This window comes from Aegilops tauschii, chromosome 2, assembly GCF_002575655.3.
Source record: "Aegilops tauschii subsp. strangulata cultivar AL8/78 chromosome 2, Aet v6.0, whole genome shotgun sequence".
Classification (NCBI taxonomy): Eukaryota; Viridiplantae; Streptophyta; class Magnoliopsida; order Poales; family Poaceae; genus Aegilops; species Aegilops tauschii.
Window position 1 is genome coordinate 243,391,483 of NC_053036.3, and position 72,089 is coordinate 243,463,571.

Here is a 72,089-nt window from a genome sequence, read left to right on the forward strand (position 1 = left end):
TCTCCGAGATCCCTCATTAAGCAAGTGCAGGTAATATCTCTTCTTGATCGTGTTTTTTCATCTAATACGCAGTACTAGTACTAGTAGTACAACTTTCTGGATGATCTTGCAAGTGATTTTTGTGTGCCAAATGACGGTTCTAAATTGCTGTTTTGACCAAAACATGCAAGAGGTTGACACTAATTTCTTATAGATTACTTTCAACTACTTTATGAACATCAATGCTAGCTGTAGGAAATGCAAGATTTTAGCTCTCATGCCTTTGAAGAGAGTATATTAGCCTCGGTAACTTGTGTTATGGATATTGCATGTAATCCCTCTGCTCTCATGCCTTTGAAGACATGTTCTAGTGTCTTTGTTCACTGTGCGTATATGTAGTCTTATATGGAGTAAAATATCGAAAATCATCTTATATTTCTGAATGGAGGTAGTAATAAAATATTTAGTTTCTATTTGAATTAGAACCAGGTCCGCGGTGGAGATGAAGTTGTCATGCCGTGTGAACTGGAAGACATGAGGATGAGTTCTACTGCTAAACTATCCAACTGTTGTGTCCTTGTCGCCACGTGTAGCATTGTTGTCAGGTGTGTTCTCGAGGGTGTACTTCACCACCACAATTTCCTGGTTGTTCCTTCGATTACGAAGGGTGTGGTTCTTGTAAAGCTTGCCGACAAATCTGATGCGGACTGTCTTCACTGTCATGTTTATGAGTGGAAAGACCACTCTGTTAGGTTCTCCAAGGTTGATGAGATGGCGATGGTGCTGGTAGACATCTCTCACGAAGTCCATGGCCTAGTTAGTTATGCGGGGTACATCCCGTAGGTCGGTGGCAAGAAATAGTCTGCAGAGTGTAATTAGTGCAACTTTGCTTGTCTGTAGTAAGTACTATTGTTCAGTACTTGATTTGTGAGTGTGAACCGTGTATTGTTTAGTACTGCCGCTTTTCTTGTGTGGTGAGTCCTGAGAACAGTCTATGTTAATGTCTGTCCACTCAATTCGGCCTGTATATTTTGAAGTATCCAGATCATCTTTTTTGTGAGCACGGTTTATCAATTATGGTTACACTCCAATATCTGTATGCATTGCAGGGCTTATCGCACCCACCAGGATTTCTAGTCCCATGGATGTTCGGCCCATACGATTTGTCACGACCTTTGGACTGTCCTGCTTGTGGGAGTAAGCGAGGGCCCTCCATGCCACCCGTAATTGGACGATCAACCTTCTGTTTATAACTTGAACATAGTGATTTCCTGGTAAGGATTCACTCGTGTCACATCAAGTAAATCTTATTGATTTACTGTCTAAATCTTATTGATTTAATGTCATGTTTTCTTACTTTTGCTGCAATTTTACGATGCAGGTTTTGCCATGTGACATTCGTTACAGAATAAACCATCTGGTTTGGTCTATGATGGTTATTTTTGCAGGTTTCACTTCTTATGTCATGTCAGTAACAAAGGCACTGTCCATCACTTATATTACTGGACGCAATTGGATCAGTCTGTTGTCTGAGTACAATCTGAAGCCCTGTGATGAACTGCAGTTTGGTTTCACAAACATGCCACAATTAGTCCTTCTCGTGTTTAAAAGAAATGAAGAAAAAGACTGGATCAATGTCACAGAGCCTAGTCAAGTTAGAAAGCTGATCATAGCAGACCAGAGACGATCGCTGCTGTCTCGCACATCGGTACCACCTTCAGCAACAGATCAAGCACCGGCAGCTTCTCTGACGGCACTTGCTCTAGCACTGACAGCGGCAGTAGCTTAGTCTGATCCACCTGACGATTGAGCACCGACCACGTCAGCGGATCAAGCTGATCTACCAGAGGATCGGGCACCGACACGGGCACCTACTTCGACACCGGCACCAGCTCCACAAGGAGCACCATCTCCGGCAGCAGCAGCAGCAGCAGCACTACCAGTCGCACCGGCACCAACAACGGCTCTGGCACCTGCACCAACACTTGAAGTTGCAGTTGCATCTGCTCCGGCCCGTGCAGCGGCAACGGAACCAGTAGTTGCACCGGTAACAGTCTGGGCTGCAATTCGCACTGCATATATCAAAGTCCTTACAAAAGCCGACATCTCCACCTTCTTGGTAATCATTGGCCGCCCAAGTGCTTCGTTCTTTTTTCTTTCCATGTTATTTCACATGATTCACTGTGTTGATCTAACTGTTTGTGTATGTGCTCTTGTTTGCAAACAGAGAATTCCTAGAGCAACGAGGGAGTCATTCAACAATCCGGGCGACCAAGGCCAAGTTTCTCTTACCATGCGCAGCCTTGGTGTGAATGAACCTTCTCAATATACCGCAAGTACAAAGGATGATCGCACTACTGGAATTAGCTTATTTGCCGTCTGCTGGCTGACGGCAAAGAACTGGCTGATGGCAAAGATGGTCTTTGCCGTCAGCCACTTCTTTGCCGTCAGCTGGCGGACGGCAAAGAGAGAGGTGGGCCCCACTAACGAGCTGCATAGAAAAAACCTAACGGCCCCCCTCTTTGCCGTCGACGGCAAAGAGCAAAAAAGCGGACGACAAAGGATGGCGGATGGCAAAGAGTTGACCTAACTAACGGGCCGAGCCCCACCCCGGCCGCCTCTCTCTCTCTCTCTCTCTCTCTCTCTCTGTTTCTCTCGTCCTCTCTCCCCGACGACCCGCCGCCGCCCGCCGCTGGCCCCCTTGCCCCGTCGCCCCGCACCCCTTCCCTGTGGCACCCCGACCTCCACCGCGCCGCCACCGCCCCCTCGCCCAGCCGCCGCCGCCCCCTCGCCCAGCCGCCCCGGCCCCTCCCATGCGTCGCCCCCCGCCCCGTCCCGCCGCGGCTGCCCGGCCTCCCCTCCACCGGGCCGCCGCCGCCCCCTCGCCCAGCCGCCCCGCACCTCCCCTGCGTCGCCCCCCGCCCCGTCCCGCCGCGGCTGTCCGGCCTCCCCCTCCACCGGGCCGCCGCCTCCTCCAGCGGCCGCCCTCCCATCCACCGGCCGCCCCACGCCTCCTCCACCGACGATCCCCTGCAGGAGATTTCTTCCCCCCTTTTTTAGTTTAGTTTTTTTAGTTTCTTTTAGTTTAGTTTTTGTTTTTGTTTTAGTTTTATTTAGTTTATTTTAGATTAGTTTAATTTTAGTTTGGAAGAAGAAGAAGAGTAGAAGGAGGAGGAGGAGGAGGGAGGAAGAGGAGGAGGGAGAAGAAGAAAGAAGAAGAAGAAGAAGAAGAAGAAGAAGAAGAAGAAGAAGAAGAAGAAGAAGAAGAAGAAGAAGAAGAAGAAGAAGAAGAAGAAGAAGAAGAAGAAGAAGAAGAAGAAGAAGAAGAAGAAGAAGAAGAAGAAGAAGAAGAAGAAGAAGAAGAAGAAGAAGAAGAAGAAGAAGAAGAAGAAGAAGAAGAAGAAGAAGAAGAGGAAGAAAGAAGAGGAAGAGGAGGAGGGAGGGGACCACACCCCGACACCCTGACACCACGCCAGATTTAGGTTTAGATAATTAGAAGAAGAAGAAAATTGAAAAAAAAGAAGAATAAGTAGAAGAGTAGGAAAAAGGGAAAAAGGAAGAGGGTTGCTGAGGGGATAGATGGTGGAGCCAGGGGTTCCTCGGTGTTGATGGAACCCTAAATAGCAAGTATCATCGGTGCGAGATACATGTGGCCGTTGGTGTCGAACACTACATCCACTTCCCACAAGTGACGCCAACGTACGGCGTCCCAAAGCAACTATTTCTCGGCGTCGATGGCGGTCGAACACCATCGCGAATTTGCCTGGCAGCCTCTGCGATCACGATTGAGAGCTAAGTGTTGAAACTTGAAACACCCAAACTGACTCAAGTCGGTTTGGTTGTTTGAAATTTCAAAACTTGTCTTTAATCCTCATCGCAGAGGCTGCCAGACAAATTCGCGAAGGTGTTCGACCGTCATCGGCCACCAGAACTATTGTTGCGGGACGCCGGGCGCCGGCTTCACTTGTGGGATGTGGATCTAGTGTTCAACGCCGACCGCCTCATGTAACTTGCACCAATGGTAGTTGCTATTTAGTTTACCCGGGGACGAGCGGGTTAGGGGGTTCCTCGGTGTTGATGGTACCCTAAATTGCATGTATCGTCAGTGCGAGGTACATGTGGCCGTCGGTGTCGAATACTACATCCACGTCCCACAAGTGACACAGGGGTCCTGCGTCCAGCAGCAACAGTTCTCGGCATTGATGGCGGTCAAACACCATTGCGAATTTGTTTGGCAGCCTCAGAGATGACGATTGAAAGCTAAGTTTTGAAACTTGAAACACCCAAACTAACTCAAGTCGGTTTGGTTGTTTGAAATTTCAAAACTTGGCTTTAATCCTCATCGCAGAGGCTACCAGTCAAATTCGCCAAGGTGTTCGACCGTCATCGGCCACCAGAACTATTGTTGCGGGACGCTGGGCGCCGGCTTCACTCGTGGGATGTGGATCTAGTGTTCAACGCCGACCGCCTCATGTAACTTGCACCGATGGTAGTTGCTATTTAGTTTACCCGGGGACGAGCGGGTTAGGTGGTCGCTATGTTACTCATCTTTGGATTTAAATGTGCAGTTATTTCGTCGCTGCGAGGGTCTAGTGTTCGACGAGCTCCGCCCCTGCGTTCGTTGTTGAGCACAAATGACATCTCCTCCTCCCCCCTTCATTTGCTCTGTTCTGGTCTTCGTGCCAATGAAACTTGCTAGATATAGGTGTCAATCATCAGTATGCATAACCACTATGCGTCTCCCGTTCGAAAGGGTTACATCTATAAATATGCATGCATTTGCATATTTATAATCGTGATTCTTTCGAACTGTCCAACGTTATCCATGGACAGCCCGAGTATGTGTAGATTGGGTTCGTTTTCCCATATGCTCTGCTCCGGATTCGATGCAGAATTTTGTCAGTGCCTCCCTGTTGTTTTCTGAGTACACATCCTCTCTGCTTATTGCCGAGACGTGTATCAGGAGAACAGCGGGGAGGTGCTGCCAAAATTTTGCGTCGGATCCGGAGCAAAGCATGGGAAAACGAACCCAATCTACACATACTCGGGTGGTATTAGGACCTATCTTTACCTATTAGCGTGTAGGTTGCATGGACGTAATAAAACTGACAAACTCCATTAACTGATGGATATTGTTTGCTTAATTATGTATATATTTCTTGTGTGTCCAGTAGGAAGTCAATATGAGTGGTCGTGCGTGGATGTACACCGGTTACACTAGTCAGAAAGTCTGGACTGAGGAATGGTTAACAAAAACCAAGGGGTTTGTTAGAGCCGCATTTGCAAATGGCCAGGAATTAAGCTGGTGCCCCTGTGCCCGTTGCCACAACTATAAAAAGAGGGACGAGCTTGAAATGAGTAAAGACCTGCAGAAGTTTGATTTTACGCCTGGTTACACGGTCTGGACATTACATGGTGAGTCTGCCCAACGTGCCAGAGCCGAGGTGGTTCGTCGTCACACCGACGAGCATGGTACCAGGACCGCAGACATGGTGCAAGACTTTGACGATGCTCGGGACTCGGACGAGGAGATGGAGGAATCTGCAAAGGCCTTCACTGAAATGTTGGAGTCCTCAAAACGTCCTCTCCACGAGCACACTGAGCTTTGTCAGCTGGATGCCATCTCACAAATAATGGCTTTGAAGGCTCAATTCAACTTAGGTAGAGAATGCTACGACGCGATGATGACAATATTCGGACGATTTCTACCCAAAGGCCATGTGCTACCTCCAAACCTGTACCAGTCAGACAAAATCCTCCGTGCTCTTAAGATGCCCTATGAGAAGATACATGCCTGTGAGAAAGGATGTGTCTTATTTAGGCTTCAGTATGAGGATTTGAACTATTGTCCCATTTGCAATTCTTCCAGGTATGTTGTGGTAGACAACGGTATGGGTGAGAAGACGCAGACCAAAATACCCGTTAATGTTCTTCGGTATATGCCAATCGTACCGAGACTTCAACGTATTTTCATGGTCGAAGAGACGGCCAGACAGATGACATGGCACAAAATGGGCAAAAGAACCGAACTAGATGCAGATGGGAATGCGATGATGGTGCACACATCGGATGGTGAAGCGTGGAAGCGCTTCGATGCATTACATAAGGAAAAAAGGCAGATCCAAGGCATCCTCGAGTCGCCGTCAGCACAGATGGGTTCAGTGTGTTTGGTCAGATGGCAACCCCATACAACTGTTGGCCCGTGTTTGTCATTCCACTCAATCTCCCTCTCGAGCAGATTATGCAAAGAAAGAACATTTTCCCGACGTTGATAATTCCAGGGCACAACTATCCGGGGAAGAATATGAATGTGTACATGCAGCCGCAAGGACGAATTGCAAGAAGCTTGGGATAATAGGTTCAAGACATACAACGCCTTTAGCAAAGAGAACTTCATAATGCGTGCCTGGTACATGTACTCGACGCATGACTTGCCGGCATATGCGCTATTTGTTGGCTGGTGTGTGCATGGAAGGTTCCCGTGCCCCACATGCAAGGGAGCTCTTGAGTTTCGTTGGCTGATGGCAGGGCACAAGTATAGTTGCTTCGACTTGCATAGACCGTTTCTACATCCTCGCCATAAGTTTAGGAAAGACAAGAAGAATTTCATCAAAGGTAGAGTTGTCAAACACTCTGCACCACCTGCTTTGACAGGCCAACAGACCCTAGATCAGTTAAATGCTCTCGAGCCAGATCCAGAGCGTCCAGGGTATTTCAAGGGGTATAATAAAGAACACGCCTGGACTCACAAGACATGCTTCTGGGATCTGCCTTACTTCAAAGACCTCCTTTGCCCACACAACATCGACGTGATGCACACTGAAAAGAATATCGCCGAAGCCATTTTTGGTACATTGTTCGGCATAGAGGGGAAATCAAAGGATAATACTAAGGCTAGAGTCGATCAAGAGGAGCTATGTGACAGACCGTTACAAAACATGAAAGAACCAAAAGGAAAGGGGAACTGGACGAAGCGAAAGGCATGGTTCAATCTTGGAAGGCCAGCTATGAAGGAAATTATTTTGTGGGTGAAAATGCAGTTGATGTTCCCCGATGGGTATGCAACAAATCTAAAGAGGGGAGCGAGTCTTCAAAAATTGAAAATATTTGGTCTAAAAAGTCATGATTGGCACATATGGATTGAGCGGATAATGCCGGTGATGTTGCGTGGCTTCATCCCTGAGGAAGAATGGCTAGTACTGGCAGAGCTGAGCTATTTCTTCCGTGTTATTTGTGTGAAAGAACTATCGCCTGGCCTCCTAGAAGAAATGCAACAGTTGGCGCCAGAGTTGATCTGCAAGTTAGAGATGATCTTTCCACCAAGCTTCTTTAATCCAATGCAACACTTGATTTTGCATCTCTACTCAACTGAGAGGATGCATAAGACGCTTTGAGCAAAATGTAAAAATAAATGTAGAATAGAAGCATCGATGGCCGAGGCACTCATCACTGGGGAGGCGGCAAACTTCGTGACAGCACACTACGAAGCCAAAAATCGTCATTTGCATAATCCGAAGCATCGGTACAATGCTGACGGCCCTACAAAAGGTCAATCCAACCTCAGCTTATTCAAAGGGAATCTCGCACCAACCAGTGGTTGGAAACCAGTATCGTTGGATGTTGAAGAATGGCGGACCATTTCGCCGTATCTCTTCAACAACCTAACAGAAGTGCGGCCGTACATCGAGTAAGATCTCGGTACATTGTTTCGCAACTTCTAATTCCTTTGAATTGCTCTTATTCCTGGATATTTGATGCAGTCGATACGTTGGAATATTCTAATATGGAGCGGTGATCCAAAAGGATTCCGTTGAAGAGTATGAGCTTCTGGCAAATCAAGGAGCCGAATATCCCGGTTTCATCTCTTGGTTCAAAAAAACGGAATTTCCATTAGACCCTTTCATTTCTTTGGCTAATTTGCGACTAATGCAACAATCCTTTCGTATTAAACTTGTAGCCTAATTCAGAGATTATGGATGCCGAATTGAGACAAGTAGTTAATGGTTTTGACTATAAGGTTCGTTAATTTGACAAATACGACATCAACGGGTATCGCTTTTGTACCTATGGCAAAGAGCTATCTATGGCCGACCGAAAGTCTACAAATTGTTGTGTCTGTGCTATCGGCGAAGGAGATATCGAGTATTATGGAAGAGTTGAAGCAATTTATGAACTTCAATTATATGGTGAAAACCCACCAAACGTCGTAGTCTTCAGATGTTATTGGTTCCAGCCGAGGGAGACTAGAAGGACTCATGAACATATAGGGCTAGTAGAAATCAAACAAAGCACCCATTTGGATGTTCCTGATGTCTATATTATGGCTCAATAGGCAACCCAAGTTTTCTATCTACCGTGGGCCTGTCAAAGTGATCCAAATCTTAGTGGTTGGGATGTCGTTTATGAAGTGCCACCACGTGTTAGACCACTTCCGCCCAATGAAGAGGATTATGAACCTCACATTAACCAAGACACATATGACGAAGGAGAATTCTTCCAAGAAACACGTCTTTCTAAAAAACGTTTCAAGAACCGCTCTACTCCAACCCAGAACATTGAAGTAGACAACGATAGTGAATCCGACTTCACCCCTGAGCCGGAACAAGAAGATCCGGAAGAAGAAGAAGTTACTGTTGCAGATGACCTATCAATGCTTGAACGTTTACGTAAAGGTGGCCCTCCACATGATGATGCATTTATTAATGATGATGATGAGCACGTCATTACCGATAGTGATGATGATGATGGATTTATTAATGATGATGATGAGCACGTTATTACCGATAGTGATTATTAGGTATTCAAATTTTTATGTTGTACTTGATCTATATAGTTATTTGTATGATTGTATGATTTATATAGTTGGTATGTATAATTTTCTTACTTTGTATGATTGTTTCTTATACATGGTGCCATGGTCTTGATGTCCGTTCCCATCGGCCCTCGCCCGCTTTATGATTCGAATGTGGTAAATTATCTTTCATAACTATTTGTTGCATTTCGCATTTATGACAATTATGGCCATCAAGTTGACATAGAGATATTTTAATCTAGGAGGTATGTGAACCGGAGTTTGAAACCGACCCTCTTGTCGAGAAGTTAAATTTAGTTGAAAAAGAAAATAAGTATTTGAAAGAAAAAGTTAAAAGAATTGAAGAAGACAAGATGACATTGGAGTTGTATGTTGCCGATGTCATCGATGATCACAAGATGAAGATGAATGCAATGCGCTTGAAGATGGATGCAATGCGCCTGAAGCTTAAGAAGATTAGAAAATATGCCATTGATAATGAGGCTTGGCATCATTATGTCGTTGGATCAATTATTACCTTAGTTGCAATCTTCCTCACATTTGTTGTGATGAGGGTCAGTTTTCTCTAGTGTTTTGCTTTACAAATGGATACTTAGCTTATTTTCCTCCTAAATGGCATAATTACCTAAGTTAGATAAAAAAATGAGCTATACTTAGCTTATTCAGTTCATTTATGACATACTTAGCATACTTAGGTAAAATATGTCATGATAATCTTTGTTACCTCCAAAATGATATAGACTTAGCTTATTTTCCTCGAAAATGACATAATAACCTTACGAAGCTCCAAAATGACCTATTTACCTAGCTTAGCTCTAAAATGACCTACACTTAGCATTTACACGTTTTGCTTTACATGAGAAAGCTTGGATTCATGGAGTGTACTATTCTTCTGGTGCTTCCTTGTTGTTTATGAGAACTTGTTTGGATATGTATGTCTATATGGATATGTTGTTGGAAACTTGTTTCTGGTTATGTGTATATGGATATGTTGGACTTTGTTGAACTATGTTGTTGGATTTGATGAAATATGTTGTTGGACATGCTGTTGGATATGTTGGATATGTATGCATGTATATCTGTGTTTGAAACCATGTCTAATTAATTGGATTTAAATAAAAACAGGGGATATATAGCCTCTTTGCCGTCTGCTCGCAGACGGCAAAGAGGACACGTGGCAGTCACCTGTGCAAACTGGGAACACTGGCTGCCTATTTGGTCATTTTGCCGTCTGCTGGCAGACGGCTAAGTGACCAGCTATGTTGTCTGCCAGCAGACGGCACAGATTCAAACCTCTTTGCCGTCGGCTGGCGGACGACATAGCTGGACACGTGGCAGCTTCTCGGTGCTGGCGGAGCTGAGCTCTTTGACGTCCGTCAGCGGATGGCAAAGAGCGCTGTTAACCCCCTAACGGCTCTCACGCCACCGCACTGCCGTCCGTTGTCTCTACCATCTGTTGGCCTCGTATGGCGGACAACACAATCCTTTGCCATTCGTTTCTAGGAAGCGGACGGCAAAGAAGGCCTTTGCTGGCACGTGTTCAGCCGGACAGTTTGCCGTCTGCTGACAGACGGCAAAGATGTTTGCCGTCCCGGATCTATGCCTTTGCCGTCTGCTATGGCGGACAGCAAAGAAGTTGATTCCAGTAGTGTCGCATGATGATTGATGCTAAAGGATGGTCAGGGTTCAAATCTAAATCAAATCTTTTGGTAGGGGATGATGTCAAAATTGAACTTTCTCGGCAAGGAGAGCTGGTAAATCAACTTTGAAATTCTTTAGTAGCAGCATGCAACTGCCGAACTGATCTATCCTCCAAGATATTTTGATGTAATAATATGGCATGGTGAAACAAGTGTCTTGTGTGTATAAGTAGTACGACAGTATTATTTATCACGTAGGATATTGTGAAAGAATTGCAACTCTGATTGTTGGTTAGGAACTGTCGTTTGATTTCATTCTAACAGTTGCCGTGCTTTATTCAATTTTCTGTATTCGCCTTCCAGTAGCATCTAAAACCAGCGCCGTACCGATCGCTTGCAATAAGAAATGCGCTGAGTTATAACACATGGGCCCCCAAACATGCAGGCCCACCGGCCTGTGGCCGAAAGTCCAGAACCGTGAGCCTGTCTGAGTATTATATTCTCAGCTGAAACCCCATATTATGTTATATATGCATTCCCCTTGATTTTTCTTATGTATAAAGTTATGATATAAAATATTTTTATATTTCTTTATAGAGGGAGTATCTCTCTATCAAAAATATATTTATGTGTAACTAGTTACTCCTGCTTTTCTACTTCCTTTCGCTGGTATGTGGGGCATCCTGCAATGGGGTCCATGTGCCATGCACCAAATTAGAGTGAACAACTGCACGGTAGACTCACCCTGGTCGTAGCGCCATAGTAATGCCCAATGAGCCATCAAATCACAAAAAAACACCTTTCCAGCTTTAGAAGTAAGCTGGATGGACAAAGCAACAATATTTCACTGGGCCTGAATCCCCTTCTCCCTCGTCTGCTTGTTCAGAGAAAAACCCCTCTCGGCGTTTGTATAGGGTTTTCTCATGGAGAACCAGGTACGAATTCTTCATCCATCCCCAATAAATCCAAGTCCCTTGGTCGCGGGTAATCCTAGGATGGGAGCCGCCGCCGTTGATGCATTTTTCTTCCTACTGAATCTAGTGTGTTTCATTTGCACTGCCCAAAGTGCGAGGACCCTACAGGTTTTTGCGCCCTCAGAGAGACGCCACACTTGTTCCTTCTCATCCTAACACGGGATTTAAAAACGCACACAGTATGTTCCTAGAATCCTGTTTTCTATCCGAGAGGGTGGGGTTTTTTGAACATGATGTCGACTAATTTGGGAATTTGGATTGCTATATTTGGATAAAAGGTACTAGTACCATGGTCAACACTACGTGAAGGAGGAAACTATTTCTAGATTTGGATAGAGAATACATTGTGTTCTCATATTATTTTTCCTGCAGTGCATTCCTTGCTCTGCCAGAACACATGTACTCAAGATGGTCGGCCTTGCCATAACTGAATACACCAGTTTAAAGGTCACATTGAAGACAGGCCATGGATATAAGTTCTGAGTTGGGTTCATGAACCAAGAAGATCGCTGCTTTTTTATGGCCAAACTTGGATAAACTTTCTCAAGTGTTACACACTGAAAGTTGGCGCATGAATGTTGATGGAAATAGCAGAACCTGATCTCATCTTCACTGTGATCTTCCACCCTGACGTCGTTCCAGTAGTTCATCCATGTTAGTTTTGTATATGTTTCTTGCTTGTTGCCTCGATTACTTCTTAATCCACCTATTCTGTCTAACTAATCACAATTTAACTTTAGAAGTAGCAATGATTTGTGATTCCCTTCTCCCGCGAAGATGCTACTTCTAACTAATATTTCTTATAATTGGTGGCACATGTAGGTTATTGCAAAGTTAAGCATGCTACTCGTTTGTTATTCTATAAGAACTCGACTGTTACTGATGGCACTGAAGTTTACTAGGACGAAATCCACAAGTTCCTACACTTTATTGATCGTCTTGAGGTCCTTGTGGGGCATTTCAATGGTGGAAGGCTGTGACGCCCGGATACTTAAGCTACAGTGAACCTCTGCTAATGATGCCACATCACCTCGATTACTGTTGATAATCCCATGTTAGTTCAAAAACCAATTCAAATTCAAAATTGAATAAAAGGCAAACATCGAAATTTTCAAACTGTAAAACTAAAATGTTCGGGTTGTGCCCAATGATGCAGAAGTAACTACGGTGGAGGAACCCCACTTTTATAAAATGTAAAATACTCTTAGATGATTAAAACAGTAGCAAAAACAAATGTTTAAATGAAATTATAATTAATAAAATGTTAAACTATTTCATCTAGGGGTTAAACTTTTTGTGGTCGTGTGTTTAGAGGTAATACTAATTTAGGGATCATTTTTGTATTTTACAAGACTAGACAAAATTAAAACAAAGTTTGAAAAAGCACCCACTCCACTGGGCCGAATGGCCCAGCTGGCCGGCCGAGTCGCCCCTGGCCTATATGCCCCCCTGGAACCCTAACCGACACCCATTCCCCCCCACGATCCCCACTCCCCCCTCGATCCACTCCTCCCTCTCCCTCCCACTGGATCGGCGCCGCCACGGCACCCCGTCGCCCTTTCCTGTCGCTGGCGTCGCTCGACACCTTGCCGCCTCTTCGACCAGCATCATCGCTGCCGGACGTCCTCCCCGACCCCCTCCGCACGGGTGTTCACCGCGCCTCGCCGCCGCCACCCGGAGCGCCTCCGCCTGGAGCACCCCAAGCCTGCTGCCCTCCTCGACCGGCCCCCTGTGACCCGCCGCCTCCCCTCCTCCCTCTCTGCTCTCGCACCGCGCCATTGTCGCACGCGCTCGCCGCACGCCCAGCATGCGCTCGCACGCCCAGCCACGCCGGCCCCTGCTCGACCCCGCTGCCGCCTGTGCCTACGGCCCATGCCCGCCGCTAGCCGCCGCACCCCGCGCCGCCTCTGCCACCCCCTCCCCCGTGAGTGCCCCGCTGCGGTCCGGCCGCGCCCGCCTGCATCTGTCGGTCGCGCCTTGGCCGTGTTGGCCGCGAGCCCCGCCACCGCACCTGCTCGCGCTCGCACGCCCCGTAGCGCTTGTCGCCGCCTCCGCTCCGTATTCCCTCCCGTGGCGCCGCCCGGGTCTCCCCACCTGCCGCCGCCGCCGGCCGGCTGCACCAGCCGCGCCGCTCGGCCCTGGTCCTACCGCGCCTCGCTCCTTGGCGGGCTGCGGCTTCGCCCGCAGCCGCGCCCGCACGCCTCACCCGCTATGGCCCCTCTGGGCCAATGACAAACGGGGCCCACGCCCCTGAGAACGAAAATGAAAAGAAAAGTAATTTATAAAAATAATAATAAGAAGAAATAAAAATATTAATTAATTTAATTTATTAACTTAATTAATTATGTTTAATTAACCTAGTTAACTAATTAACCTAACTAAATAATGTTAATTAGCTAATCAGTCAATGACCAGTGGGACCCACACGTCAGTTTGACCGAGTCAACACCTCTGTTGACTGATGACGTCATGCTGACGCCAGCTTGTACTATTCTGGATAATGTTGAATTAAATTATTTAAATAAATCCTAAAAACGATTTAAAACTTTAAAAATTAAAATAAAATAAACCGTAGCTCGGATCGAAACACTTTGTACATGAAAGTTGCTCAGAACGACGAGACGAATCCGAATATGCAGCCCGTTCCCCCGCCACACATCCCTAGCATAGCGAACCTGCAACATTTCACCTCCGGTTCATCTGTCCGAAAACGTGAAACACCGGGAATACTTTCCCGAATGTTTCCCCCCTTCGTCGGTATCACCTCCTACTGCGTTAGGTCACCCCTAGCACCGCGTATTGCCTTGTTATATGTTGTGATGCTTTTTTTGCTCCGTATTTAATGTTTCTTCTCCCCTCTTCTTCTCCGGTAGACCCCGAGACCAGCGCTGATGCCCCTGAGTACGACTACATCACCGACGACCCCTCCTTCTCGGCTGAGCTTCCAAGCAAGCCCCCCCCCCGATCACCAGATATCGCCTATTCTTCTCTACTACTTGCATAGAGTAGTGTAGCATGTTACTGCTTTCGATTAATCCTATTCTGCTGCATAGCCTGTCATTGTTGCTATAGTTGTTACCCTTACCTGCTACCCTTACCTGCTTAGTATAGGATGCTAGTGTTCCATCAGTGGCCCTATACTCTTGTCCGTCTGCCATGCTATACTACTGGGCCGTGATCACTCGGGAGGTGATCACGGGCATATGCTATATACTTTATACTGTTACATTACTTATGATACTGTTCGGAGATGGGGGGCTGAAGGGGCAGGTGGCTCCATCCCGGTAGAGGTGGGCCTGGGTTCCCGACGGCCCCCGACTGTTACTTTGTGGCGGAGCGACAGGGCAGGTTGAGACCACCTAGGAGAGAGGTGGGCCTGGCCCTGGTCGATGTCCGCGGTTACTTCATAATAACACGCTTAACGAGATCTTGGTATTTGATCCGAGTTGGGTCGTTGACCTTATACGCACTAACCGCCACGTGGGACAAGATATGGGCAACCGGCGTCGTGGTATCAGCCGAAGCTCTTTTTGACGCCAGCGACTGAGCGGCGCGCGCCGGATTGGACTGGTACGCCTACTCTTTTATAAGGGAGGCTAGGTCTGCTTCCGGCCGCGTACGCAACATGCAGGTGTGCAATGGGTGATGGGCCCAGACCCCTGCGTGCATAGGATTTAGACCGGCGTGCTGACCTCTCTGTTGAGCCTAGGTAGGGCTGCGACGTGTTGATCTCCCGAGGCCGGACATGACCCAGGAAAGTGTGCCCGGCCAGAGGGATCGAGCGTGTCGGGTAATGTGGTGCACCCCTGCAGGGAAGTTTATCTATTCGAATAGCCATGATCTTCGGTAACAGGACGACCCGGAGTTGTACCTTGACCTTATGACAACTAGAACCGGATACTTAATAAAACACACCCTTCCAAGTGCCAGATATAACCCGGTGATTGCTCTCACACAGGGCGACGAGGAGAGGATCGCCGGGTAGGATTATGCTATGCGATGATACTTGGTGAACTTACCATCTACTCTCTTCTACATGCTGCAAGATGGAGGCTGCCAGAAGCGTAGTCTTCGACATGACTAGCTATCCCCCTCTTATTCTGGCATTCTGCAGTTCAGTCCACCGATATTGCCCCTTTACACAGATACCCATGCATATGTAGTGTAGATCCTTGCTTGCGAGTACTTTGGATGAGTACTCACGGTTGCTTTTCTCCCTCTTTTCCCCCTTTCCATTCTACCTGGTTGTCGCAACCAGATGCTGGAGCCCAGGAGCCAGACGCCACCGTCGACGACGGCTCCTACTACACCGGAGGTGCCTACTACTACATGCAGGCCGCTGACGACGACCAGGAGTAGTTTAGGAGGATCCCAGGCAGGAGGCCCGCGCCTCTTTCGATCTGTATCCCAGTTTGTGCTAGCCATCTTATGGCAACTTGTTTAACTTATGTCTGTACTCAGATATTGTTGCTTCTGTTGACTCGTCTATGATCGAGCACTTGTATTCGAGCCCTCGAGGCCCCTGGCTTGTATTATGATGCTTGTATGACTTATTTTATTTTTAGAGTTGTGTTGTGATATCTTCCCGTGAGTCCCTGATCTTGATCGTACACGTTTGCATGTATGATTAGTGTACGGTCAAATCGGGGGCGTCACAAAGGCCATGTGGGATATGTGTACCACTACTACACACGTTGAACAGGTCCAACTGTGTTGAGAAACTTATGGTACAAGTTGTTTTCTGTTATATATGTTGTTCATAAACTCTTGCTTATACATAGTTTTACAACGGTGATCTTCTTGAAACAGAAACTGCCCATTTCTATTGTTCCTATACAGATGCCTGACCATGGTTGGGTCAGACTTGCGCTTGGTCACAACATGATGTTTATGTCGACCTACTCCATTTCCCTTGGAGGTGAAAAGATACTTATTCATGGGTGGTCTCGAATAATGAAGGCCCGTCCATCTTGGAGAATAGGACAGAAGGTTATGCTCATGCTTTTCCATGGCTCTAAAGCGAATATCATGTTTATTGACCACATTGCAAGATGAAGCCGCTTTCAGAAGGTTGTGGATACGCGGGGTAGCGCCTGGGCCTTCTCCTGGGGCTTGGTGGCCTCACCCTTGGTTAAATGTAGGCAAAGTAGCACCGTTCGAGGCGTGCTTTGTATGGTTGAACCTGTATAAGTACTCATACTGCTTTCAGCTATGGTTGTTAAGTGCCCCTGCTGGTTTCAGTTAAGGTTGTTAAGTACTCCTGCTGCTTTTACAGTCTGTCGTGTTTCTTCAGTCCTGTCTTCCTCCAGCTGCCAAAACCAAACCAGCGCCGACGGGGCCGCCTGCTTCCGCCTCCTATGGCTGGCCGCGCCTCAGCGCACGCATCGTCGCCCCACCATCTCCTAAATCATTAACACCGACGTCCGAGGCCTCGCCGTCGTCCTCTGCACACTTTGGTGCGCTCGCCGTGGATCGGCCTCTCGCATTGTCAACATGGTCAACAAACAAGAGGAATCGGGAGAGGAATGTACGTGGAGAGGATGACAGTAGGGGTCCACCATGGCCATGGCCGTACGCAAGGAAGTTCCTCATATATATATATACTCCATTATCAGCGTATAAAAAAGAAAATGCTTCCTCCTAGTGGTTTGCTGACATCTGGGACCCACGACATTGTCAGCGTATATAGTCAATAGACAAGAGAACAACACAAGATCGGCTGACACCTGGGACGTAGTTGCTCGAGCAGTATTTTTTTTGCTATTGTTGAGATGGAGCATGGTTTCAACTTGGCTGTGGCCCATCTAGCCCAGGCTTATATTTTACGTTCACCACATGACCAGCCCAGCTATTTTTTCTTTGTGAAAATGAGCCAGGTTTATTTTTTCTGAAGAATACCCAATCCAGGCCTACTTATTTTTCTCCGCCCTGATGGGCTGCAACTCTTTCAAGACAGCTGCAAATCTTGAAAGTAATATGAAATGGGCTCTAAATATAAAAAACTGACAAGAAACTGGCAATTACTTTCAAATTTATAAAAAAAATTCACATTTTAAGATTCCAATTTCACTTGGCTTTAACCTAATTTAAATATATCTTCAAATTACTTTAAATCTGGCTCGACATTTCAGTATTAAAACTAGTTTGGACCCCACCGAAATATGCGAAATTTCGTTTACATTTTTAACCCTCGCCCAGGCCAACAAAAAAATGGACTGCAATAAATTGCATAAGAAGTTGCAATGAGGTGTAAATTATTAAAAAAATAGGGAATGGTCTGACTTGTGGGCCTATTATGTTGACGCGTATGCAAGATTTTTTTACTTATTATATACGTCAACAAACGATTCTAGCAGACGTGACCGTTGGATGTCAATCCAACGGCCGCCGTGCTTCTTCAATCTCTGATCTTCTTGCTCCAGCCGCCAAATCCAGCGCCGGCAGGACCGCCTGCTCCGGCCTCCTGTGGCCGGCTGTGCTGCCGCGCAGGCCTCACCGCCCCCTACTACTCCCACCGCTGGCCAGGCCATCCCTCTACTCACCCACATCCCTCCACTGCGGTGGCTTCGCCGCCTCCGGGTCATTCCCTTCCTGGGTCTCGCCGTCGTCCATGGCGCTGGTGTTCTCGGCACGGCGTGCTCAACGTTGTCAACAAACAACGACATCAGAAGAGGGATGTACATGGAGAGGCTGACAGTTGGGACCCACATGGTCCATGGCCGCACGCAAGCAAGTACCTCCTTATTACGCCAAAAAGAATTAATCCTCCCAATGACAGCTGGGACCCACCAACTATATCTTGGCACAGAAGGAAATGCCTCCTTATTAAGCGAAAAATAACGATTGCTCCCCATGAAAAATGGGGCCCACCAGATTTGGAGGCTAACTTGTGGCCCTACTAAGTTGACGCGTACGCAGGACTTTGTCAACTTAGTCAACAAACAATTCTATCACCAATGACCGTTGGATTGTTAACATCCAACGATCGTCCTGCTTCTTCAACCTTTGATTTTCTTGCTCCAGCCGTCCAAACCACCGCGTGCTCCTGCCTCCCGTGGTCGGCTGTGCTGCCGCGCAGGGCTCGCCGCCCCCTACTACTCCCACCGTTGGCCAGGCCATCCCTCTACTCACCCACACTCCATGTTATCCTGCGGCGACGGCAACCTCACACTGTAGCCGAACCAGTCAACCCTCGTACTACTCTCCGCACGTTCCCAGGCTCCGCGTCGTTCCCTGCCTCACTGTCGTCCACCCCCTGATGTTGTCCGCGCAGCATGGTCAATGTGGTCAACAAACGACAACCATCGGAAGAGGACTGTACGCAGTGAGGCTGACACATGGACCCACCAGCTACATCTTCGCACACAAGGAAGTGCCTCCTTATTACGCGCAAAAAAAGAATCCTCGCCCTGTCAGCTCGGACCCACCATCAATATCTTCGCACGTAAGGAAGTGCCTCCCTATCCTCCCTGACAGCCGGGACCCACCCGGTCTAAGTGTACGTAGCGTTGTTATTCTGGTCGCAAACGTGTATGTACATACTGGTCCATCGGTCTTTCTACCACGATGAACCGTGGCCTAGTAAGGAGTGGTAGTTGTTCGGGCAGTCCCGTCTATGTCGTGTACACGTACGTATGTACATACGGGCAGGGTCTCGAACGCGTAAGCGACGGTGTCCTGTTCATCGGCAGCCAACCAACTGGGTCGGAACGGAGAAATATCGTCGTGTTCATCGGGAGGCAACAGACTGGGTCAGAATGCATCGTGTTCATCGGGAGCCAACCGGCTTGGATGGAATAGCTGAAACGGGGTCTGGCATACCGTAAAATGGAGGAAACGGACTTGTGTTCGAGCTCCTACGGTCGAAAACAAGGTGATGTTGATCGGGAGGGGTGTGGCATACCGCAAAACGGAGGAAAACGGACTTGTGTTGAAGCGCCTACGGTCGAAACAGGGGTCCTGTTCATCGGGTGGGGTGTGGCATACTGCAAAACGGGACTCAACGAGCCACTGTTCATCCACCGTCTACTGCCTCGCTCCAGCCTCCACGGGCGGCTGTTCATCCATATTTGACCTCCCCCAGCCTCCACCAGCTACTGTTCATCCACCGCGTCTCCCTCCAACCTCCACAGGCTCCTGTTCATCCAGCCTCCACCGGCTACTGTTCAACCAGCCCTCCACGGGGTCATGTTCATCCGACCTCCACTGGCTACTCTTCAACCAGCCCTCCACACGGGGTCCTGTTCAACCAGCCCTCCACGAGGTCCTGTTCATCCACCCCCAACCGACTCTGGTGCGTGGTGACCTCCTCTCGATTGGGGTCATGTTCATCCAGCGGCAATGACCTCTACTACCACGGGGTCCTATTCATCCAACCCCCACCGGGAACTTTTCATCCAATTCCCGACAACTCTCACTGTTCATCAAGAGGTAGCAGGTAGCGAAGGAATCCCTCGATCGGGTTCACTTAACAACCAGGGATCGATCGATCACTCGGGTTCAGTAATGCATAGCCAGTGCAATCGCTCGGGTTCAGTAGGTGAATGCCTCGCTCGGGTTCAGTTAGAGCCCAACGCCTCGCACACACGCGCGTATGTGTACGAGAGAAACACGCAATCCCTCCATGTATCGCTCGACCCGACCACGCACCGTAACCGGGAACTCCCCGATATTTTCCTTGCCCTCGCTTCTACCATGATTTTTTCCGTCAGGGACAGCCCAAAGAATGTCATGCAGCTGCGTCTCCGGCCCGCCCAGGACGAAAAGCCCATTTTCTGTCATGATTTTTTGTCATAGAAGTAGGAGCCCACCACATCTATGATGATACCGGGTTTTGTCACAATTATCGTCTTAGAAGTGTCATAAGCATGACAGAAAAAAATTGTTTGGCCCAAAATGTCACAGATGTGTCTTTTTTGTTGTGGTTCTTATTACCCTTGCACATGCCATCATCTCCATGCTTGATCTTGCTCCAATGTTCATCCTTCTTGTCCAAGCTAGGCCTTTCGTATCCAATTTAGGCAGCATCATATTCTCATGAACATTAGAATCATTTCAAAAAACAAAAGACCCTGGTAATTTAATTAGCATGCGCGAGCTCTAGTAATTGGTCCAGTATGTATAGCAGCAGGGGCGGTGGGTGTAACAATGGTATTCATGTCCTCATCAAATACAATCCATAGATTCATCTAAATAACAACACAATGCAATGAAAACAGAATCTGTCAAAAACAGAACAATCTGTACTAATCTGAACTCTAACCATACTTCTGTAACTCCAAAAGTTCTGAAAAATTAGGACAACATAGGAAATTTGTATATAAATCTTGTGTAAAAAAATCAGAATTTTTTGTCGCTTCTGTGAATTTAAACATTATGTTACGGGACGCAAAAGTTTCTGTTTTTCAACAGGATCAAATCAACTATCACCCAACATGATCCCAAATGCTTTACTTGGTACAAACACTAATTAAAACATAAAAAGCAATCATAACAGGGGCATAATTGTGCAAACACTCATAACAGAAAGAAAAAAGGCAAAAATAAATTTTATTCACTGGGTTGCCTCCCAACAAGTGCTATCGTTATATGCCCCTAGCTAGGCATAATGCAAAGATTCAAGTATTGTCATCTTTAGTTTTCAACTCCTCAATCACACAACTAGATTTCTTCAAGGATTTAGCATGCATATTTTCAATAACAATACTCCTAGGAATAAGATTGAAAAATTCATTCTTGCAAGTAGGGCCTTTCACCACTCCAACAAAATTGGGATGAATACTAATCACTTTAAGATCTTCTTTGTTGTTATTAGAGGTGGCACCCTTGTTCTTAGTGACTTGAGTAGACTTGCAATTTTTTACGGGAGTTTTTTCAATAGTTTTAGCAGAAGAAAAGGTCGAGCTTAAGTTACTAAAAATTTCTTCCAACTTATCAATCCGAGAAGAACTTTCTTCAGTTCTTTCGTTAACTACGCTTTCCTTCTCCCTTAAGTAGTTACTAAAGATTATGCATCCTTTTATCCAAATTTTTAGTTTGTTCTTCGGTGATCATCTTCTTTTCAGTAGGATCTAATCTTTGCATAACATGCTCAAGAGTTATGATTGTTTCACTAATAATGATAGGTGCTGCACCTAGTAGATCTCCCATAGCATTAAAAGCATCCAAAGATGGACACATCAAGAAATTCCAACCGGTAATCGTATCAAGGACGAATCTATACCAAGTGGTAATGCCCACATAAAAACTGTGAAGAAGAATAACAGCAGATTGCTTACGAACAGATCCATTATGAGCATCGCAAATCCTATACCAGGCATCTTTTAGATTCTCCCTTCCCTTTGTTTAAAATTAAGAACCTCGTTCTCGGGGTTACACGCAATAGAGGAAGAACTGGCAATAATGACAAAGTAGGCAAGCAACATTGCAAGCAAAATGATAAATCTGACGAGAAAAACGCGAACGAAAAAGAAGGCGAATAAAAATTCAAATTTTTGTGAAGTGGGGGAGATGAAAACAAGAAGCAAATGGAAAATAATGTAAATTGCAAGGTGATGAGATTTGTGATTAGGAACCTGATAGATGTTGATGATGTCTCCCCGGCAACAACGCCAGAAATTCCTTTGACGTGGCTAGAGACTGCGTCGGTATTTCCCCAAAGAGGATGGGATGATGCAGCACAACTACGGTAAGTATTTCCCTTAGTTGTGAAACCAAGGTATCAATCCAGTAGGAGAACCAAGCGACACTATGTGAATGGTACCTGCACACAAAGAACAAATACTTGCAACCCGACGCGTAAGAGGGGTTGTCAATCCTTCCTCAGTAAAAAGATAGATTAATTTGTATGAGATTGGATAAATAGATCTGAATGAAACACGAAATAAAATAAGTAAAGAAAAATTGTAGCAAGGTATTTTTTGGTTTTTGGAATAATAGATCTGAAAAAAATACAACAAAACATTGATTGGAAAGCAAATATGATAAAAGATAGACCCGGGGGCCGTAGATTTCACTAGTGGCTTCTCTCGAGAAAATAGCATACGGTGGGTAAACAGATTATTGTTGGGCAATTGATGGAAGACCAAAAAATTATGACGATATCCAACGCAATGATCACGAATATAGGCATCACGTCCAAGATTAGTAGACCGACTCCTGCCTGCATACTATTACTCCACACATCAACCGCTATCCAGCATGCATCTGGTGTATTAAGTTCATGGTGAAGCGGAGTAATGCAATAAGAACGATGACATGATGTAGACAAGATCTATTCATGTAGGAATAGACCCCATCTTTTTATCCTTAATAGTAACGATACATGCGTGCCTCGCCACCCCTTCTGTCACTGGGTGAGGACACCACAAGATCGAACCCATCACAAAGCACCTCTTCCCATTGCAAGAAAAATAAATCTAGTTGGCCTAACTAAACCAAAGACTCAGAGAAGAAGTACGAGGCTATAAATAATCATGCATATAAGAGATCAAACAAGACTCAAATAATATTTATGGATATAAATCTGATCATAAACTCGAACTTCATCGGATCCCGACAAACACACCGCAAAAAGTCATTACATCAAATAGATCTCCAAGAGACCATTGTATTGAGAATCAAAAAGAGATAAGAAGACATCTAGCTACTACCTATGGAACCGCAGGTCTATGGTGAACTACTCACGCATCATCGGAGGAGCACCAATGAGGATGATGAACCCCTCCGTGATCGTGTTCCCCTCACGCAAGGTGCCAGAATAGGGCTCTAGGTTGGATCTCGTGGTTCTGGAACTTGCGGCGGCTGGAATTGTGTTTCTTCGACTTCCTTAGGGTTTCTGGAATATTTGGGTATTTATAGATTTGAGAGGCGGTGGAGGAGACCCCCGTGGGCCCCACAACCCATCAGGGCGCGCCCTGGTGTCTTGTGGGCCCCACGGGCCTCCCCTAGGTGCTTCCTTGGTTCCCAAGTTGTCTTCTGGTCCAAAAAAATCTTCAAAAAGTTTGGTTGCGTTTGGACTGCGTTTGATAGGGATATTCTGCGAAGTAAAGAACAAGCAAAAAACAACAACTGGCACTGAGCACTATGTCAATAGGTTAGTCCCAAAAAATGATATAAAGTTGCTATAAAATGATTGTAAGGCATCCAAGAATGATAATATGAAAGCATGGAACAATAAAAAATTATAGATGCATTGGAGACGTATCAGCGAGCACCCCCCTCCGCTTGAATGGCATTATGCCCTCCGTTCCCTCTGTAGCATCGATTTTCAAGCGGCCGCGTCTGATTTAGCGTGGATTGTAGGTTGCACCTATCCTATTCAAGGTTAGGCTTTGATTTGGGACCAATTGAATAGATTTTGGTTAGGGATTCAAGGGTAATCACACACACGGGGTAGGAATTTCAAGGGTTTGAACAAACCCTCAAATCGATTCATGGGTTTTCACACATGTGATAGGAATTTCAAGTATTTTCACGCACATGAGGTCGGAATTTCAAGGGTTTGAACAAATTCTCGAATCGGTTCATCGGAGTCTGGTGCTCCTCCTCTTCATCGCGGTCGTCCAGAACGATCTTGATCATACGTGTATTATGTTTTTTATTCGAGCACTAGTTCATATGTGTATGTTCAATGCAGATTGACAAGCTTGTCATGGGAGGCAACAACAAGGCTGGCAAGGAGGTCGCCGTCGATGGGAAGGGCAAGGAGGTTACCGCTAACAGGAAGGGCAAGGAGGTCGCTACTGACAGGAAGGGCAAAGGGATCGCCTCGGGCAAGAAAGGCAACCCGATGTTGCACATTGGCAGCCCCCCGAAGAGGGTTAAGAACTACAACCATTACTAGGAGAACATTGGCTTAACGCACTTCTGCAAGACCGTCTTTGACCTAAATTGGAGGTTCTGGAGATGCCCCTACCTTGAGCAAGCACTTAGTCCCCGTCAGAGAGTTGTTCAGGCTGACGACGATTAATGGTTGCACATGGAAAGTCACCACCCGAATGATCGGCAATAGGCTCAACCTTGATAAGGTTTGGGTCGCCTTCTATGTAGCACACGAGGTCGCGATTGGGTGCCTTCTTACCTTCAAGCTTGTGACTCCCGCGAACTCAAAGGTCATCGTCTTCAACGACAAGGGCATTGAGGGGTGGCAAAGTGAGGGCCGCGCCACAAAGCATTTCACATGGATGCTAAGGGTGCTCACGAGGGTGCTTAGGAATCTCTGCTATCTCTGCTATCTATGCTATGTTAATCAAGTTTGAAGACTATGTTATACTGTTGTGATGCTAGCCTGTTGAACTACTACGATGGTTGTGGTTATGGTTTTTGCTATGGTTATGCATGGTTATACTATATATGGTGCTGTTGTGTGTGCGTGTACTGACAACCTCACCACTCCTAGAAGAGGTTAGCACAACACATGTATTGTATGTAACCAAACAATAGCTCTTTGCATTTGGGTGGAACATGCAGGCAACCAAATACAGATGTTTATGTTACTGCTCGGCCAGGCTCGAGGGGATGCATGCAAACAAATAATATGCAAGACTTGATTTTTGATCTGTATTCACTCAGCCAGGTCGAGTCGGGCTACAGATGCAAAGTGAACAAAATAGATATAGGTAAACAAATAGGCCATTAGTCGCTCCAGGGCCTCCCTGAGCTGTCCTTATTGTATCCATAACTTGGCAGCGTCTTATTGTATGAAATCACTAATTAACAAGCACTATTTTGCAAAGGTCACTTCTACCCCCCCCCCCCCCCCCCCCGCCGCCCCAAGTTGCACAAATGATGCACTGCATGTGCGCCACTTTATGGCAACCTGCGAGTTTTCCTTTTTCTAGATTCGTTTATTCAAATTATTTTATCTCTTAAACTATGCGTCCAAATCTCGAACCGTTTTCATCGTTGGATATCTCGCGTCGAGATCTTCAAAACTAGGTCCTATATTTATAGGTTTTGAAGATTTTCTCATGAAAAAACCCAGACGAAAAACCAAACCAAGAGCACCTTTTTTCTTTCCGAAAGAGTCTTGACTGTGCCTCTCACGGAAGCAAATCCATGCCTCCACAAGAAGTAAACCCGTGCCTCTCGCGGAAGGAAAACAAACACGTTTTTTCGTTTCCGAGAGACACTACCCGAAGCAAATCTGTACCTCCAGGAGAAGTAAATCCGTACCTCTCGTGGAAGGGAAAAAACACGTTTTCCTTTTCTTTCCAAGACCACAGCCGTACCTTCCCCGGGAGAAAAAAAACACGTTTTTTGTTCATTTCTAGGAGGCATGACCGTGCCTCTCGTGGAAGTAAAAAAAAAGAAAACACGTTTTTCCCTTTTCGAGAGGCACGATTCGCAGAAGTAAAAAAACGTGTTTTTTCGTTTCCGAGAGGAACGGTCATTCCTCTCATGGAAGCAAAAAAATGCGTTTTTTCGCGCAATTTAAAAAAACATTGTGTCCAATAGCTAAGAAAGACCGGTGAAAAACCAAAAAGTCGAAGAAAAAAACCATCTTAAAAGCCGAAATCGCGTGCGAAAAATAAAATAAAAAATATCAGAAGGAGCGCACAGAGCGCGACATATGGCGACGGCGGAGAGCGCGCTCTCACACCACCCACGTGACCCTTGCGGGGGCTCTTGAAGAAGTATTCCTTCGTTTGTTGCTCCCCTTATTGTATCATAAATTCATAACTTAGCAGTTTGTGACCCCGCAAAAAGAAAAGGGAAACGTTTATAAACGGCGTGCCGGCCGAACCGTTCCGCCGGACTCCTCGACATCCACCGCTGCTCGCGGGCCCATGCGGCAACTCGTCATGCCCACATGCGCCACCTGGCTGGGGATCCACATAACCGTCATCTCCCCAAATGCGTCATCTCTTCTGCCGCACCACGACCCCTTCTTCTCCCCTGCTTCTGCACCATCGACGGCGAGGTCTCGACAATGGCGCATCCCACTGCAACTCCGATGCTGGTGTTTTTTTGAAAGCAGGACTGCGGGGGGACACGGTGACGGCCTGGGAAGCTGGATGTTTCTATCGGCGACAGGGAAACAGAGACCTCCAGTGCTAAAAACGGCGATGGTGGAGAAGGTACGACGACGACTATGGCGGAGCTAGCGCCGGTGACTTTTTGCTGGAACCAAGACTATGGATGCTACAACCGGCTATGGCGGAGCTACCACCGTCGAATTTTTTTGCTACAACCATTTTACGAATTAGCTGCGACCTGGGTCGGCAGCGAGATGATTTGCTGCAACTGTAATTGTTTTTTGCTACTACCGGCGAAGTGTTTTGCTACATCTTGCGACCTCACGACGGCGGCGACGGCGATTTTTGCTGCAACCGTAATTGGTTGTTGCTACTATCGGCGAACTTTTTTGCTACATCCATCAAGGCGGAGCTACGACCTCGCGACGGCGGCGACGACGAATTGCTACAACTGTAGTCGGGCTTTGCTACGACCGGCGAAGTTTTTTGCTACATCCATTTCAATGGCGTAATTGGCTGGTGGGAGTCGTCGACGCAATTCCGTTCAGCGAGCATCAACGGGGGCGGCGGCGGAGCTACAACCGGAGCCACCAAGAGCTGCAACCGCAGGTGCTGCTGTTGCATGGGTCAAGGCAGCGACGAAGACGACCGGCGAGGGTGGGGATCAACAACGAGGACGGCCGGCGAGGGTGGGGACCGGCGACGAGGAAGGCCACCGGAGGGGAGATAAGGCACCGGAGGGAAGCTGGGCGAGACGGCGAAGATGCGGGTTACCTGCGCGAGCGCGAGATGCGCGAGGAGGAAGAAGATCTGGGATAAATCTTTTTTTTTCCGCTAGATCAAACGGCCAGAACAAGTGGCATCCTGCGGCTAGGGCGTGCGCGGGCGCAGATCACTCGCCAAAAGAAAAAGGCAGTTTGTGCACTCTGGTTTTAGTGTCCGTCATATTCAGTGGATCATAGCTTTGGAATTGGATGCTGGTCTGATAAGCACGGGCTGGCATCGGAGTGCAACAATATATTGGGTAGTGGCGGTCGTAGACAAATATCCGGGTAGTTTGCACCAGCGCTTTATTATTTGGGAGGTCTATCCGTAGCCCAATCTCCAGCCCGCCAACGTGTGGTGTTCGCCGCGCCCAAATCCAACCAAAATCTTTGCTTCACCCCACCACAAAAATCCTACTCCCAAATCACGCCCGCGGTCTTACCCTCCTCCTAGGCAGAACAGAGGCAGTGATTCCACGGGCCACCACCTACTGCCTACCATGGCCGCCACCTGCCGCTTCGCCGCGCCACTGGGTCTCGCCCCGCTGCCTCGCAGCTGCGCCGGCGCCAAGAGCGTCGCTTTCTCGATAGGCACCACCAAGGTAGCTACACGGACACGGAGCGTCGCGGTGAGGGCGGGCGACGGCTCGGCGGAGACGCCGGAAATCCTCAAGGCTGCGCAGGACGCGGTCAGAGTACCTTTTGCTTGCTTGCACAAACACTACACGGTATACGGGAATGTGCATCGTCGTGACTGATTAGAACTGTTGCTTCTAGGCAGTGGGCAAAAGTTGAGGACAAGTACGCCGTGGCCACCATTGGCGTCGCCGGGCTCGTCGCGCTCTGGACAGCAGTGGGGGCGCTCAAGGTACAAACGGGGCAACTGCCATGATAACAATTTGTTTCTTCTCCTCCCTCAGATATGTAACATAGCTCCTCATTTTCTGTTCGCTTGTGCATTTTAGTCCATTGACAAGCTTCCTATCTTGCCTGGTGTGTTGGAGCTCGTTGGAATCGGGTACACAGGAGTAAGTTCATCAAGCATATGTCCACGTACCTTTTGTCTTTCTGAGAAAGACCATGTATATGTTGTTCGGTTATTATCTTCTCTAACATCACCCAAATGCTGCTACTTCGTGTTCATACAGTGGTTCACATATCGCAACCTCATCTTTCAGCCAGACAGGTCAGTTCATCCTGTTCATGTGATCTTCCTTTTTTTCCTGTCATACCAATGGCTCTCAGCAGAGGGAACAATGGAGAACATCTCTTATTAAGTTTACATCCATATGTTACATTGTGAAACAATATTAGAGCATTATGTGTCATATATAACTGAAATCGAGTAGGAGACATTTTCGAACAATAAAATGTCGTAAGAGATTGGAGGACCTATGTTACCAGATATTCACTGTTAGAAGGAATAGAGAGGGATTGGTGAAATCGATGATTTATTGCTTGAGCCTCGTGGACATATATATAGGAGTACATTGCCATCTTGGAGTACAAGACAATGTAGAATAAATCCTACACTATCCTACGTTTCCTAAATAACCGTGATACTCAACATCTTCCCGCAGTCACAATGGTAGCGATGCAGGCGGTGAGACTGGAGAAGAATCCAAAGGTAAGCCGACGGACACCCTCCCACAGTCGTAACGGTTGATGCAACACGGAAGTCGTGACTGGAGTGGAAACCAACAAGGTTGCTCAAGCAAAGCGGTAGCCCTTTGTGCCATTGTCGAGGTAGCCGAGAGCGTGTGTGGTGTAGCCGTGGTCGGGGAAGTCGTGCGAAGAATGCCGTGGTCGATGCGGAGTCGGGGTAGCCGGTGTCGAGGAAGTCGCCGGGGAGCTGCGGGCGCAAGAAGGTGCCGAATTAGTCATGGTTGCAGTGGTGTCGAAGTAGCGGTGTGCCGGGAAGAAGACATTGTTGACGAGGCGTCGCGCCAGGTTTGCCCAACCCGGGGACACACCGTAGACGAAGGCATGCGTCGGTATTCCCAGCACGGGGCATGCGTCGACGGACAAAGACGAAGTTGACGAAGCGTCGCATTAGGCTTGCCAGGCCCGCGGACACGCCGTGGACGAAGGCACGCATCGGTGTTGCCAGCACCGGGCATGCGTAGACGAGGAAACTGCACGAGCTGTACGCCATGTTGAGGGGTCGGAGGGGCCAGCAGAGAAGGAGACTCGATGACGGTTGTGGTGCCAATCGGCGAGGGGCTGATGTCACCAACGGTGGTCGGAGTAGACGAAGTTGTCGGGGAAGATGATGTCGACGTTGGCGATGAGCTGGTGCTGGACAAAGACGAAGGGGGTGCACGGACGGCGATGGCAACTACGGGAGTAGCAGCGGCGGCGGTTGAGGAAGAGCGGAATTGGTGGACGGGCAGCTACGGCTGCTACGGGGTATCAGCGACGGCGGCTAGGTTAAGAGCGCGGCGGCGGTGCTCGAAGTAGGCGAGGAACCCGACAACGTGACGAAGACCGGCGCGGACAGTGGCATTCCCGCGCTGAGGGAGGCGGCGCTACGCATACCACGGGAAGTAGACACGCGGGGACGGCGGAGTGGACCGCGGGCCGCGGCGCTATGGTCGGAAGGGCGACGCAGCGGTAGCAGGCGGGTCGGGCGACTGCGGGAAGACCTCGGTGCGGCGGTGTGGACCGCGTGCCGCCCCGCTACGTCCTGAAGGGGCGGCGCAGCGCACTGTGCGGGTCGGTGCAGCCACGGGAATGGCCTCCGGCAGCGACGGGGACCGCGTGCCGCGGTGCTATGCCCCGAAGAGGCGACGCAGCGGCGGCGCGCGAGTCGGTGCAGCCGTGGGAAGAACCACGGGATGGCGGCGCAGCGGCAACCCGTTGCTCAATCGGTGGAGGGGCGCACCGTACTCGAGGACATCCTTCATGGGACGTGCAGAGGCGCGCACAATCAATGGGCCAGATTGGTTGCACGACATAAATGAGGCGCATCGCAGGCGGGCGGGTGATCAATCTGATCGCGCATGAGGTGAGGTAAGCCACTCGGTGGAGACAGGGTGGCGACGAAGTCCGACATGAAGCCGAGGACGACAGGCGGCGTGGGATGACGTGCGGACGAGCGCGTCAGCACCGACACCTGGGCTGCCAACGGAGCGCCAGCGCTCGGGCAGCAAGGACCGACTGAGTAACGTAGCAGCGGCGCCCGAGCTCGAGGCAGCCGACGAGGCCGAAGCAGCCGACAGCCGGCCCGACGCAGCCGGGGACGAGGCCGACGAGGCAGACCGCAGCGCCGTCGTCAGACGCAACGGAGGCAGGTGGTGATGGAGAGGACCCGGTCGGAGTAGGCCTGCGTCGGGCGGGTAGACGCGCGGATGACGGCCGTGAGGGGCTGCCTGTCGCGCGGGGCCGCCGGGTCGGTGAAGAAGCCAGCCGGTCGTGCTAGTGTTGGAGTAGAAGCACACGGGGGTTGACGGCGGCGGCGGGCGACACAAACCGATCTGAGATTGGAAAACCAAAAAGAACACACCGATCGAATCGACTGACGGAGAGAGAAAAAAATACAGACCAAGGATAGGGAAAAAGACTCTAGGGTAGCCGGTCAACACGACCGATGGGCGAACCCTAGGTACGGGCTGTGCGACCTCTGGTGGCGGTCATGGCGACAGATTGCCCCGGGGCGGCGCGGAGCGGAAGCGGCGGCAGCGGCTAGGGTTTGGATCTGTTAGGCTGATACCGTGTAGAAGTGCATGCTCTAGCCAACCAAAAGACCGATCTGATGGAAGAGACTAGACAATACATTTATATATGTCAACACTCGTCCTCATGTGTGGCTCCCTCAGGTCTAAATGTGGACCGAAAATGGGCTGCAATTTAATTGCGCTAGCCGGGTTTTGAACTTAAGACCTCTTGGGGCAGCATGCTCTAGCCAATGCAATCAAAAGACCGATATGATGGAAGAGACTAGGCAATACATTTATACGTCAACATTCTATACCAGTATGTTGTATCCCCTACCGCGAGTCCGTGATACAGTGATGAGTGGTGTGTGCCAATCCCAAAACCTTTTTCTTTAATGCTGATAAGAGAGCTGCGAAATCCATTGATTAGAAAGATGCATTACATAAACATCCTCAAAAGAGAAATGCACTGCATAAAGCGAGCGTCAGAAAATAAGAAGGGGGTGCTTCGTTTATCAAGGAAAACCGGGGGAAACCCTAAACAACGCTAGTCAAGACTAGGCCTAAAGCATCATAAAACATACAACACACCAGAAGGCCAACACTCCACAGCACATGCGTTTGGGCATTCAAATGTCTTCGCCACTACCAGAGTGCACACCAAATATCGACGTATCATTCCGGGCTGCCACAAGAATATCCACGAATATCGACGACATCGAATGCGCTATGTCCGGTAGAGCAAGCATATGTCACTACTATCCCGCGAGGTTGGCTGACATAAGTCTCCCGACGCACCTTGCATGTGAAGGATGCTCATGCCGCTCTCACGAAAATGTCACATAAGCCGCCGCCGACTACCTCCACGAGCCCTGGTTCTCTCTAACTGAGTCCAGTTCCACGATACCTAAGAGCAAACACGGCGCCGAGCAAAGCAAATAGCTCATCATCGTTTAATCAAGAAGACTGGATCCAGGATTTCCCCCAAGCCCCAAGCATGTCGGGCAAGGGAAGGTGACGACTGCACTATCGATGCCTCTAACAAGGAGACGTGCCTTTAGGCACCTCCATCGACTGCTCTGGAAGCAGCCAGAGTGTGGCTTTTACCAGCAGCCTCACCCGCCCAAAACCATGGCTGAGCCAGCCCATCCGACATACCACCTCCATGAAACGCTAGCGGTGCTTCACACCTCGCTCTCAGGCCGTGTCCCAGAGGTCGCCGGCCAGCCACCCCGACAGATCTGCACCAGGAAAGCCGAACGCGTGTCACGTAAGTAGGCCTGCCAATAAACCATATCGAGCTTGGCCCCTACTCTGCATGCCTGGGAGCCCGACTCTCCCGCGCAGTCCTAGCACGTCGTCGCGTGCCCAACCGACTGCCCCACCCACTGCTGCGACCGCGTAGCACGAGATCCACGCGCGTCCGCACATTTCTACGTCAACGCGCACCAGCGGCCCTCATGCCTGTCCCGATAGCTTGGTTCCCCTCCACACCGTGGGCGGCATGCCCGCGCCATTCCACACCATCCCGCGTGAGCCTGCACGCCTAAGCGCCCACCCCGCGGACCGCTCCTTCGTCAGATCCAGCATCCCACGCCACCGTCGTCTCAGCGAGAGCAGGAAGAGACCCCTCGCGGGCATTACCCGGCGACGTCCACCAGCGGCGGCGAGGGGGGTGAGTCCTGAGAGAGGCTTATGTGGCGACGCCACGGCTTGCTCCCAGACCGCTCGTCGGAGCGATTTGCTGTCCTGATCGGTGCCCGACGGCCTGGTGCGCTCGACGGTGGGAGCCTAGTGGGCTGAGGTCCATCATGACTCACGGTTTCTAGGGCGGCGGTTGTTGGTGATGGTCCTTCAGCTATTCTCGGTGCATGTGGATGGTTGTGGCGGTCATCCATGGTGGTGATCAGGCCGACGTCGTCTGGTCTTCACAGCGGCAAGGGTCTAGACATCGATGGTGAGTTGGAAGGTGAGGACGCAGGCGAAAGTCGATGACGACGGCGCTTATGAGCGTTGTTTACCTTCATGAAGGCATCAGAGTTGTGGTTCTTCCCTTCTACTTCCTCCGTTCCTAAATATAAGTCTTTTTTAGAGATTTCAATATGGATTACATACGGAGCAAAATAAATGCATATACACTGTAAAATATGTCTATATACATCTGTCCACACTGAAATCTCCAAAAAGACTTGTATTTAGAAACAAAGGGAGTAGTCGATACTGCTCCAGGGGAAACCCTAGGTCCTTGAGCCGGACGATGGCGTCACATATTTGTCGTGCTACTCTCTTGGGGGCATCGTTTTGGAGTGGTGAGGCATGCACTGCAGTTGGCCTCTCTAGGGACCTCACTTGGGTGGCTGAGGCGTGAAGGCGGTGTGTGGCGGCGGACTTCGGTGATCCATCACGGTGGCGGTGGTAGTGCTTGTGTGGTTGACCGGGACATTCCAGAGGTGGAGTAGGTCGCCGCCATGGCGCGCAGTGACAATGCATGGTGTTTTGTCTAGGCGGTTGTGGCCATGCCTAGATTTACTTCCCACATTCACTAGTGTTTGAGGCGTGTTATAGCCACAGCGTCTCTAGTGTGAGATTTTGATACACAGTCTCTTCTCACGAGTCTATGATGCGATTGGAGCCACACGAATGTTCCTGGCTCCGTAAACGGCAATTGATTGCCTAGTGTGTGCATAGTTTCAGTTTGCGTGGTTATGACGTTCGGATTGTGTGCTCCTTCATCATCTTCGTTGCCTCAGTGTCTACTCAACATGGATCGTCACTACTTTTTTCCCCTTTCTCTTTGTTTTTCAATTTGCCTAGGCATAGCTTCAGCCTTCTTTGGCTTTGCTTTGCTGGTGTGATCTTGATGTGTGTGTTGGTGTTGGCTGTGTGCATCTTAGTTATGCAGAGGTCGGGTGTTTACTCATCGTGTTTTGTATTTCCTTGATGCTTCACTATGAGTTAATAAAAAGACGCTATTTATGGAAAAAAATAATATATGTTATCCAATCCCCAAACCTACTGCGAGGAAATTTATTGTTTCATACATTCATACTTTCACAAAAAGGAACTAGATTTCTTGTCAGGTTCTTATCACCTCTGGTACTTCTATGCGTTCCAGGGAAACTCTGATCAGCAACATCAAGAGCACTTACAACGAAATCACTGGGAGCAGCAGCTAATTATGCAGCATTTGCAAGATGACGTCAGTAAACAGAGGGTAACTACATCAGTGGGCAACCATTCAAAAATCAACAAGTAGTGACATCTCACATGGATGTTACTGTACTTTTCTATTCCTTTTGGCTTTTGGCTCAAGTGAAAGAAGAAACTTTGCTGGTGAGCTGGTAACTTAGTCCGAATTTCTAATCTACAACTATGATATATTACAGTTCATTTGCAGACAGGCACACTGTCAAGGTCGATGTGGGGTTTCAGATAACATTATTGTTGGCTCTATGTATTTTAACCAATTGTAGTCATATGATCAATCGATATCAAATCACATTAATGAACCAAGAAATGAATGAACACGTGAAAGTTTCTTACAGTGCATATAAATGTCTTTTTGGCTCTATGCTATGGGGTTCTTCAACTGTTCTTTTTTACTTGAAGCACTGTAACATCTTTTTGTTACGAGTGTGGTGATTTTGATGACCATGTGGCGATTGTGGCACGTCCGCAATGAGCTCACCCACTGGAAAGTAGCTCCACCGACCGAGGGGTCGCGTGATTGCTTGTATCTGCGTTGCTAATTCTCCGAAGAGGTGAGAATGATGCAACATAGCAATGGTAAGTATTTCCCACAGTTATAAAACCAAGGTTATCAATCCAGTAGGAGAACCAAGCAACACTATGTAAAAAACACCTACACACAAATAACAAATACTTGCAACCCAACGCGTAAGAGGGTTGTCAATCCCTCCTCGGTATTGAGATAGATAAAATTGTATGAGATTTGATAAATAGATCTGACAAAAACACAAAATAAAAAAAAATGCAACAATGTATTTTTTGGGTGTTTGAAATAATAGATCTGAAAATAGTATGAAAGGAAATAGACCTGGGGCCCATAGATTTCACTAGTGGCTTCTCTCGAGAAAATAGCACACGGTGGGTAAACAAATTACTATTGGGCAATTGATAGAAAAGCAAATAATCATGACGATATCCAAGGCAATGATCATGTATATAGGCATCACGTCCAATATTAGTAGACCGACTCCTGCCTGCATCTACTACTATTACTCCACACATCGACTGCTATCCAGCATGCATCTAGTGTATTAAATTCATGAGAAAACGGAGTAATGCAATAGGAACAGTGACATGATGTGGACATGATCTATTCATATGGGAATAGACCCCATCTTTTTATCCTTAATGGCAATGATACATGCATGTCATGTCTCCTTCTGTCACTAAGAATAAGCACCGCAAGATCGAAGCCATCACAAAGCACCTCTTCCCATTGCAAGAAAAATCAATCTAGTTGGCCAAACCAAACTAAAGTTTCGGAGAAGAAATACAAGGCTATAAAGATCATGCATAAAAGAGTTCAGAGAAGATTTAAATAATACTCATAGATAGAATTGATCATAAACTCGCAATTCATCGGATCCCAACAAATACACCACAAAAAGTCATTACATCAAATAGATCTCCAAGAACATCGAGGAGAACATTGTATTGAAGATCAAAAAAGAAAGAAAGAAGAAGTCATCTAGCTACTACGGACCTGTAGGTCTGTGGTAAACTACTCACGCATCATCGGAGGAGCACCAATCAGGATGATGAGCCCCTCCGTGATTGTTTCCCCCTCCGCCAAGGTGCCGAAATAGAGCTCTAAATTGCATCTCGTGGTTTTGGAACTTGCGACGGTTGAAATTGTGTTTCATCCACTCCCCTAGGGTTTCTGGAATATCTGAGTATTCATAGAACTGAGAGGCGATGGAGAAAATCATCATGGGCCCCACAAGGCACCAGGGCGCGCCTGGGGCCTCCGGCGTGCCCTGTTGTCTTGTGGGGCCCATAAGCCTCCTCTGGCACACCTCCTGGGCTCCCTGGGTCTCTTTTGGGCAGAAAAAAATCTCAAAAAAGTTTCACCGCGTTTGAACTTTGTTTGATATGGATAATCTGTGAAGTAAAAACAAGCAAAAAACAACAACTGACACTAGGCAGGTTAGTCCCAAAAAATGATATAAAGTTGCTAGTAAATGAATATAAAACATCCAAGGTTGATAATATAACAACATGGAACAATAAAAAATTATAGATACGTTGTAGACGTATCATCGCGTCGGTTCCTTCATGGCTATATTAGCTCGCAGTTGTGCATGCAGCAACGTCCGCTTGGGAACATGGAGAAATGGAAGTTGATGCTTTCCTTTTTGTTTTATGATAAATGTCGCTTTCATCGACAAAATATAGCATCGAGCGGATACAAATCAAGATGAGGAACACCCAACATTCGCATAACTAAAATGCACATAGCTAATACCAACAATTGACCAAATGAAAGTAAAATAAACCGACATATCGACAACATAATAATCATATGACTGACACTATGCTTATGTCAAAGCATGTGGTGGACTATTCGGAGATTATGCTGACACCCATGTTGGGTAAAAACCACCATGGCCACCTGCTCCAACCGCATGGACACCGCCTTGTACAACGGTTGGCACTCCATTCAGTGTAGGGTAGACTACGTATGAAGCGAGTGCGTGCATCGGAGAATAACCTGCAAAGGAGAACATTTTTTGTCATTAAAAATCAAATCATTTCTACATAGTCAAAGCGACCACGATAAGACATACGCTCAAACACTTATTAGCTTTTGAACCCATTTGGAATACCGCTCAACCAATGCCAAAAAATATCCCCAACACCTGTGACGGATACAAATTATATACTACTTGGATGGCTGACAATATAGAATGCACAAATTTACATTGAAAAAGTTGTGTTTGATTGTCCCATCATGAGTACAAAAGCTACACTTCTTGCTTTCTTGTCAATTGCGATGGACGGGGTTGTCTTTTCTTAGCACAACTCCCCTCCGAAGACACCACACGAAGATTTCAACTTTTAGTGGAATTGTTGACTTCCAAATTTTCTTTTTGTTATCCACTGGAACCTCTTAGTGCCTTAGCACACCATACATTGAGTCAACTGTGAAGGACCCAGATGTAGTGAGATTCCAGTGAAACTCATCTCATCCATGTGTCAGGTTAATCCACCCCCAACAGGATGGAAGATTTTGCCATGACATAAGACCGGCCAATCAAATCCCACCTGAAAGAAATATCTGGCAGGGATGAACTAATAACCTATGCAATAATGTCATTCCTATATCGAATAATATGGTACAAATCAGGCTATTGTTCTTGGAGGCTAGCATTGCCTAGCCACTTGTCCTCCCAGAAACAAATCTCCGACCCATCTTTTATCACAAGGGATCCAAAGCAAACAAGAGGCTCTTCTGCAGCCTGTTAGGGCATATCTCTCACTAGTTGGTTTCGGTGTTGATGACAATGCGCTTTGCAGACTAACTGTGTGCCAATGTTATCACACCAAAGAACCAGTGGCTGTCGCTGAGGTACTCGCAACTCACGAAGCAAAGAGTGTACCCAAATAAGCTTTACAGTTGCATTAGCTAGAGCCTTATACTCAGCCTATGTATGTCGGCGTTCTGAGAACGGGGGTCCCCAGACTTGCCTGCCTGCAGCCCACGGCGTGGCTAAGCCCGCAGGCCGTACGGCCCATCTTCATCAACAAGACATCCAAGACCCTCGCGAGGGTCCAAGCCTCGCGAGGCGAACGACGCAAGGCCTCCTCCGGAGTGGCCTAGTCAGGCAGGCTCAGGAGGAGCGGAGATATCAAGGCGGGGCAAACCTCACGAGGCTCTCGTGACGTGAGCCATGACGATCGACACCAGGCGGGCGCCAGGCAGGCGCCAGCGCGCGCAGCGTCCTTGTTTCTTCTTTGGGGCTAAGGAGGCCAGCGCAGGCGAGGAGTACCGAGGCATCAGGCAAAGGTTGCTATATCGGTGCAACGAGACCAAGACCAGAAGGACGGCAAGACGGAGGTCATCGTGGAGCCCAAGACGGCGTCACCACCAGAGCCTTTCACAGGCGGAGACCACTTTTGTCAGGATAGCTTGTACTAGCTGTCCCCCTTCAAATTTGCCCGCCGTTGTTGGCTCCCTTCCCGCTCAATATTTGGGAAGAGGACTAGGGCCTATATAAGTAGAGCTAGCCACCACAGTAGAGGGGATCGAGCAATTCACCAAGCTCTCACCCGCCAAGACACCAAGCACAAGAACACCTCAACCTCAGGAGGCTGTTCTTCCCTTGTACTGTTCATCATCAGCCCTAGAGGCAATCCACCACCACCACACTGGAGTAGGGTATTACACCACAACGGTGGCTCGAACCAGTATAAATCTCGTGTCTCTCTGTGTTGCGAGTTCGTCCACGAGATCTTAGCGAGCTTGGGCGTAGATCGGTAGGAGGGAAAGACTTCGCGCGCACCCCAGTGTTCGAACCTTAAGGGTTTGCCGGAACCCCACATCCGACATTTGGCGCGCCAGGTAGGGGTGCGCCGTAGCTCCCTCTCGTCGATCAGTTGCTCAGCCGCTCCGTCGTCTCCATGGCGGACGCTCGCCGTGCTCGAGCTGAGCGTCGGGCTGCCCTCACCGCCCGCGTCGCTCAGACGGCTCCCGTCGGCGGGCCACCTCATCGTTCTCCGTCTCCTGCCGCCAACGCTGCCACCGTCCCGGCGGGGAACGAGCAGCAGGCGTCCTCGCTGCATCCTTCGGTGCGGCACGACGGCCACACCGCCACTCCATCGCTGACCCCGGCCGGTTCTTCGTCTCACGGGCGCCGCGCTCCCATGGAGGCGCGGGCCGTGCTTCTCGCGGCGAACGAACTCCTACGCTACCGCCCAGTCGATGACCTCTACGAGGAGTGGCTCGATCGCGTCGCCGAGCTCATCCGCGCCGCAGGGGGCTCCCCGGCGCCGTCCCTCTCTCTGCCTCACCCTCAGCCAGCCGTGGGCAACGAGACCCATGACGCGCCTCCACCACCACTGCCTCAAGACGGCGCCTTGGCACCAAGGCGCGCGGCTCCGCGGCGTGATCCGCCGAGCCCGGTGCCCGCGCGCGAAGAGAGAAGCTGCCAAGAAATCCCGCGGCCGCGAGAAGCTGCACCTGTGCTCCCCGCGCCGCTTCGTCAAGACCGCGCGCCGCCCGCAGCGGCGCCGCATGGACCTCGCCAAGACCAAGCTCCACCTCTGAAGCGGGCCCTAGCAACCACGGCTGGCTGCCGCGCCTTCACTCCTGAGCTGCGTAGCGTCGCCTGGCCTGGCAAGTTCAAGCCGGATCTGCCTCCTCGCTACGACGGCACCGCCGACCCCGCTGAGTTCCTGCAGCTCTACGAGATGAGCATCGAAGCAGCCAACGGCGATGAAAAAGTCATGGCGAACTGGTTTCCCATGGCTCTCAAGGATGGAGCCCGCTCCTGGCTCCTGAACCTGCAGCACGGCTCGATCTCCTCCTGGGACGAGATGCGCAACCGCTTCGTCGCCAACTTCCAGGCCACTCGCGACCGCCCGCCGACCGCGGGTGACCTGCGCTGCATCAAGCAACAACCAGGAGAGACCCTCCAGAAGTACATCCAGCGCTTCAACAACACCCGCCTCAAGAACCCCAAGGTCACGGATGAGGCCATCATCTCTGCATTCTCCGACGGCGTCCGTGACATGAAGATGAAGGAAGAGCTCGCTATCCATGAGGAGCTCTGCACATCTCAAGAGCTGTTCAACCTGGCGACCAAGTGCGCAAGATCTGAGGAGGGGCGCCTCTCTCTCCTTGAGCTGTCGGCCGCGGGCGCAGAGGAGAAGAAAGCCAAGGCCAAGGACGTGAAGCGCAAGGAAGCAGTTGTGCTCGCAGCGGAGCCCGACACCAAGCGAGGCAGAGATCAGCCCGAATCATCCAAGAACAGCCGACCGTTTTGTGCCTTCCACAACCTGAACACTCACAACACCAGCGACTGTCAAGAGCTCAGAGCCATACGAGAAGGACGTTTCGGTCGACGCCCCGAGCGCAGCGACCGGGGCTATGGCCATGGAGGAGGACGTGGAGGCGGACGCTGGGACGACCGTGGCCCACGCTAGGAGTGGTGCGACTGGCCTCGTGAGGACCGCTGGCAGGACCAACCTCGCGAGGGCGCCTGGAGGGACCAGCCTCGTGAGGATCGCCCCCAAGGCAACGCCGGTCTTCCCCCGCTGCCGCCACCAAGAAGGAACGACGACCACCACCAGGACGAGGGGGCTGGGGGCTTCCAGGAGCCGCGTGCAATCGCGTGCATCTTGGGCGGCGCCCAGGCCCCAGCCTATCAGCGCATCTTCAAACAGTTCGCTCGCGAGGTGAATGCGGTGCTCCCCAAGCTCGAGGCCACGCGCCCGCTCAAGTGGTCCCAATGCGCCATCACTTTCAACTCGACAGATCAGCTCAAGTGCGCGGCCACCGCCGGCGCCCTCCCGATGTTGTGTTCCCCAATCATCAGCAATGTGCAGGTTACCAAGACCCTCATCGACGGCGGCGCAGGGCTCAACGTCCTGTCCGTCGACACGTTCGACAACCTCCAAGTGCCATGTGAGCAGCTCTAGCCTACCAAGCCTTTCTCAGGAGTGACCGACGGTTCCACCACACCGATAGGGCAGGTCCGCCTGCCTGTCACCTTCGGAGAGCGCAAGAACTACCGCACCGAGCTCATCGACTTCGACGTCGCGCACATCCGCCCGCCGTACAACGCCATCCTCGGGTATCCAGCCCTGGCCAAGTTCATGGCAGTCACCCATCACGGCTACAACGTCCTCAAGATGCCAGGAAGCGGAGGAATCATCACGGTCCCATGTGAAGAGAGGGATGCGGTGTGCTCCCTCGAGCGCGCCTTCCAAGCTGCAGTAATCGACGACCCCGGCAGCAGAAGTGAGGGCCCTCCGGAGGCCATCCCCAAGAAGAAGCAGCTGCGCCGCGCAGGACCTCAGGAGGATGGCGTCACGGCAGGAGCCTCATCAGGATCAGCGTTCGTCCCAGGGGCGCCTCCCTCCATCGCATAGGAAGGCGCGCCCGGCGCCCTCCTCGGGCAGGGCTCGGGGGCTCTCTTCTGGAGGGCCTCAGACCTTGCCAACCTCACGAGGGAGGCGCTTGGGCAACACTTGGTGGCGTGCTTCGCGGCACATGTTCCTCAGGAGAGCATAGGGCAAGGAGTGCCCACCACTCAGGAGTTCATCACCAAGACTACTCAGGAACTACAAGACGCAAGAGCCATGTGTGGCGACAACCGCTCACGAGGCGCAGCTCCCCATCCTGGCGAGGATGCTGGGCTGCGTGTCTGCATCGACGTCCCAGGGCTCAACAAGGCCGCATCTCAGGAGCGCTTCTATCCTTCACGTGTGGGCCGCTGCGAGGGCCCGCCACACAGCTACGTTCGCATGCCCTACGGCTTGCCGAGCGTGGCGTCAGCCTATCAGCGCAACATGCGGCCTGTCCTGGCGGCTCAGGAGGCCAGGTACCACGCCGTCCTGGAGGAAATGGAGACAGTATTCAGGGAACCTCCCGAGCCCCCAGAGCCTCCCGAGGCTCAGAGCTCCGGTGGCTCATGAAGGGTCATTTCTTCGACGCACGCCTTCAGCTGCACCAACTCTACTTCGTCTACAGAACCAGGTGACATCTTCCAAGCTCGTTTAGCTGGGAGCGCCCCTCGGGCTGCATTATTCCCAGGCCGCGTGGGCCCGTCCCTGCGGCATGTATCCCTTTTGCTTATGTCTTTAGCTTACCTTGTTGGGGGCGCCCCCTCGGGCTGCATCATCCCCAAGCCGCTCGGGCCGGACCCGGTGGCATGTATCTTCCTGCATTTACCCAAGTTGACCTGCTCTCCATGCTTAACCTGCCAACTGCTATCACCTGCTCGATCATCGCCTCCCACGGGGCCTCCTCACAGGCACGGCGCTGGTGCATGGGTCCGCCCCTGCCACGTCGACAAATCTGAGAAGTCGAGCTCTGGCTCGCGGCACGCCCCGCGCACGTCACCTCACCAGGCCCTCAGTGCCTTCACCTCATCCAGAGCAACCAGTGGCAGCCTGATGATGTCTACTACGCAACCTTCTTCTTGTAGACGTTGTTGGGCCTCCAAGTGCAGAGGTTTGTAGGACAGTAGCAAATTTCCCTCAAGTGGATGACCTAAGGTTTATCAATCCGTGGGAGGCGTAGGATGAAGATGGTCTCTCTCAAGCAACCCTGCAACCAAATAACGAAGAGTCTCTTGTGTCCCCAACACACCCAATACAATGGTAAATTGTATAGGTGCACTAGTTCGGCGAAGAGATGGTAATACAAGTGCAATATGGATGGTAGATATAGGTTTTTGTAATCTGAAATTATAAAAACAGCAAGGTAACTAATGATAAAAGTGAGCGTAAACGGTATTGCAATGCGTTGAAACAAGGCCTAGGGTTCATACTTTAACTAGTGCAAGTTCTCTCAACAATAATAACATAATTGGATCATATAACTATCCCTCAACATGCAACAAAGAGTCACTCCAAAGACACTAATAGCGGAGAACAAACGAAGAGATTATGGTAGGGTACGAAACCACCTCAAAGTTATTCTTTCCGATCGATCCATTGGGCTATTCCTATAAGTCTCACAAACAGCCCTAGAGTTCGTAGTAAAATAACACCTTAAGACACACATCAACCAAAACCCTAATGTCACCTAGATACTCCAATGTCACCTCAAGTATTCATGGGTATGATTATACGATATGCATCACACAATCTCAGATTCATCTATTCAAACCAACACAAAGTACTTCAAAGAGTGCCCCAAAGTTTCTACCGGAGAGTCAAGACGAAAACGTGTGCCAACCCCTATGCATAGGTTCATGGGCGGAACCCGCAAGTTGATCACCAAAACATACATCAAGTGAATCACGTGATATCCCATTGTCACCACAGATACACACGGCAAGACATACATCAAGTGTTCTCAAATCATTAAAGACTCAATCTGATAAGATTACTTCAAAGGGAAAACTCAATCCATTACAAGAGAGTAGAGGGGGAGAAGCAACATAAGATCCAACTATAATAGCAAAGCTCGCGATACATCAAGATCGTATTACCTCAAGAACATGAGAGAGAGAGAGATCAAACACATAGCTACTGGTACATACCCTCAGTCCCGAGGGTGAACTACCCCCTCCTCGTCATGGAGAGCGCCGGGATGATGAAGATGGCCACCGGTGAGGGTTCCCCCCTCTGGCAGGGCGCCAGAACAGGGTCCCGATTGGTTTTTCGTGGCTACAGAGGCTTCCGGCGGCAGAACTCCCGATCTATTCTGTTCCCCGAAGGTTTTAGGGTATATTGGTATATATAGGAGGAAGAAATACGTCAGGGGAGCCACGAGGGGCCCACGAGGGTGGAGGGCGCACCCAGGGGGGTGGGCGCGCCCCCCTGCCTCGTGCCTTCCTCGTTGATTCCCTGACGTGCACTCCAAGTCCCCCGTATTGCTTTATTTCCAAAAATAACTTTTCCGAAGGTTTCATTCCGTTTGGACTCCGTTTGATATTCCTTTTCTGCGAAACACTGAAACAAGGGAAAAAACAGGAACTGGCACTGGGCTCTGGGTCAATAGGTGAGTCCCAAAAATAATATAAAGGTGTATAATAAAGCCCAATAATGTCCAAAACAGAAGATAATATAGCATGGAGCAATAAAAAATTATAGATACGTTGGAGACGTATCAGCATCCCCAAGCTTAATTCCTGCTTGTCCTCGAGTAGGTAAATGATAAAACAGAATTTTTTTGTGGAATGCTACTTGGCATAATTTCAATGTAATTCTTCTTAATTGTGGTATGAATATTCATATCCGAAAGATTCAAGATAAAAGTTCAATATTGACATAAAAATAATAATACTTCAAGCATACTAACTAAGCAATTATGTCTTCTCAAAATAACATGGCCAAAGAAAGTTCATCCCTACAAAATCATATAGTTTAGTCATGCTCCATTTTCGTCACACAAGAATGCTCTCATCATGCACAACCCCGATGACAAGCCAAGCAATTGTTTCATACTTTAGTAATCTCAAACTTTTTCAACCTTCACGCAATACATGAGCGTGAGCCATGGATATAGCACTATGGGTGGAATAGAATATGATGATGGGGGTTATGTGGAGAAGGCAAAAAGGAGAAAGTCTCACATCAACGAGGCTAATCAATGAGCTATGGAGATGCCCATCGATTGATGTTAATGCAAGGAGTAGGGATTGCCATGCAACGGATGCACTAGAGCTATAAATATATGAAAGCTCAACAAAAGAAACTAAGTGGGTGTGCATCCAACTTGCTTGCTCACGAAGACCTAGGGCACTTGAGGAGGCCCATTGTTGGAATATACAAGCCAAGTTCTCTAATGAAAAATTCCCACCAGTATATTAAAGTGACAAAACAAGAGACTCTCTATCATGAAGATTATGGTGCTACTTTGAAGCACAAGTGTGGTAAAAGGATAGTAACATTGTCCCTTCTCTCTTTTTCTCTTATTTTTTTGGGCCTTCTCTTTTTTATGGCCTTTCTCTCTCTTTTTTATTATTATTCCTCACTTGGGACAATGCTCTAGAAAATGATGATCATCACACTTCTATTTATTTACAACTCAATGATTACAACTCGATACTAGAATAAAGTATGACTCTATATGAATGCCTCCGGCGGTGTACCGGGATATGCAATGAACCAAGAGTGACATGTATGAAAGAATTATGAATGGTGGCTTTGCCACAAATACTATGTCAACTACATGATCATGCAAAGCAATATGACAATGATGAACGTGTCATGATAAACGGAACGGTGGAAAGTTGCATGGCAATATATCTCGGAATGGCTATGGAAATGCCATAATAGGTAGGTATGGTGGCTGTTTTGAGGAAGATATAAGGAGGTTTATATGTGAAAGAGCGTATCATATCATGGGGTTTGGATGCACCGGCGAAGTTTGCACCAACTCTCAATGTGAGAAAGGGCAATGCACGGTACCAAAGATGCTAGCAATGATGGAAAGGTCAGAGTGCGTATAATCCATGGACTCAACATTAGTCATAAAGAACTCACATACTTATTGCAAAAATCTACAAGTCATCAAAAACCAAGCACTACGCGCATGCTCCTAGGGGGATAGATTGGTAGGAAAAGACAATCGCTCGTCCCCGACCGCCACTCATAAGGATGACAATCAAAGAACACCTCATGTTTCAAATTTGTTACATAATGTTTACCATACGTGCATCCTACGGGACTTGCAAACTTCAACACTAGTATTTCTCAATTTCACAACTACTCAACTAGCACAACTTTAATATCACTACCTCCATATCTCAAAACAATCATCAAGCATCAAACTTCTCTTAGTATTCAGCACACTCATAAGAAAGTTTTTACTAATCTTGAATACCTAACATATTAGGATAACCATGCTGTTTAAGACTCTCAAAATAATATAAGTGAAGCATGAGAGTTCATCTATTTCTTCAAAATAAAACCACCGCTGTGCTCTAAAAGGATATAAGTGAAGCACTAGAGCAAATGACAAACTACTCCGAAAGATATAAGTGAAGATCAATGAGTAGTTGAATAATTATGCAACTATGTGAAGACTCTCTAACATTTAAAAATTTCAGATCTTGATACTTTATTCAAACAGAAAGCAAAACAAAATAAAATGACATGACACTCGGGGCAAAACACATATCATGTGGTGAATAAAAATATAGCTCCAAGTAAAGTTACCGATGAACGAAGACGAAAGAGGGGATGCCATCCGGGGCATCCCCAAGCTTAGGCTCTTGGTTGTCCTTGAATATTACCTTGCGGTGCCTTGGGCATCCCCAAGCTTAGGCTCTTGCCACTCCTTATTCCATAGTCCATCAAATCTTTACCCAAAACTTGAAAACTTCACAACACAAAACTCAACAGAAAATCTCATGAGCTCCGTTAGCGAAAGAAAACGAACCACCACTTAAAGGTACTGTGATGAACTCATTATTTATTTGTATTGGTGTTAAATCTACTGTATTCCAACTTCTCTATGGTTTATAAACTATTTTACTAGCCATAGATTCATCAAAATTAGCAAACAACACACGAAAAACAGAATCTGTCAAAAACAGAACAGTCTGTAGTAATTTGTAACTAATGCAAACTTCTGAAACTCAGAAAAATCTACCAAAATAGGAAGACCTAGACAATTTGATTATTGATCTTCTGCAATTGGAATCAGTATTTTATCACGTTCTGGTGATTTTAAACAATTGTTTTCGTGAACAGAAAGTTTCTGGAATTTTCAGCAAGATCAAATAACTATCATCCAAGAAGATCCTATAGGTTTAACTTGGCACAAACACTAATTAAAACATAAAACTACATCTAAACAGAGTCTAGATCAAATATTTACTACTAAACAGAACCAAAAAGCAAGAAACTAAAATAAATTGGGTTGCCTCCCGACAAGCGCTTACGTTTAACGCCACTAGCTAGGCATGATGATTTCAATGATGCTCTCATAAAAGATAAGAATTGAAACATAGCGGGAGCATCATGAAGAATATGACTAGCACATTTGAGTCTAACCCACTTCCTATGCATAGGGATTTTGTGAACAAACAACTTATTGGAGCAAGAATCAACTAGCATAGGAAGGCAAAACAAGCATAACTTCAAAACTTTAAGCACATAGAGAGGAAACTTGATATTATTGCAATTCCTACAAGCATATGTTCCTCCCTCATAATAATTTTCAGTAGCATCATGAATGAATTCAACAATATAACCAGCACCTAAAACATTCTTTTCATGATCTACTTGCATAGAAATTTTTCTACTCTCCACATAATCAAATTTATTCTCATCAGTAGTAGTGGGAGCAAACTCAACAAAATAACTATCATGTGAAGCATAATCAAATTGAAAATTAAAATAATGATGACAAGTTTCATGGTTATATTTATTCTTTATAGCATACGTGTCATCACAATAATCATCATAAATAGGAGGCATGCTTTCATCATAATAAATTTGCTCATCAAAACTTGGGGGACAAAAAATATCATCTTCATCAAACATAGCATCCCCAAGCTTGTGGCTTTGCATATCATTAGCATCATGGGTATTCAAAGAATTCATACTAACAACATTGCAATCATGCTCATCATTCAAATATTTAGTGCCAAACATTTTAATGCATTCTTCCTCTAGCAATTGAGCACAATTATCGGAATCCTTATTTTCACGGAAGACATTAAAAAGATGAAGCATATGAGGCAACCTCAATTCCATTTTTTTGTAATTTTCTTTTATAAACTAAACTAGTGATAAAACAATAAACAAAAAGATTCGATTGCAAGATCTAAAGATATACCTTCAAGCACTCACCTCCCCGGCAACGGCGCCAGAAAAGAGCTTAGTTGACGGGGTGTGAGTGCCGCTTACCGAGCCTCCCCGGCAACGCCGCCAGAAACTGCTTGATGTCTACTACGCAACCTTCTTCTTGTAGACGTTGTTGGGCCTCCAAGTGCAGAGGTTTGTAGGACAGTAGCAAATTTCGCTCAAGTGGATGACCTAAGGTTTATCAATCCGTGGGAGGCGTAGGATGAAGATGGTCTCTCTCAAGCAACCCTGCAACCAAATAACAAAGAGTCTCTTGTGTCCCCAACACACCCAATACAATGGTAAATTGTATAGGTGCACTAGTTCGGCGAAGAGATGGTGATACAAGTGCAATATGGATGGTAGATATAGGTTTTTGTAATCTGAAATTATAAAAACAGCAAGGTAACTAATGATAAAAGTGAGCGTAAACGGTATTGCAATGCGTTGAAACAAGGCCTAGGGTCCATACTTTCACTAGTGCAAGTTCTCTCAACAATAATAACATAATTGGATCATGTAACTATCCCTCAACATGCAACAAAGAGTCACTCCAAAGACACTAATAGTGGAGAACAAACGAAGAGATTATGGTAGGGTACGAAACCACCTCAAAGTTATTTTTTCCGATCAATCCATTGGGCTATTCCTATAAGTGTCACCAACAGCCCTAGAGTTCGTAGTAAAATAACACCTTAAGACACACATCAACCAAAACCCTAATGTCACCTAGATACTCCAATGTCACCTCAAGTATCCATGGGTATGATTATACGATATGCATCACACAATCTCAGATTCATCTATTCAAACCAACACAAAGTACTTCAAAGAGTGCCCCAAAGTTTCTACCGGAGAGTCAAGACGAAAACGTGTGCCAACCCCTATGCATAGGTTCATGGGCGGAACCCGCAAGTTGATCACCAAAACATACATCAAGTGAATCACGTGATATCCCGTTGTCACCACAGATACACACGGCAAGACATACATCAAGTGTTCTCAAATCATTAAAGACTCAATCCGATATGATTACTTCAAAGGGAAAACTCAATCCATTACAAGAGAGTAGAGGGGGAGAAGCAACATAAGATCCAACTATAATAGCAAAGCTCGCGATACATCAAGATCGTATCACCTCAAGAACACGAGAGAGAGAGAGATCAAACACATAGCTACTGGTACATACCCTAAGCCCCGAGGGTGAACTACTCCCTCCTCGTCATGGAGAGTGCCGGGATGATGAAGATGGCCACCGGTGAGGGTTCCCCCCTCCGGCACGGCGCCGAAACAGTGTCCCGAGTAGTTTTTCGTGGCTATAGAGGCTTGCGGCGGCGGAACTCCCGATCTATTCTGTTCCCCGAAGGTTTTAGGGTATATTGGTATATATAGGAGGAAGAAATACGTCAGGGGAGCCACGAGGGGCCCACGAGGGGCCCACAAGGGTGGAGGGCACGCCCAGGTGGGTGGGCGCGCCCCCTGCCTCGTGCCTTCCTCATTGATTCCCTGATGTGCACTCCAAGTCCCCCGTATTGCTTTCTTTCCAAAAATAACTTTTCCGAAGGTTTCATTCCGTTTGGACTCCGTTTGATATTCCTTTTCTGCGAAACACTGAAACAAGGGAAAAAACAGGAACTGGCACTGGGCTCTGGGTCAATAGGTTAGTCCCAAAAATAATATAAAAGTGTATAATAAAGCCCAATAATGTCCAAAACAGAAGATAATATAGCATGGAGCAATCAAAAATTATAGATACGTTGGAGACGTATCAGCTAACAGCTGTAACGGCAAACCGTGTTTCTTCTTGTGTCTGTTCACAGGGATCCCATGGGAAGGATAGCAGGCGGCACCGCGAGTCTCCCTTTCTCTCATGCAATTCGCTTGCGCGTTAAAAGGGGGGCTCCTGAGCATCGCGACTCAGGAGCTCTTACTGGCTCTCCAGCCCTCACCCCCTGGCCTTGACCACGGCATCGCGCCCTGGCATACCAGCGGCGGCTGAGCTCGCTCGAGGGCCTGGACCTGAGGATGTAGAGCACTAAGGAGAGCTTGAGGGGAGGGAAACTCATATGGGCCGGCCTAGCTATGCCGCACGAGTAGGCGCGCAGCCCTAGCGCAACGTCAGGAGTCGCCACGAAGTCAACAAGATAAGTCCCGCCCTCGGATCGGCTAAATATTTGGGCCTAATGGTCACTCACGCCTTGCCGCAACCCCGTTGCAGCCACGTCAACTCCCTTTCTCGCCTTACCATGGCTGCTTGAGCGCTAAGGGGGACCTCCTGAGCATCGCGCCTCAGGGGCTCTTACTGGACCTCGGGCCGCACACCTCCTGGCCTTGACCACGGCACGCGACCTGGCATACCAGCGACGGCTGTTGCCTGCCTAGGGACCGGGACCCATCAGCGTAGATCAACAAGCTATCGCGAGGGAAGAAAGGGGGGACCGAGCCTTAACGGGACATGCGTTCACCAAATTCTCATAACAAGGAAGATAAGCACAAAAGGCGTTACAAATCCTTACATGCCCCCACGGGGCACTTCATGATTCTTCGCAGGGAACAAAAGCTAAACTAAGGGGGATCCTATCTACACCCTCCCGTGGCAGACGCCATCATCAATAGTGGGCCACGGGAGGCCGGCGCCAAACCCATCCAGATCAGCGGCGGCGACGGCCGAACGCTGCGGCTCTGCTCCGAGCGCGGCGAGAGCTCGGGGGCACGTAGCTGTCATCGCTCGTCTCCGGAGTCTCATAGAGCTCAGGAGAGCTGTTGGACTCCCAAGGGCTGCTGCTGCTGGAATGGCCGCGAGCGGAGCGCGCGTCAGCTTGGCGCTCCTCTCCGGAGCAGCGCTCCAGGCCGCGGCCCTCAGCATTGAAGACCTTGAAGAAGAGTGTGGAGACGCCATCAAACTCAAAGTGGATCGCGAGGGCGCCCCTCGCACGGCAGACCTGTGCGATCTCGCCCCAGCCGCGAGTCATGAAGATATTGCCGGAGGGGACCACTTCAATCTCTGCTCCTGTAGCCAGAGCGCTGCAGTCGGCGTGCTGCAACCAGAGCTCGAGAGGCCCCCTCGGCTGCATCACGTCGGAGAACAACCGCGGGAAGCGGATCCAGGAGCTTGGAGGCATCGGCGCCCACAGCACCAGCTCGCACGAGGAGTCCGTGGCATGGATTCCGGGGGCGACGACGCGCGTCGCTGTGGCGCGGCGACCCCGGACGCGGCGTGGGCGGCGCTGCTCGTCGCTCCGTCCTCCCGAGCCCTCGGCTCGGGCGTACAAGGGTAGCGGATACCCCGGAGGAGGCCGCTCGCACCAGGGCCTCGTCACCACCTGCATCGCCGCCTCGTCACGGCGATGGATCGGCCTCTTCTTCGGCGGAAGTGGCCCCGGATCATCGCGGGGAGCCTTTCCCTTCTCTTCGGCAGAAAACCTTCTGATAGGCGCCATTGTTGTTAGCAGTGGAGCAAGGAGGAAGAAGCAAGAAAGCGAGGAAGAGATGGGAGACGGGGGCTCCGCCCCCCTCCCCATTTATAGCGGAAGAAGGCCAACCAGCGTCTCCCACGATCGCAGGTAATGATGGCTTTCCTTGCATGTCGCAGGGACTTGTCAAGTCATGCAGTTGCCGAGGCAGCGTGGGGAAGCGGAGACGCCCACGTCCAATCAACCGCCATGTGTCAACCGAGGCCGCAGGCTTTTGGGGCCCGCGGTGCTCCGTACTTGACCCTTGGCTTCGCCGCGAAGCCAAGCCCGAGCGCACCTTGGGCCCGGGGGCTACTGTCGGCGTTCTGGGAATGGGGGTCCCCAGACTTGCCTGCCCGCGGCCCATGGCGTGGCTAAGCCAGCAGGCCGTACGGCCCATCTTCATCAACAAGGCATTCAAGACCCTCGCGAGGGTCCAAGCCTCGCGAGGCGGATGACGCAAGGCCTCCTCAGGAGTGGCCTAGTCAGGCAGGCTCACGATGAGCGGAGATATCAAGGCGGGGCAAACCTCATGAGGCTCTCGTGACGTGAGCCATGACGATCGACACCAGGAGGGCGCCAGGAAGGCGCCAGCGCACGCAGCGTCCTTGTTTGATCTTTGGTGCTAAGGAGGCCAGCGCAGGCGAGGAGTACCGAGGCATCAGGCAAAGGTTGCTATATCGGTGCAACGAGACCAAGACCAGAAGGACGGCAAGACGGAGGTCATCGTGGAGCCCAAGACGGCGTCACCACCAGAGCCTTTCGCAGGCGGAGACCTCTTTTGTTAGGATAGCTTGTACTAGCTGTCCCCCTTCAAATTTGCCCGCCGTTGTTGGATCCCTTCCCGCTCAATATTTGGGAAGAAGACCAGGGCCTATATAAGTAGAGCTAGCCACCACAGTAGAGGGGATCGAGCAATTTACCCAGCTCTCACCCGCCAAGACACCAAGCACAAGAACACCTCAACCTCAGGAGGCTGTTCTTCCCTTGTACTGTCCATCATCAGCCCTAGAGGCAATCCACCACCACCACACTGGAGTAGGGTATTACACCACAACGGTGGCCCGAACCAGTATAAATCTCATGTCTCTCTGTGTTGCGAGTTCGTCGAGTTCGTCCGCGAGATCTTAGCGAGCTTGGGCGTAGATCGGTAGGAGGGAAAGACTTCGCGTGCACCCCAGTGTTTGAACCTTAAGGGTTTGCCGGAACCCCACATCCAACAATGTACTACTGCGAGACACTGCGGCTTGCTTCCGAGCACTCCAGGCGATCAAGTTAGGGCCGAAGGAGACTGCATATCCGCCTGTGGATCGCAGATCGCCGGGATTACCAGCCTAGTCTGCATATGAAAAAATGGAAAGAATGACAGAGGGAGCATGCCGAAGATGTAATCCATAAGTGGCTGTCAGGCGAACATAATGAAGAACGCGCTTGAACGTTGAACGATGGGAATCCCGAGGTGCATGTTGATATTGGCAAACAGGATTGACCGCAAATGGCAATATCCGGTCTGATGATAGTGAGGTACTGCATGCTACCAACAAGACTACGATACTTAGTAGCATCACATGAGATAGAAGATCACCATCAGCAGCAGGCATCTTGTCAATAGCAAACATGGGTGTGGAGGAGGGGTTGCACTTGAGCATACTAGCACAACGCAACATATCCAAGGAGTACTTCTTCCGAGTGAGATCGGGTCCATCAGAATTGTGAGCAACCTCCAAAGCCAGAAAATAATGAAGCTTGCCAAGGTCCTTAACAGCAAAATCTGAACAAAGATCTGATAAAAGATGACCAGCAGCAGGCACTGAGGAACTGACAAGAATAAGGTCATCAACATAAACCAGAAGATATATTGTGGCATCGGAACACCGGAAAAGAAGTAGTGATGTATCAGCCATAGATGGAACAACACCATGAGCATGTAGAGCAATCGCAAGACGAGCATGCCAAGCAAGATGAGCTTGTTTCAGACCATAGAGTGCTTTGTCCAAGCGATGAAGATGATGAGGATAATCAGGATCAACAAAACCTAGTGCTGCCTCATGTAAACTTCCTCCTCTAACACAACATGAAGAAAAGCATTCTGAACATCCAACTATAGGAGAGACCAGCCACGAGTAACTACCAGAGATAACAAGAGGCGAATGGTAGTGGGCTTGACAAATGGACTAAAAGTAATCCTCATAGTCAAGATCGTGACACTGTTTGAAACGTTTACCAACTAGGTGGGCCTTGTAGCGCTCAATGGAGCCATCAAAATGCTTCTTCAGTTTAAACAACCATTTGGAGTCAATAATATCAACACGAGGAGGAGGAACCAGATGCCATGTTTTATTATGAAGAAGAGCATTATACTCCTGTTCCATAGTAGTCCGTCATTATGAAATACTCATAGCAGCTTGATAATGACGGGGTTCAGACATTGGATCAGAGACTGCATGAGTCATGCATGCGGCAAGCCAGGCAACCGTGCCATCCATACGCTCTAGGGCATACAATACCACTGCGACTGTGAGTGTGAGGTCTTCTTTGAATCACAAGAGCTGGAGTAGGTGGTGGTGGCGCGCATACAGGAGATAGCGAAGACCCAGGCGTGTGAGTGAATGGGGCCTCTATCGAGGGCGGCTCCACTGGTGTCCCGTCTGCACGAGTCGTGGGAGACCCGACCGCAGGCGTCGTGGGTGTCCAGACCGTAGGCGTCATGGGTGACCCAGATAGCCGCATCGTGTGAGACTCGACTGGAGGCATCCTAGGCAGCTGCGTTGTGGGCGTGCCATGCAGCCTATGCAAAGGCATCCTAGGAAGCCGAGGTAGCTAAGGTGGGGGCGTGCCAGGCGTCCCAGACAGAGTCGTCCCAGGCGGGGGCGACGCATGCAAGGGAGGCGATGACACGCTCGTTCCATCTGCATGGATGGGACTATGTGTATGTTCTATCAGCTCGAGTCGACCACGGCGACCAGTAGTTGTGCCCTGGTTAGGCAACAAAACATGCGAGTACACAACATCTTCAAATTGGTTAGAGGAAAAAAATTGTGGGACGCAAGGACTATGGTATGTCTGATGTTATCGAAAAATTGGAAAATGGAAAGGATTTCTCATCAAAGATGACATCACGGGGGATGTAGACTCTATTAGTGGGTACATGTAGGCAATTATATCCTTTGTGAAATGAACTGTAGCCAAGAAAGTCACACTTGTTTGAGCGAAACTCAAGCTTACGGGTACTATAGGGATGTAGATGTGGCCAAAAAGCACACCCAAATACCTTGAGAAAAGTGTAGTCAGGAACTCGTTAAGGAGGACTTCAAGAGGGGTTTTCAAATGAAGCACACGTGTTAGAAAACGGCTAATGAGAAAACATGTTGTAAACAAGATATCACTCAAAAAACGAAAAGGAACGGAAGCATGAGCTAGCAAAGTTAGACTAGTTTCAACAACATGGTTGCTTTCAGCAACACCATTTTACTGATGTGTATGAGGGCAAGACACACGATGAGAAATCCCAAGCTTTTGAAAAGAAATGTTGAGATTGCGATATTTGCCCCCTAGTCTGATTGAACATGTATAATTTTATGCTTGAGAAGACGTTCAACATGTGTCTGAAACAGAATGAATATATCGAACACATCAGACTTCTGCTTAAGAAGATAAAGCCATGTAAAGTGACTATAAGCATCAATGAAGCTGACATAATAGTTATGACCACTAACATAGGTTTGGGTAGGGCCCCATACATCAGTAAACACAATCTTTAGAGGAATGTTAACAACTTGACTCAACAAAGAAAACAGAAGTTGGTTACTCTTGTCCTGTTGATAGACATCACACACTGCTATTCATTTATTACTAGACTCCAGTGAAAGTTCATGATGATGAAGAACGTGATGCACTATTGGAGTAGCCAGATGCCCAAGGCAACAATGCCACTGAGATGATGAAACACGAACCCCACTGAAGACTTGAGACATGTGTGGCTGATGAGGACATCAATACCATTGTTACACCCACAGCCCCTGCTGCTATACACACTGGACCAATTACGAGAGCTCGCGCACACCAATTGAATTACCAGGTACTTTTGTTCCTTGGTGACAATTCTAATGTTCGTGAGAATATGATGCTGCCTAAATAGGATACATTTGTGTTGATTAGTAATGAAGGGCCTAGCATGGACAAGAGGGATGAATAATGGAGTAGGATCAAGCATGGAGATGAAGGCGCGCGCGAAGGGATCCAGAATGGTGCTTCTAGTGCATATTTGAGCACTTTGAAGCCTCCGTGATGACCTACAAGGACATGGACGAAATATACAAGATGCCCCTTCATAAATTTTGTCCATAGCTTATTTTAGGTGCTGCGCCATCTTATTTTCGGGCCAGGCCCATGTAATTTCGAAATACTTAATTATAGGCTACTTTTAGAGTCTGTATGTGTGGGGAAACAAAGTTAGGGTTGGTTTCGGACCCCTCCTAGAAGGGGTCATGAAATCTCCCCTACTCCTCCATATATACAACCCTTAGTGCATCGTTTAGACTTTGGGTTTTGTTTAGATTAAAAGTTCGCCATAGCTGCAACTTCGCGTACTTCGTTTGTGTTCAACGACCAGACCAAGACGTCACAGAACCCCACCTGGATCAATGAAGTTTCAATCCTATATTCGCAATATCCAGATTGTATCTCAGTTTCTTGCTTGTTCTTTGATGAGGACATCAATACCATTGTTACACCCACACCCCCTGCTGCTATACATACTGGACCAATTACTAGAGCTCGCACACGCCAATTGAATTACCAGGAACTTTCGTTTCTTGGTAATGATTCTAATGTTCATGAGAATATGATGCTGCCTAAATTGGATACATTTGTTTTGCTTACAAATGAAGGGCCTGGCATGGATAAGAGGGATGAACACTGGAGCAAGACCAAGCAGGGAGATGATGGCATGCGCAAGGGGATCAAGAACAGAGTTACAAGTGATGATTTCAGGACTTTGAAGCCACCATAAGGAGTGCATGAAGCCTTGGACGAAATATACAAGATGCCACTTCATAAATTTCTCCAGAGGCTATTCTAAGTGGTGCGTCACCTTATTATTGGGCCAGGCCCATGTATTTTCAAAATACTTAAGTACAGGATGTTTTTAGAGTCCGTATGTATGGGGAAACAAGAGTTAGGGTTGGTTTCGGACCCCTCCTCCAAGGGCCACGAAATTCCCCCCTCTTCCTCCATATATACAACCCTTAGGGCGTCGTTTAGACTTTGGGTTTTGTTTAGATTAAAGTTCGACATAGCTGCAACTTCGCGTACTTCGTTTGTGTTCAACGACAAGACAAAGGCGTCACAAAACCCCACCTTGATCAATAAAGCTTTCCTCTTATATTCGCAATATCCAGATTGCAATCTTAGTTTCTTGCTTGTTCTTCGTTTGCCTGCAGGAAATAGACCTTCATGGTCAGGTTGATCATGCTCCAGCGTGGTCAATAACCTCTCGGAGTTGGTTTAGCGATTGCTAAGGTGCGACGTCCTCGCATGTTCGTAGTCGGATCGTCAAAGTCGACTTCCTCCAAAACGATAGCCACAATCTCATCGAAAGATGGGACACCTTTGCCTCTATCAAGTGGTATCAGATTTCTAGGTTGCTCGGTGAGATTTTACAGTTTTTCGTAGTTTAGATCGAGTCTGTTCTTCATACCTATAGTCCACGAAAAAAGCCAAAAAAAATTAGGGTTAGTTCATCCTATCCGAACCACTCTGAGCCTTTGCATAATCTTTTCTGTATTTGCTTTGTTGAATTTGCGGTTGCATCGTCGTGTCAAGTTGCTGGTCTTAGCGTCTAGTCCTTTAGAGTTTCGAGTTCTATTCACAGGTTGTCACGTCGCCGCTGCCATATATCACCACCGCATCATCATCACCGCTGCTGCCATATACCACCACCACACCAACTTCATCGTCGCTGCCATATACCACCACCACATATTCACCACCAATCTGAGTCCATATACGCCACCACATATCCGCCGCCATCACGCCAATTCGAGTCCACCTGCAACATATATCTGCCACCAGTCCGAGTTCCACCAGATTCATCTCCGCCACCAGTCCGAGTTCCACCAGATTCATCTCCGCCACCAGTCCGAGTTCCACCAGATTCATCTCCGCCACCAGTCCGAGTTCCACCAGATTCATCTCTGCCACCAGTCCGAGTTCCACCAGATTCATCTCCGCCACCAGTCCTAGTCCGAGTCCAGTATTTGTTGCTTTGTTTTCGAGTTCCAGAACACGCGATACTTCGAGTCGTGACCAACTCGGACTCCCCAATTTCTGTGCTACCCACAGAAGAAAAATAGTTTCAAACTCAAAAAAAAAAGTCTGGAAAATTCTGGCTACGCAGTTTTTAGACCATTTGTAGACTTTTTCAAAAAAATTTGTTGCGGAGCAAAAAAAAGGAAAAAAGTGCAAAAAAAGTGAAAAACAGGGAAAATCAGAGCATGCTCCTCCTTTATTTACGTGCAACGCCGTGATTTTGTTAGTGTTCTAGGCTCGCGTCTCTAGCACGGTCTAGCCTAGGACCAGCACAGTACCGTCGTTGAGCGTTTATTCAACTTTGCATCTCTGAATTGATTATTGCTGACCCTTTTTGCACCATATTATAAGCCTTCCCAGCTCCACATACATCTACATCGTGCGTTTGACTCTCCTGGTAATCGCTCTATCCAAGCTTTGAGAGTTTTGACTACATCGGTTGCCGATCACCGCCTGCTGCTGGGTAAGATCTGGTAAGAATTTGAGATTTGCTTGACGGATTTGTGACACCCACCACCACCACTTGTTAGTAGTCTGTAGGATCCTATTATGTGTTTCTATTTCTGCTAACCATGCCAGGATCACAAGCCGACGAGATTGACTGGGAGAACTTAACGAACAAGGAGCTTCATGATAAGTTTCAGCAAATGATGACTGAACAGGTGCAAGATGTGCTGAACAATTTTGAAGAGGCCATGGAGAAGATCACTGGCCTTGAGAAGACATTCGAAACAAAGCTCGATAACAGATTTAATGAAATGCTTGCGCATCTTCCACCACCGGCTGCACCTGCCGCACCTCTGCAACAACAACAACAACAACAACAACAACTACTACTACTACTACTACCTCCACGTCGCGAAACAGCCCCCCGCCGAGCGAGCCGTGTCCTTCTTCAGCCTGGCCAAACTGTTGGTGCTGCTGTTGATACTTCTGTGGCTCTTGCTGCTGATGCGGAGGATGATTATGCGGGAGATTACGAGGATGAGGTTGATCAAAATCAGAACTACGTGCAACCACCATCACCACAACCACCTGGTCGTCCACATGCAAATAATCACAATGGTAGGGCTCTCCTCAGGTACGAGATCATGACCATCTTCCTAAACTGAAATTGAATTTTCCACCATTTGAGGGTAGATACTGATATATATCTTACTTGGGAGTTAGAAACTGAACAACGATTTACATGTTTACAATATCCAGAGGAGAAACGTGTTCCTGCTACTGTTTGTGCTTTCACTAGCTTTGCATGTGTTTGGTGGTCTGAACATTATAGATTATATCCTATTCCAGCTACTTGGGCTGCTTTGAAAGCTGCTATGCGTACTCGTTGGGTTCCACCATATTATCAATGCGAATTAATTCAAAAATTGCAGCGTTTAAGACAAGGAAAAAATTCTGTAGAAGAATATTATCAGGAATTACAAACTGGCATGATTAGATGTGGTATTGTTGAGGAGAATGAAGCTATGCTTGCACGTTTTATGGGTGGATTAAATAGAGAGATTCAGACCATTCTAGAGTATAAGGAGTATAATAATATCACTCGTTTATTCCATCTTGCTTGTAAAGCTGAACGTGAAGTGCAGGATCGACATGCATTGGCGCGAACTAACTTTTCTGCAGGTCGATCTTCATCATGGACACCACGTGCATCCTCTACTGCCACTGCACCAGCACCTCCATCAGGTGCCACCTCCAGCCGTGATACAAGAAAGCAGGCACAACCACCACTATCTGCCAATAGCACACCTGCCGGGGCTGCGCAGAGCTCTTATTCTTCCATGGCATCAACAGGGCACACCTGCCGGGGCTGCGCAGAGCTCTTCTTATACATTTTGAGCTTGGATATTGGTTAGTCTATATTAATTGTAGAATCCTCCATGAACTTCACTTATATCTTTTGGAGTAAGAATAATACTATAATTTAAAGTGGGTTTGGAAGAGTGTCAACTTTAGGAATTAGTGATCCCACTATTTTGGAGGGTGTTGAATCTTAGTGTGATATTTATGAAAGTGGATTTGGAAGAGTGTCAACTTTAGCTAGTAATGATTCCACTATTTCGGAAGAGGTTCCAATTGTGTGAGAACAAAGTTGCTATCCATGATGCTACTGAAAATTATTATGAGGGAGGAATACATGCTTGTAGGAGTTGCAATAATATCAAGTTTCCTCTCTATGTGCTTAAAGTTTTGAAGTTATACTTGTTTTGCCTTCCTATGCTAGTTGATTCTTGTTCCCATAAGTTGTGTGCTCACAAAATACCTAGGCATAGGAAGTGGGTTAGATTTAAATGTGCTAGTCATATTCTTCAAGATGCTCTCTTTGTGTTTCGATTCTTGTCTATTATGTGAGCATCATTGAAATCATCATGCCTAGCTAAAAGGCATTAAAGAAAAGCGCTTGTTGGGAGACAACCCAATATTTACCCTTAATGTTTTTGTGTGTTTACATGATTAAGCTACTGTATTAATCATGTTTTATAGCATTTGTTTCAATAAAGTGCCAAGTAAGACCTTTGGGAAGACTTGGGAGAAAGTCAATGTGATCTTGCTGTAAAAAACAGAAACTTTGCGCTCACGAGATTAGCTTTCATTTTTTTTAAAGAAGAGTGATTTTTAGTTGATTCTTTTTGCAGAAGATTAATAGACAAATTCCTCACGTCCACCAATTTATTTCATAATTTTTGGAGTAGCAGAAGTATGGTTTATGTTCAGATCATTACAGACTGTTCTGTTTCACACAGATTCTGTTTTCATTGCATAGCTTGCTTGTTTTCTAGTTTCTATGACTTATATTTCTCAATAGAAATTGTAGAAATTATATGGTACAGTAGGCATTGTGTGAGAACAATTATGAAACTTGTCCTTAACAGTACCAAAGTGAATGGTTTGCTCTTTATCATACTAACCTATCTCACGAAGTTTGGTTAAGTTTTGTGTGATTGAAGTTTTCAAGCTTTGGGTGAGATATCGATATGAGGAGAATAAGGAGTGGAAAGACCCTAAGCTTGGGGATGCCCAAGGCACCCCAAGGTAATATTCAAGGAAGACTCAAGTACCTAAGCTTGGGGATGCTCCGGAAGGCATCCCCTCTTTCGTCTTCAAAACTATCGGTATACCTTACTCGAAGCTATACTTTTATTCGTCACATGATATGTGTTTTGCTTGGAGCGTATTTTCAATTTTACTTGCTGTTTGAATAAAACCATTGGATTTGAAATATTGAATGAAAAAGAATCCTCCCATGGCTAGTTAATTATTTGACTACTCAGTGTTTTTCACTCATATCTTTTGGAGTAGTTTGTCATTTACTCATGTGTTTCACGTATATCCTATGAGTAAATGGTTGAATAAATTGAATGTCATAAACCTAAATTTATATATGTTTCATATGCTTATAACATGGGGAGTAATGACTTCACACATAATAAGTATAGGTAGTAAACTTATTGAAAGTTAGCAAACGTAGAATTGGTCACTTGAACAATTCATGAAAGAATATTGAAGGAAGAGGGATTTCACATATAAATATACTATCTTGGACATATTTTGTAATTGTGAGCACTCACTAAAATATGCCATGATAAAAGGTTGATGTTGGACAAGGAAGACAACGTAATGGGTTATGTTTTCTTATATCCGAAATAAAGTATATTGTCATGGATCGCCCAACACGTTGAGCTTGCCTTTCCCCCTCATGCTAGCCAAATTCTTTGCACTAAGTAGAGATACTACTTGTGTTTCCAAATACCCTTAAACCCAGTTTTGCCATAAGAGTCCACCATACCTACCTGTGGATTGAGTAAGATCCTTCGAGTAAGTTGTCATCTGTAACATCCCAAATTTTCAATTTGGAATGTTATACATTAGATCATCATTGCATATCATATTTTATTGCATTTTGGTTTGATCCTAGAAATTCTACGCAACTCAAGGACCCACGGAGAGAGTTGGGGATTTCGTTATTTTCGTATTTGAGATTTATCAAATTTTGAAAATAGGATCATTTGGTTTTATTTATTTTATCCTCAATTATTCCAATTATAAAAATATGAGAGAGGGAATAAAATGACTTTCCCAAAATATAGGAATATTGAAGATTTAATAAAAAAATCAAATAAGATTTTATTTCGGAGTTTTCGGATATTTTATTTGAATTTAGGAAAAATGTGCGTTTTTAAAAATTGCATTTAGGCCCCAAATAAATGTTCATCTTGTCTGGCTTGATTTTAGAAGCCGGGCAAAATTTATTTCGGGATTTTTGGACTCCGTTTGGTATTTCTTTTAATCATTTTTCTGCGCGTAATTATAAAAAAAATGAAACCGACTATGGGCCGTAACCGGTCAGGACTCCGCCTGACCGGGGCTTTATATAGCGCCGAGCCGGCCCAGCCCGAGGCCAAACCCTAGCCGCCTCGAGCCCCGCGCCGCCCCAGCCCGACCCCGCCGCCGCCTCGCCGCCGCCCCGCCTCGCCGCCGCGCCGCCGCCCGACCTTGTCGCCAGAGCCGCCGCCTCGCCGGAGCCGGAGGTAGCCGCCGGTTTTCTCGCGAAAAACCGTTCGGTTTTTCCGCGGTTTTTCATCGGTTTTTTAGATCCTTTTTTTAGATCGGTTTTTTTGGTTTAGGTTAATTAGCGAGCGCTCGCTCGGTCGTTCGTTTTATTGAACGCGTTCGTCGTTTAGATCCAGTTAACGAACGTTCGTTCGTTAATCTGTTCGACGTTTTTCTTTTCTCGGATTTATTCCGCGATTTTTCTGATCGCGATTTCTGATCAGATTTTCGAACTAGTATAACTTTTCGCTCGTTTATCGGAATCAGGCGATTCAAGCGCCTAGAGTTTCGTCTCGAAATTCTCTTTCCGTTTAACCAACTCAAATAATTTTTCTGTTTCTGTAAAATTTGACCTAGGTCCAGATTAGTAAACAAAGTTTGTTTCTTTCGCCGTTTGACTTTCGTTGCTTCGTTCGATTTGATTCTTTTTGCAAACCGGAGTTCTTAAGTTGAACTTTCTGGTTAGTTCTCTTATTTGAGTTTTACCCGTGCATTAGATGAGTACTTATTGTTTGCTTGTTTGTTTACGATAGAGTATCCGGAGTGCGCCGCTTGCTACTTCGAATCGCTAGGTTTCGCGGATCATCAGCAAGGCAAGTAACACTTTGATCATACCCCTTGTACTACCCAGTTTTATTGCATTAGATCAATCCTCAAACATTGCATGATTAGGATCTAATTAAATTGTGGGTATTGGGAAGTAGAAGAGGTAGTACCTATCACCTGTTTCATTATCAAACCTTTGGGAGTTACTTCTACGTTTGCTTATATTGCTATGCTATGCTTGTAGATGTGGATTGGGTTTGAGAGATATTCACGACAGATGTGAGATTGTTAATTAATGGTTTACTTAAGGTGGCAACTAAAACTCACATCTGGGTGGATTGAGGTACCTGGGTATTCCAGGATTGCTTGTTTTTCTTTTTGGACCGCCACCCAGGTTCAAAAGGATCATGAGATTATTCATGCTAGAAACTTCCGTGTGCAGCCACAAGCTATTATGGGCTCTAGCATAGTTGATTAAGTTGTGTGAACTCTTACAGTGGTAGACTAGCAGATGTATGGGATGTAGGTGTACCGGTCTACCCATCGTAAGGTGCTAACGCTTCTGAAAGACTGTGTCTCGGTCATCCGTTTCTCAAACATCATGTAGTGCGAGAATCAAACGGAGGTGATCGAGTCTTGTGGGGAAAAGTGCGCAAACCTCTGCAGAGTGTACAATCTAATCATGGTTAGCCGTGTCCCCGGTTATGGACATCTTGAGTATCTAGTACTTGGATTATCACGTGAATCTCATCATGTTACTTTAATTAATCTTGTTGGGTTAATGATGATACTTAATGGGATTGAGATGCTGTCAACCATCTCAATGTTTAACAACCACCATGATAGTTACATAAAATTTATTCCTTTGTAGTAGGGAAAAACTGGCTTTTCGCAAAACTGTAACCATAGAGCTTTCTACCAGCCATATATGCATGTAGTATAGCATTATTATGTTCATTATTCTCTATGTGTTACATTGCCAGCATATTCCATGTGCTGACCCATTTCCGGGCTGCAACGTTTCATGTTGCAGACTTTTCAGACGACGAGTAAGGTGCCTTAGGTCGTGGTCTTATACTCAGTGATGCCGTTGGAGTTGATGGACTCACTATTCTTCCAAGTCTTCCGTTGTTATCGTATTAGATGGCCTTAAGCCATATTTATCATACTTATTCTCTTTTGAGATATTCGTTGTAATAAGTGTGTGATTACTACTCTATTATAAATCCTCCATTTGTACTGTGCGTGTCAGCATTACTGATTCAGGGATGACACTGGTGCACAGCAGCACAGACTGTTTGAGGTCTGGTCGCTACATCATCGGTGCAAGCAATAAAAATTGTTCTCTAAATATGTATGATTGATTAGTGTGGAGGAAATAAGCTTTATACGATCTTGTGATGTGGAAGAAATAAAAGCGACGGACTGCATAATAAAGGTCCATATCACAAGATGCAATATAAGGTGACGTTCTTTCGCATTAAGATTTTGTGCATCCAGCCCTGAAAGCGCATGGCAACCTCTGCTTCCCTCTGCGAAGGGCCTATCTTTTACTTTTATCTCTTACCCTTATGCAAGAGTCATGGTGATTTTCACCTTTCCTTTTTACATTTTATCCTTTGGCAAGCACATTGTGTTGGAAAGATTCTGATATATATATCCAATTGGATGTAAGGCATCATGAACTATTATTGTTGACATTACCCTTGAGGTAAAAGGTTGGGAGGCGAATCTATAAGCCCCTATCTTTCTCTGTGTCTGATTAAAACTTTGAACCCATAAATATCGCGTGAGTCTTAGCAATTGTGAAAGACTAAATGATAGTTGAGTATGTGGAGTTTGCTAAATCAAAGCTCTGGCATAGACTCTTCTTGAAAATAAGATGAATTGTAATTGTTTGATGACTGATAACACGGTTTGTTAGTTTTCAAGAAAGTTTATGATTTATACTTTAACATGTGAATAGCTTATTACTTTATCCTGAGAAGTTTTATGAGATGAGCTACTGTTATGACATATAATGATGCTAGAAAAGGTGACTGAAATTATCATTGATCAAACTTGTGCACCTGCTAGCATTCACACTTCATAAATTATTTCTTTTATCATTTACCTACTCGAGGACGAGCAAGAATTAAGCTTGGGGATGCTCATATGTCTCCAACATATCTATAATTTATGAAGTATTCATGCTATTATATTATCCATCTTAGATGTTTTATATGCATTTATATGCTATTTTATATGATTTTTGGGACTAACCTATTAACCTAGAGCCCAGTGCCAGTTTCTGTTTTCTCCTTGTTTTTGAGTTTTGCAGAAAAGGAATACCAAACGGAGTCCAATTGACGGGGCAATTTTTGATGATTTTTTATGGACCAAAAGAAGACCAAGGAGTATCGGAGTTGGGCCAGAAGAGTCCCGAGCCACCCACGAGGGTGGGGGGCACGCCCACCCCCTGGGCGCGTGGGCCTGCCTCGTGGACAGCTCGGGCACCTCCTTGACGTGAGACCGACGCCAACAATTCCTATAAATACAAAAACCTCGAAAATTAACCTAGATCAGTAGTCCCGCCACCGCAAGCCTCTGTAGGCACGAGAAATCAATCTAGGCCCTCTACGACACCCTGCCGGAGGGGGCTATCATCACCGGTGGCCATGGAGGAGTATCCCGGAGAGGCCATCATCGCCATGAAGGCCAAGGACCAGAGGGAGAACCTTTCCCCATCTAGGGGGGAGGCCATGGAGGAGGAAGCACAAGGGGGAGAACCTCTCCTCCTCTCTCTCGGTGGCGCCGGAGTGCCATTGAGAGGGGAATCATCGCCGCGGTGATCGTCTTTATCAACATCACCACCATCATCACCATCCTCACCTCTTTTACGCGGTCCACTCTCCCGCACCCCGCTGTAATCCCTACTTGAACATGGTGCTTTATGCCACATATTATGATCCAATGATGTGTTGCCATCCTATGATGTTTTGAGTAGATATCTTTTGTCCTTGGGTTGATTGATGATCTAGATTGGTATGAGTTGTATGTTTTATTTTGGTGCTGCCTATGGTGCCCTCCGTGTCGCGCAAGCGTGAGGGATTCCCGCTGTAGGGTGTTGCAATACGTTCATGATTCGCTTATAGTGGGTTGCTTGAGTGACAGAAGCATAAACCCGAGTAAGGGGGTTGTTGCGTATGGGATAAAGGGAACTTGATGCTTTAATGCTATGGTTGGGTTTTACCTTAATGATCTTTAGTAGTTGCGGATGCTTGCTAGAGTTCCAATAATAAGTGCATATGATCCAAGTAGAGAAAGTATGTTAGCTTATGGCTCTCCCTCATATGAAAATTGCAATGACGACTATCGGTCTTATTAACAATTGCCTAGGACAATTCCGCACACCGATCCATCATTATTCCACACTCGCTATTTATTATATTTAGTAATATATTCTAACTTTATGATAACAGCACCTACTTTTATATTTTAGCTCTCCGATATCATACAAAGTTATCCTCTTCATACCCACAACATAGTTTTATTTCTCGTTGCTAGTTGGAAGCAAATGTTCGGTGTACGTAGAGTCGTATCAGTGGCAGATAGGGCTTGAGAGAATATTGATCTTACCTTTAGCTCCTTGTGGGTTCGACACTCCATACTTATCACTTCCACCTTTGGAAATTGCTACAATGATTCCTTGCACTTGGGGATTATCACCCAGCGATGAGCCGCTGAAACGCCGCAGACAGCGCCACCGCTCCAAGGCACATCGAAGCCATGCGAGCAACACGGACACTGGAGAAAACGGCACCCCGAACAATGCAGACAACCTCGATGACCCCGGCGCCGACGAACGACCACAAAATAACCATGAGGAGCATGAGGACCAGCTCGATCTCAAATACCTTGACGACTTCGAAGACAACAACTACCTCCCCCTTCTGAAGAGGAGGTTAGTATGGGTGACGAGGATTTTATCGTCCCCGAAGACCCGCTGGATCAAGAGTGGTTCACACGGCAGCTAATTGCGACCGCATGAAGCCTGAAGAAACAACGACAAAAAATAAAGTCCGAATAGGATACCCTTAATGAGAGATGGACTAAAGTCCTGGACGCTGAAGAGGAGTACGGTCACAAATTGCAGACCAAAAGCTACCCGAAGCGACAGCTACCGCCGCAATTCGACGATGAGGCCATAGAGCCAGCGCCTCCAAGGTACACTCAAGCAGATCAGCCGGACCATCCCCCTTGAGGATGGGACCGGACAACTGATAAAATCAAACAACCTCCTACTCACCCTCGCCGTCAAGGCAAGGAGCCATTCCGACCAGGTTATGAGTACGACCTACGTCGTGACCTGGATGCTCGGGCAGGTCTGACAAGGTCCATCTACGGACCTAAAAGAGATCCTCCTGTTAGACGAGACAGATACAAATCTTGGCTAGACCAAAATGATAGAGCTCGAGAGCTACAATGAGCCTAGATGACAAACGATCTCCGGCGCGACGTAGCCCGGATCAGGGGCGCCGCTCATCCTCTTTGCTTCACATATAGAGCTATGCAGCACCAAATCCCGGAGGGTTTCAAACCCGCAAATATTGAGCCCTCTGACGGGACAACAGATCCGGAAGTATGGATTGAGGATTTTATGCTACACATACACATGGCACGAGGAGACGACCTCCACGCCATCAAGTACTTACCGTTAAAGCTCAAGGGTCTGGCCAGACACTGGTTAAATAGCCTTCCCGAAGACTCCATAGGATATTGGGAGGAGTTCGAGGAGGCCTTCCGAGCTAACTTCCAGGGCACTTATGTTCGACCCCCAGACGCCGATGACCTGAGCCACATAATCCAGCAGCCCGACGAGTCAGCCCGGAAATTTTGCAATCGGTTTTTGACCAAGAAGAACCAAATCGTTGACTGTCCAGATGTCGAAGCAATAGCTGCCTTCAGGCATAGCATTCGGGATGAATGGCTAGCACGTCAGCTCGGCCAAGACAAGCCGAAAACGATGTTCGCAGTTACCTCCCTAATGACCCGCTTCTGCGTCGGAGAGGACAGTTGGCTAGCTCGTAAAAGCACGAACCCGGAAGCTCCCGGCACCTCAGAAGTCCGGGACGGGAACGAGAAGCCTCGACAGAACAAGAACAAATGTCGCCACAATGAAGGTGAAGCTGACGAGACGGCAGTAAATGCCAGATTCCGTAATTCGAAGTCCGGATCACGGAAAAAGCCTTCTAAGGCAACCAGGACGGCCCAACCAAATTTGATGGAATCCTGGATAGGTACCAGATCCATGGCACCGCCAAAAAAAACGCCAACCACACCAACCGTAATTGTTGGGTGATAAAACATGCAAGCAAGCTCACAGCCGAAGACTCTTGCAAAAGCCCACGAAGCAAGGACGATGCGGAGCCCCGCTGGCCGAATAGTGGAGGCCAAAAACCCTTCCCTTCTGAGGTCAAGACGGTGAACATGATCTACGCCACCCGTATACCAAGGAGGGAGAGGAAGCGTGCACGACGGGATGTGTACGCCATCGAGCCCGTATCACGAAAGTTCAACCCGTGGTCGGCTTTCCCGATCAAATTTGACCGCAGAGACCATCCGACTAGTATATGTCATGGAGGATCGGCAGCCTTGGTAGTCGATCCCATTGTCGATGGCTACCACCTCACAAGAGTCCTCATGGACGGAGGCAGTAGCCTCAATCTGATTTATGCAGACACAGTGAGGAAAATTGGGATCGATCCGTCAAGGATCAAATCCACCAACACCACCTTCAAGGGGGTTATTCCAGGCATAGAGGCCCGCTGCTCAGGCACGGTTACTCTGGGAGTGGTATTCGGCTCACCGGACAAGTTCCAAAGCAAAGACTTGATCTTCGATATTGCCCCATTCTGCAGTGGCTATCATGCCCTCCACGGTCGAATGGCATTCGTCAAATTCAACGCCATCCTGCATTGCGCATACCTCAAGCTGAAGATGCCTGGGCCCGCGGGCGTCATAATGATCAACGGCAACAAGGAGCACTCATTCCGGACCGAGGAACACACGGCGGCCCTAGCAGCCGAAGACCAAGCCATCGCCAAGCGGCCGAAGTATCAGCTCGCCGTAAAGGCCAGAGATACAACTAAACGGGCTCAAGCCCAATCCCTGTCATGGGAGCCCGCCTGCGTACCTCGCAAATAGGGATACACTCCCCACGGCACACCCGCCTTCATCGCGCTCTACGTGCCTCGTCAGCACAACTTCGCGATCAAGATACCATGGGCAGCCGTGGGGGCTTATATTAAACACACAATACCATGTGTTCGGCTCAACCGAACTATGGCACCACCACATCCTCGGACGACAACGGGTATGACTCCAGATTCGCTCAGCATCAAGATATGACGGCAAGGCTACATCTTAAGGTCCTTATCGAAGGCACCCCTCGCCAGCATGTGGTGTTCTACACGGATGTCCAATTCACCCCCCTTCACCTCGCAAAAGCAAAGGCGCAGACGTGTGGCAGGGCATAGTTGAGGCTTCGACCCACGCATCAAGGCCCTGTGTAAACCTTTCTCTGTAAAATTTTCTTTTCTCACTTATCATAAACGCCTCAGCAGTTCAAATTGTACGGATAGACGTCTACAGCTTAGGGAAAATAAAAACATATTTTACGATGTTCGGGCATTCGCATTGTCTAGCTCTCTTTGTCTCCTTTTTTTCTTTCTCTCTCCTTCTTTTTCCCACTCTTCGAACAGCTGGGCATGCACAGATCGTGCAACAAATACAAATCAGTTAATTGACCAAAGGCTTGATCTTCCCATCAGCTCTACAAACTAAATCCAGCACCACCTTTCGTTGTGTGTTCGGCGTGTCGGATATTGCATTATATGCATTAGTTCCAAACTATGTCTTGGGCCAATAGTTGGGTTGCCCGGCTCCTATGCTTGCCTTCTTATGTTCCGCACATTCGGCTAAGAAGGTAAAGGAGAACCCCTGCTATTGTACTTCTGGCTAGTCCAGCTAAGCACTTCCGGGGAGAAAGCCGAAAACTAACCGTCATAGTAAGCAAGAACTGGTCAGCGATCCGATGATAAGTGTTAAACTAAGAAATCATTGGCGATTTATCCGTGTCATGTGCAGGGTTCATCCTAGCACAAACCATGTGATTACAAATGCATGCCTCGGCTCCCACGTAGATCACATTGGGGGCTAGTCATTAGCTCCCGCCGTCAAGCTCCTATGGCTAAGTGAGAGCAATAAAGCCGCATAGTCCGATTGCCTAGTCTCTCTCATGCACTACCGCCTTCGGGTACCGAGACGTCGGCTAAGGGTAACAGTGCGGAGACGAAAACACCCCTTGAAATATTCACTTGGGGGCTAAAGCCGATGACTGGTAACTTTCAGAATAATAAACAGCCGCACAGGAGTCAAAAGAAAAATACCATAGTACATAACATACAAACGGGCCGCATCATAAAGCAAAAGGTTCAGTTGACAACTTCAAACAATCACTCAATGATTACATCCTTGGAACACTGGCCCTCTATCGCCCGAGCACCATCCATAACTTGTGCGGAATACAGTTCGGGACCGCGATGCTCCTTTCCAACCGGCGGGGGACCAGTGGCCATGTCCATTGGCTTGATCTTAGTACAATCAACCATGGTCTTCGCAAAGGCCAGCCTAGCTCCTTCAAGGCACGCAGAACGCTTCACGGTATCAATCCGTGGTGACGCATCACGCAACTTCTGCACTAGGCCGAAGTAGCTTCCCGGAATGGGCTCTGTGGGCCACACTCAGACATAAAGATCCTCTAGGGCTGGCTCGGCCATATGATGCAGCTCCATCAGCTGCTTCATGTGGTTGCTAAGGAGGGGAGGTTGCTCGGGCGCCTGGAACTACGACTAGAAAAGCCGCCGTTCGGAGTTCTCCTCCCGCGTAGCCTAGTGCTCTGCTGCAGCCGCCGCACTCTTCGGAAGCTCGAAAAAAATGCCTACAGAGCGCTAGACCCGCGTCAGCAATGCAAACCCGTTGCCACCAAAAACACTCTGCAGTAAGTATTTCTTACCATCTGCGATTTGCTTCACTTGGCGGAGCTCTTCGCGGGTACCCCGCACTTCAGTCCTTGTCTCCGGGAGCTCTTTCCCCACCTTCGATAGATCGGAGGATTTCTCTTTCTATCTCTGCTCAATGGCCTCACATTTCGTGACGGCATCCTTGAGCCGCACTTGCACTTTGGCCACTCGAGCCTCGTGCTTCTCGCTGGCGGTCTTCACCTTCTCAAGTTCGGCCACCGTCTTTTCGGCAGCCGCTTTCTTTTCAGCCTTCTTTAGCGCCACCTTGAGGCCCTCGACCTCTGCGGTGGCAGTTGCACTCACCAAACACCATGTGCTCAGCATAGAATCCGGAACGCAAGTGTCCGGTGGTGTTAACTATGTATTTTGATAAGAGCTTACCTTCTGCCTCATCAAGCCATTTGTTGACGAGATCAAGTTCTTCATCGGAGCGTTTTAGCTTCCGATCCATCTCCTCAAGGGCAGCGACATTAGCAGCCCTGACCAAGGACAATGCCTGCGATATCAAATCAATCATGATACTTTAAATGCTGGCCTACGGATATTTGACCCCCTGTAAGGTTTTTGCAATCCTTATAGAGTCTTAGGGACTGTTATATATACGGCCTGCTCAAACTTTGATTTAAAAAAGGTCAAAACCGTTTTGCGGGGAAAGGACATTAATTGACTTACCTCAAAGCCTATCAGAAGGCCCTGGACAGCATCATTCAGTCCGGTATGGACGGACTCAAGACCCTGTAGAACCGCACCCATAAAGGCGCGTTGCCCGTCAACGATAACGAAGTTGTTCACCAACTCCTCCATCGCGTCCGGCCGGCCCGCCGCTACCTGGTTATTGGTGTGCGGCACGGGCGGCGGGACCTCCACCCCTTCCCCATTGGAAGGCGGGACCGACACCTATGAGGGCCTTGGGGGCTCAGGTGCAGCAGGCTGAGAGGGTCCGGACGGCCCGGACCCTCCTCCCACATTTGCCAGGAGGGACGCACCCTCCTGGTCTTCGGTGACCCAGGCATTAGCCTCGGCCATGGCTGTGTCGGCCCTCCTCCGTGTTTGGACGAGGAGGGGTCCTTCGGGACAACACCTCCCCGACCTCTTCGGGAATCAGGGAGGCGCGGACCACGACGTGGATCCGCTGTCGACCAACTCGGCGGGTGGAGAAGTCGCCTCCGAGGTCTGCTCGATAGGGAGATCATAGTGGGATATGGTATTAATCGGTTCCTGTCAGTAAAGAGACTGGTAAAACAAAGTAAACTAGAAATATCTAGGTTCACACCTCATGGGGGGCGGCTTGACCCTGGGTTCCTTCGTCGAAACCTTTTCGGACGCCACGGACTCCTCACCGGAGTTTGAACTGTCGGGCAGGAACAGGTTGGGCTTGCACGACCTCTTCTGGGCCTGAGGAGGCTGCTCCTCTTCGACACCCCAAATGTCGCCCTCTTCTAGGAGTGGGCGGAGGCACTCTCCTTCTCGTCTTCTTCCTCATCCCCATCTTGAGTAGACAGGGCACCAGTGTCTCCGGACTTGGTGTCCGGACGACCTCTTCGGCGGAGGCCTTCCCTGGTCTCCGGTAAATCCTTCTTCTTCTTCCCCTTCTTTTCTGGCGCCTTGTAAGGCACCATGACCAGAAGCTCCTCCAGTTGAGCTGATCTGGGCTCTTCGGGCAGTGGAGCCGGACTGCAGATCTTCTCGGCCTTCTCGAGCCAGCCCTGTAAAGGCCACAACATGAATCTTAGGCCGAGTTTTGTGCAGTATGCCCACCCGAATATATACCGGGCAAGAGATCAATTACCTTCTTTGGAGTATTTGCGGCGTCGAGACCGATGTTTCATTCTCGGCCGGCCAGTCCTCCTGGGGCTTGA

At 47.9% G+C, this 72,089-nt stretch overlaps 1 protein-coding gene across 2 annotated transcripts; it reads left to right on the top strand.

The window, feature by feature from the left end:
* The first annotated feature begins 26,277 nt into the window (after nucleotides 1-26,277).
* LOC109769766 (protein CURVATURE THYLAKOID 1B, chloroplastic) lies at nucleotides 26,278-34,346 on the top strand. Of its 2 annotated transcripts, XM_020328489.4 has the most exons (5): nucleotides 26,278-27,836; nucleotides 27,929-28,015; nucleotides 28,113-28,175; nucleotides 28,296-28,333; nucleotides 33,919-34,346. In XM_020328489.4, exons 1-5 carry the CDS (start codon nucleotides 27,648-27,650, stop codon nucleotides 33,977-33,979), a joined length of 438 nt encoding a protein of 145 aa, XP_020184078.1. In that variant the 5' UTR covers nucleotides 26,278-27,647; the 3' UTR covers nucleotides 33,980-34,346. The 2 variants fall into 2 exon arrangements, with proteins under 2 accessions (XP_020184078.1, XP_020184077.1); XM_020328488.4 differs by having other exon boundaries at nucleotides 27,497-27,836; nucleotides 28,113-28,333.
* Nucleotides 34,347-72,089: the final 37,743 nt, after the last annotated feature.

What these genes read in the sequence shown, in the direction of transcription:
- LOC109769766 (XM_020328488.4), top strand. Translation starts at nt 27,648, where the DNA reads ATGGCCGCCACCTGCCGCTTCGCCGCGCCACTGGGTCTCGCCCCGCTG. An exon ending in TCAAGGCTGCGCAGGACGCG is followed by an intron (nt 27,837 to 27,928) that starts GTCAGAGTACCT and finishes GCTTCTAGGCAG; the next exon opens with TGGGCAAAAGTTGAGGACAA. An exon ending in CTCATCTTTCAGCCAGACAG is followed by an intron (nt 28,334 to 33,918) that starts GTCAGTTCATCC and finishes TATGCGTTCCAG; the next exon opens with GGAAACTCTGATCAGCAACA.